We start from the raw sequence: 72,089 nt of genomic DNA on the forward strand, positions 1-72,089 counted from the left end.
TTAAACAACTTGTCCAAGTGCATATAACTACAGAGGCAGGTCCCATTCTGGTATTGTTATGCTAAAGTTATTGCTCTTTTCTCTAGACATCTTGTACCTTTAAATATAAAGCCACTCACATTCAATGCCAGGTTTACTGTTCATCACTTCCCACCCCTGTTTCTGAGAATCTAGAAAGAAAATTAGAATAAACTGAAAAAGGGTAATACTTGACTAGGAACGCTTAAGAGAAAGCAATCAGACTTGCAATCTCTCGCAAACACCACTGCTTGAAATAAGCATTTTGATGTAACTTTTTATGGGACATATGTTATTTTCATACAACGAAACTAACACTGACATCTTACTTTAGCCATTTCCCAATCATTTGTTTGTAATATAGACACAGCTTGAATGTCAACTGATTATTAAAAGCTCCAAAACCTTGCAGCCTCACAAGACCCTTCATTTTCAGTTGGTTAAAATCATTTCTCCAAAATTTGTTGTCCTCAAGAATATTGCATATATAGAAAGAACAAAGAAAGACAGTTTCACTGGAGTAAAGCCTACTAAAGTAGAGATTTTCAGAACAAAATAAAACTTCCAGAGAGGGTGTCATGGCCAAAAATGAGCTTAAGTAGGCTTGGGGAAATGACTAATTGACAAACATTTGCTGTGGTAAGTCTTCCTACATTCCTAGGTCAGGCCCAAGGTGACAACTGCCACTACCTCTTACTCAGGAGGTAGAACTAATGCCTAGCATTTATATGGTAATGGAGCTCTTCATAGCACATCCCCATATGTTAACTTATTGGAGACTCACAACAACTTTATGTGAAAGCCCAAATAATAGTTATGCTAATTTTACAGAGGCACGAATAAGTAAAGTGATTTTTCCAAAGTTGTGTAGTTACTTTATTGCCAAGATTAAAGTCCAGTGATCCTCACTATGCTGCTTTCTGTGATTATAAAAACTTTATATTCAATAAGTGCAACCTTTTAATGCATAGTAAGTTTTTCAATATATATGAAAATAGCTAAAATTAAAATTCATATTAGTTTGTGGCCATTATTTAAAAATAAAATACTATAAATAAATAAATAAATAAATAAATAAATAAATAAATAAATAAAAAGGAAATACTTTTTTGAGGTATAATTGAATGCATAAAGTTTACATATTTAATGTAGATGACTTAATGAGTTTGGAGAAATGTCTACACCCTTGAAATCATCATCACAATCAATGCCATAAATCGTTGTGAGAGGAGGTGGTTCTGAAATAGTCTCTTAGAATTCTGCAGCTCAAATCTGGCCTCTCTCAATATTTGACTTTAATTTGTTAATTAAAATATTTTGGAATGTGAGTTCACTGATAGTAGACATCTATCTTTCATTATTTCAGGTAGGAAAGCTAACAATGCATTCCCAGCTCTTCTCCAAAATTCTAGTTTCTCAACCATCACTAAAAAATTTTAAAATGTCTTAATTGCTACCCATCGAGGATTTGTGCAGAACATACAGCAGTTAAAATACCAAATACATATTTAGTGGTGGGGATTTTGGGGGGTAATTAGGTTTACATGAGGTCATGAGAGTGGGATCCTCATGATGGAATTATTATTCTTATAAGAAGAGACCAGAAAGCTATAGCTCTCTCTCCTCCATGATGTGAGAACACAGCATGAAGGAGGCCATCTGCAAGCCAGGTTGAGGGCCTTTACCAGTCAACCATTCCGGAAACTTGATCCTGGACTTCCTAGCCTCCAGAACTGTGAAAAATAAGTGTTTGTTGTCTTCCTGCTCCCCAAATATAAATACATAATCATTTAATATGGGATAAACTCATTAGTGGATCTGTTTTGGGCACTATCCCATGATATTGAGCAGTATTCAATACTAATCACATTTTCTTCTGCATTGCAAAGAACAGATACTATGAGCAATGAAAGAGCAAACACTGGGGCTGACAAAGGGAGAAACCCTCCAGGAACGGGTGGGAAAATGATAATGATAATCCACAACAGGTTAAAACAACAAGAACACAAGATACAATGCTATCAGGAGAACAGTTGAGATACTATTGTAGTATATTCCATATCCTTTGGACAGGGCTCCTGTGCAAGGTAATCATTTTTGTTGGAGTACCTAAGAAGTCCTAATAGTAAGTTTAAAATTTAGATAGTAAATTTTGAATAGACATGTTTTGCAAATGGTTAGTCCAAATATTTAGATAGTAGGACTTCAAATACTGAATGGGATGTATATTGTAAATAGTATTTAATTGATTTGCTTTCTTCACCTAATGGTGAATTCCTCTAAGTAAAGGAATCTTGTTTTACTCATCTTTGTGTTCCCAGAAACTAATACAACTCCCAGAACATTCAATTTGTAATCAACACATGATGAATCAAGGAAGGAAGAATGTGGTGATTTGACCAAGATTTTAGTTACTTCTGCACATGACATGGCTTCAGAATCTTTTGTCAAACTATTACGCTTACTTATTTGAATGTGTTTTCCAACACTTTTCAGTGTCAGTAAAGTCTAGTCTCAGTTAAAACATTTAATCATTTACTTGCAAAACCTCATTCTCTTTCACTAAAATTTAATGCCGTATAACATATAGTATAATAATTTATTGTCTGGTATGCCAAGCCATTATTAAGCTAATAATGGAACAATAATAATAAAGGAACTAATCTAACTCATGATTTGTAGAGAGTTTTATCTAATATTGTTAGAATGATTTAGATTACTACACTGCATGAAGATCTTGGCAAAAGTTGACTATCTGGTGCTTTGGAGACACAGCTGTAATATAAATTAGACTGGTTTAGAAGTGAAAATATTACTATTACCAATCTGGAAGCTAATTGGCTATATGATACACAGATGTTCACTTATATAGAACTATTTCCATGGGAAATACTTAAAAATGTTTGTGGAATGTTTTTTTAAATTACTTATGATATATTTATAAGTAACAGTGAGTACACATTCAGCTACCACGATTTTCTTAATACTGAAATATTTTGGGAGTTGTTAATTATTATGGATTTTAAAGATTCAATTCAAACGGAAAATATATATGATAAAATGAACATCTAAAAAGATAACCAATTATTCCTAAAGAGAATTACCCTTTCTAGTTAGGTTTTGCAGAAATCTAGACTACAGCCATTAGTACTTTGACTTAGAGTTTCTCTTGAAAAACACCATTAACCCATAAACAGTATTTAGCATTTTTGTACTTCATCAACAACACAAATTTGATACTATATGGTAGCAAATATGAACTTTCCAGAATAAATTTGGTAATAATTAGTGGCACTATGTCTTAACACCCTGAGGGAAATTCTTTCGTTTGGGTAAAAATTTATCCTGATGGAGTGGCAGCAGTTTTTATTTTGATATGCCAAGTATATTTACAAATATTTCTAAAGATAGCCTTGCATAATTTCAATAATGTCAATTTTGAACAATCATTTGCCCTGAAACTATTCAAGCATTTCCAGTTTGGTTGCCCAGATTCTAGTTGAATGCAAACTGTGAGACACATAACTTTGTCTATGGTACATTATTTTTGCTATCTGCCAAGTTGGTTTGATGTTTTGATATGGGAAAATGTGGAAAGAAAGACATACAGTGATTAGAATGTATTTCTTAAGTGAATAAATAAAAATAATGAAAGAGCTAAGATAATGAAAGAAATGGGGATAAAAGTCTATGCAAATCCAGATTAAGATTGGCTTTCTGTGTTGTAGAAAGATTAAGGTGTATGTGCTGAGGTTGGAGTGAATGACTACAAAAGGGTAAATGGGTATGGCTACAATCTACTGAATTGTGAAGTGTAAAATAGTCCCAACTCCATTTAAAGGATTCAACTAAGAGAAGGATATAACTTGTTCTTCATGTTATATAAAAATTTCTGTCTGTCTCTCTACAGTAGCTGATTTTCTGTTTGCTTAAATATAACTATTTTAAAACTTCTGTTTTTTTAAATTTTGTATTTAAATTCCAGTTAGTTAACATATAGTGTAGTATTAGTTTCAGGTGTACAATACAGTGATTCAACACTTCCATACAACAGTGGTGCTAATCACAAGTGCACTCCTTAATCTCTATTATCTATTTAACCCATTCCCTGATCCACCTTCCCTCTGGTAACTATCAGTTTGTTCTCTATAGTTAAGAGTCTGTTTCTTGATTTGCCTCTCTGTCTCTCTCTTTTTTTTTTTCCTCTTTGTTCACTTGTTTTCTCTCTTTATTTTCATTTGCTTTGTTTCTTAAATTCTACATATTAGTAAAATCATATGGTATTTGTTGTTCTCTGATTAACTTATTTTGTTTAAATCTTTTAGTAAAATATGGTAATAGTGTAAGACTGTGTTTTTTGAGGGTAGAATCTGTTTATATCTTGCTCACAGCTTTATCTCCAGTGGCTAGCACAAAACTTGGGATACAGTACTCATTTAATATTTATTGAACCAATGAAAGAAATATTTCCAACTAATTTATGTACTGAAGGATTATCTTTGACTGTCTTCTTTTTATGAGTTTATAATATGAAATCAAAACTAACTTCCATTTGGAGAAATCCAACATCATGATTTGCACACACACACCAATCTAACTTTTCTTTTTATTAATTTATTAGATAAGTATTATTTTATCTTGAGAGAACAGTACCAATGGAAGACGTTTGAAATCTTTTCCAGGGATTATAATTCTCCCTGCTCATTGAAGTTTAATAAGCTCTCCGATGGTAGCTAAACATCCTCAGAAGCCTCTTTATGTGCTCAGTGATTTTTATTTCCCTGAGCTTGGTAGATGTCTAGTGTATAACCACTTACCTATTATCAGTTAGATCATTTATCTCATCTCCTGTCTTATTTGCCTGCGATGTAACTAAGTTGATGATTTGGTTTGTTTGAGCCCAAGTCCTCCTTCACACAAACCACTCAGCATGTCTAGTGCTCTTGTTCTGATTATCACAATACTTAGTAAAACCAGTGGCTTTCAACCTTGACTGTACATTAGAATCTTTTTGGTTGGGGCAGGGTGTGCTTGGACACCCAAACTTCACCCCATACCAGTTGAATGAGAATCTCTGCAGGAGAGGCCTAGTATAAGTCTTTTAAAGCTCTGCAGATGACATCCATGCACAACCATGTGCAAAGTTTAAGAACCACTGGGCTGGATACTTGTGCTGACTCAACTCCTCCAACCACACTGGAACATTTGTTTGTTTGTTTATTTTATTTATTTATTCATGAGAGGCCCAGAGAGAGAATGAGAGAGAGGGAGGCAGAGACACAGGCAGAGGGAGAAGCAGGCTCCATGCAAGGATCCCGACATGGAACTCAATCCCGGGACTCCAGGATCACACCCTGGGCTGAAAGCAGGCACTAAACTGCTGAACCACCCAGGGATTCCCCACACTGGAACATTTGTATAGTGAGGCAAACCAGGACAATTCCAGAGCTCACCACCATCCTTTGGCACTATAATTTGGAATGCCTCACCATGTCAGCCAGATTAGTGGCTCTAACTTCAGCCTTGCCTACCCATGGCTTCCTCTCTTTTCTTTATAGGTACATAAGCAACTGAAGCCACATAATTTAGGCCAATATACACCATTTAAATAATTTAATATTTTTAATGTTTCCCTTTCATAACAAGCCTGCTTTATTTTCTCAAACTATTTTAAATTGGCTTTACTCTTTATCACATAGCTTAAAAAATAAGTTGTGAACATAAAATTAAGCTGAGAATAAACTAGATTAATGACAAGAACATAATGTCTAGCTATGGAAGGTACAATTTGGAAAGAGAAAAATAATCATGGTAAAATATGTTGCCAAAGCAATTACTGTAATTGGAATATTTATTAAATATAGTCCCGAGAACTATTTATAACAAGAATTAAGGATAAAATTAAAATCTTCATTTGAAACCTGCCCAGATGTAACTTCAGTATTTATCTGATTTCAAACACAGAGATAACATAGCTCAGCTGAAAACAAATCAACTAGCTGACAGGCAGGTTTATATGAAAATAAAATAAGAGATATTAATACATCAATGTTTGTTTACTCTGTTTTTATTCCTCTGGACAAAACTTTTCAGGAGGAATAATGTGATTGGACAAAACTTTTCAGGAGGAATAATGTGATTATACCAAGTTTACTGCCTAGTGCTCTCAGCTCTATCATCATAACAAATAAGGCACTTCAGCACATTAAAACAGCAACATCAGCTACTACTACTGCTGCTGCTACTACAGACTAAACAATAAGACACTGCTCTTTGGAAAACTTTTAATAATGGGTTTCAATAAAAGGAAAAACAGGGGAAAAATAAAACAAGCATTAATCAGAGAGGGAGACAAACCCTAAGAGACTCTTAACCATAGGAAACAAACTAAGGGTTGCTGGAGGGTAGGGAGGTGGGGGGGATGGGGTAACTGGGTGATGGGCACTAAGAAGGGCACTTGATTCTAATGATGACTGGGTGTTATACACAACTGATGAATCACTAGACTCTATCTCTGAAACTAATTAATTGAATTCAAATTTTTAAAAAGGGAAAACAAAATACAATGAAACCAAAGTCCCCCTAAATTATGAAAATATATAAAACATTAATAAAACTGAGATGGAAGATCATAGAAATTTTTCTAAATATTCTCAGGAACAATCAGGTTAGCAGGAGAATGTCCAAGAAATAAAATGGCTCAGTATTGAATAGTGAGAGCTACATTTTTATAGGACAAATATTATTATATATTAACATGTACCACTGTGAATATTTATAGAATACTTATTTCAGGACCACTAAAGTCACCCCTACCTATGATCCAATAGCTATATACGAACTGAATAAGGAAAATTAAGTTGAAAGGGAAGCATATTTACTCAATCAGACTTCAAATATATCAAGCAAAGAAGAAGATTCAAGAAAATGTTGGAGAACAAGGGGCAGCTTGCATTAGAGGAGAGTGGAAAGTTTCAAATACAGGGATCACTTAGGGAAAAACAGGTAAACATGACATTGGGAAAGAAAATGAGGACCAATCCACAGGGCTTGCAGCTAACCACATGGTTATACAAAGAATTGGTAAATATTAGAAAGTTGCTATTAATAATTTGAGAAATCATTGAACAGATATGATTTCTAGGACTGGAAAAGAAAAACATGCAGACACACTTAGAAGTTAAAGAGACCCTTCAAATAATAGACTATTCTTACATTGTTATTTTAAAAAATATATTCAGAAAACATGAACTCACAACCAGTTATAAACCACATAGGAACAAACAATCATGTACAACAATTAATGTAGATTTGGAAAGGGAAATCATAGACTTAGTGGGTTTCACTGGCAAAAGGAAAACATATTTAATGAACTGAATTCATACAAGGTCATTGATTCTTTCTTACGTGACATTCTCAAAATGAGAAGTATAGACTTGACTTTTGGGACATTGATTGGAAACCTCTCATGTGCTGAACATGAGCTAGGCACTATTATATAACTATATCAACACAATCCTCTAAATTATTATTATTATCCACATTCAACTAATGCATAAACTGAGGCATAAAAGATTTAAGTAGCTTATTGAAAATCATACAATAATTAAAGAAATTGACTTCAGATTCTAAGTCCCTGGTTTTTCCAATTACTCTTTATTTATGGATTAGTCATAGAGGGGGAAGGAGCCCATGTAGATTGGGCAACTTGCCATCTCCTCTCTGCCACCAGTGCTGACATCACTATTATCACCTCTGACATTGTTATTGCTATTGGGGATAATATTGGGGATATAACAAGAAACCCTGCCAATAAGGGTTTTACTAAAGGCTTTTACTCTGCTGTCAAAACTACCACTACAGAGCTGCTATCCCTATCCTCCTCATACCAGTGAAGGCCAAGAGGTTTCTTCCACTGGGGTCACATCAGAAGATATTTGCTGCTCCTGTTTCTAAAGGAGCAGGAACAGATTTCCCTTGACTCCTAGTATTGATTAAAGTAGAGGTAGGACAAGAGATGTGCCCTGAGCATACTAAATGTATTTTTCTTAATACAAGTATGTATCTAACTAACCATCTGTTTAAAAGGTGGTTGGGATTACAAAACAATTAACAAAATAGGTCAGCTACATTGTGGATTAAAGAGATATTTTTATGAGCTAACATGTGACCTGATCTTCCTTTATAATGTTGTTCCTACAAGGAAAATTCCTTCTGATTTCAAAATAATTTACTTTTAAATGACCTTCAGTTTTACATACACAAAAAACACTAAGTAACAACCTGTAAACCTATGACAATATGTTTAATTTACTGATTAAGATGAATATATAATAACACTCAGAATATTCTAATACTGTAATACTGATGCATAAGTCAGTTTTAACTCAAGTATAAAAGTTAAAAAATATTAAAAAGTATAGCTACAATAATCTGTTAATGGATATACAACGTACAAAGATGTAAAGAATGACATCAGTGTCATAAAACGGGGGTGGGTGGGTGGGTAAAAGTGTAGTTTTTGTACATGATTCAAGTTAAGGTATTATCAGCTTATAATTAAGTGTTATAATTATAAGATGTTTTGCGTAAGCCTCATGGTAACCAGAAAGAAAAAAAAAAACTCTAGCAGGAATATAAAAAATAAAGAGAAAGAAATCAAAGCATACCACTAAAAAAGAAATATCAACAAATTACAAAAGAGAACACCAAGAGAGGAAGAAAGGAACAAAGCAACCAGAAAACAGTCATAAAGTAATTTAAAAATGGCAACAGTAAATCCTTACCTATAAACAATTAGTTTAAATTAAAATAGATTGAATTATTCAATCAAAAGATACATAGTAATTGAATGGAGAAGAAAGGAAGGAAAGAAGGAAAGAAGGAAGGAAGGAAGAAGGAAGGAAGGAAGGAAGGAAGGAAGGAAGGAAGGAAGGAAGAAGGATAGATTCAAAAGTATGCTGCCTTTCAGCCTTAAGGATACACATAAGCTTAAAATCAAGGGATGAAAAAAAAAATGATCCCATGCAAATAATAACCAAAAAAAGCAAAGATAACTATACTAAATAAATCAGACAACACAGACTCCCAGTCAAAACCTGTCACAATAGACAAAGGTCACTATATAATGATAAAGGGATCAATTTGTCAAGAGGATATAACAATTGTAAATATATATACAGCCAACATTATAACATCTGAATATATAAAGCAAATATTAACAGAACTAAAGGGAGAAATAGATAGCAATATAATAATAGTAGAGTACTTCAATATCTCACTTTGAACAATGGATACATGATCCAGGCAGAAAATCAATGAGGAAACAGTGGACTTGAATAACACTACAGATCAAATGGACCTAACAGACATATACAGAGCATCTCATCCAACAACAGAATATATATTCTTCTCAAGCATACCTGGAACCTTCCAGGATAGATTGTATATTAGGCCATAAAACAAGTCTTAATGAATTTAAGAATATTAAAATCATATCAAATATCTTTTCTGACAACAATGGTATAGATTTACAAGTCAATAACAAAAGGAAATTGAAAAATTAACAAATATGTACAAATTAAACAATATATCCCTAAACAATCAATGTGGCCAAAGAAGAAATCATAGGCAAAATCAAAAAGTTTCTTGAAACAAATGAAAATGGAAACACAATGAGCCAAAACCTATAGGATGCATCAAAAGCAGTGCTAAGAGGGAATTTTATAGTGATAAATGTCTATATTAAGGGAAAAAAAGGTCTCAAGTGAACAACCTAACTTTACAGCTCAATACTAGAAAAATAAGAAAAAACTAATCCTTAAGTTAACAGAAGGAAGGAAATAATAAATATTAGAGTAAAAAGAAACAAAATAGAAAGACAATAGAAAGAGCAAATAAAATTGACAAAACTTTAGCTGAACTAAACAAAAGAAACAAAAAAGAGAACCTTTATATAAATAAAATTATAAATGGAAGAAGAGACCTTACAACTAATACCACAGAAATATAAGGTATCATAAGAGAATACTATCAACAATTATATGTCAACAAATCAGATAACCTGGAAGAAATGCATAAATTCCTAGAAATATACAATATCAATACTGAATCATGAAGGAATAGAAAATTTAAATAGATCAATAATGAGTAAAGATATTGAAGCAGTAATCAATAACCTCCTAACAGAGACAATCCCAGGACCAGATGGCTTCACTAGGAAATTCTTCTAAACATTAAAAAAAAAAAAGAATTAATGCCAATCCTTCTCAAACCCTTCCAAAAAAATTAAAGAGGAGGGAACACTTCCAATCTCCTTTCCAAGGTCAAGATTACCCTGATACCGAAAGCAGACAAACACCACAAAAAAATAACTAAATAACTATAAGCCAATATCCCTGAAGAACATAAGTGGAAAAAATCCTAAAGAAATATTAGCAAACTGAATTCAACAGCATTTAAAAAGGTCATACACAATGATCAAGTGGGATTTATTCCTGAGATGGCTCAACACATGAAAATCAATAAACATAATATACTAATTTAACAGAATAAAGGATAAAAATCATATGATCATTTCAATAGATGAAGAAAATTGGTATAGCCAGTATGGAAAGTAGTATGGAGATTTTTCAACAAATTAAAAATAGAACTACCATATGATCCAGCAATAGCACTAGTTGGTATATATCAGAAGGAAATAAAATCACTATCTCAAAGAGATATAGGAAATAAAATCATTATCTCAAAAAGATATCAGTAGCCCTGCAGTCACTGAAGCATTACTCACACTAGCTAAGAAATGAAAACAATTAAATGTCTATGAACAGATCAACAGATGAATGAATTATATATATATATATATATATTATATTAGTCATTAAGAAGAAAGAAATCCTGCCATTTTGACAACATAGATGGACCTGGAGAATACTATGCTAAGTGAAAGAAGTGAGACAGAGAAAGGCAAATCCTGTACAATCTCACTTATATGTGGAATCTAAAAAAAAAAAGAACCCACAGAAACAGAAAACTGATTGGTGGTTGACAGAGGTGTAGGGTGGGGGTAGGGGAAATGATGGAAGTGGTCATAATTTTAAAAAAGAAAAAATAAGTAAAATTAGCATAACAGACTCATGAAATTAATACGCAAAATTCTAAGTCAAACTCACAGAAGAAGAAGGTAGAATGGAGGTGGTTGGAGCTGGGGAAAATGAAAAGATGCTTGTCAAACCACAAGTTTTCAGTCATATGACAAATTTAGAGTGTAGAGCATAGTGACTATAGTTTAATAAATCTGTATTGTATACCTGAAAGTTGCTAAGAGAATAGATCTTAGGTCTTCTCACTACACACCCACACAAAAGCTAACTATGTGAGTTGATGGATATGTTAAATAGCTTAATTGCAGTAATCATTTCATAATCTATCATCTATCTATCTATATCTCAAATCATCACATAGTACACCTTATCAATTATACCTCAATCAAGCTGGGAAAAACCCAGTTACATATGCTAAATCTTTAAAAAAAAAAAAAAACCACAAGAACTTCTTGATGGAGGGAAAAATACTGGACAATTCATTGGACACTATATACATAATTGGTTTTCCACTCTTAAGCAAAGAACCACACTTTGATATAAATGTTTATACATTAGCAGGGTGCAAAGAAGGAAACAGATCTTAAGATCTCCTCCAGTTCCGGCATCCTGAATTTCTGTACTATAACTGTTTGTCTGTTAGGACTGCCAGAATAGAATACCACAGGGTAAGTGGCCTAAATAACATAAGCATATTGTCTCACAGGTGCTGAAGGCTGAAAGTCCAAAATTTAGGCATCTCCAAGTTCGCTTCTTTCTGAGGGCTATGAGGGAAGGATCTCTTTCAGTCCTCTCCACTTGGCTCATTGATGCTCACCTTTTCCCTATTCTCATTTGTATAAGGAAATCAGTCATATTGAATTAGGACCCACGCTAGTGACCTCATTTTAACTTGATTACTTCTGTAAAAACCTACTACCAAATAAGGTCACATCCTGAGGTATTATGGGTAAGGATACCAACATATCCTTTTTTTTTTTCTTTAAGATTTTGTTGATTTATTTGAGAGAAAGAACATGAGAATGAGCAGCAAGGAGGGTCAGAGGGAGAGGGAGAGCAGACTTCCTGCTCAGCCAGGCTTGATCCTGGGATCAAGCTGAGCTGAAGGCAGATTCTTAACCAACTGAGCCACCCAGGTGCCCAGGACTCCGACGTATCTTTTTTGGAGGGACACACTTCAATCCATAACAAAGAGTCTCACATATAACAGTTACACTACCACTAACTAGTATCATCTAATGACATAGACTGTTAGCCATAGAACTATAGTAGATTTTCTTATTTCTGGGGAACCTCAAACTGATCTTTAGTCTTACTTCAACTGTCACCTATCTCGGAAGATAGGATGATGGATTCTGCAGCAATTATACATGCTGTACCTTTGCATAAAAATGGGAGAAAAGTTTCCTCTTTATTTTGGCTTTTGCTGAGGTCTCAGATATGTTTGGAAGTTTTAAAATTAGAAGCTCACACTGCTCTCCTCATTCATATTGTGAATAATTGGGGACAAGGAGAAAATACCCTGGGTAGTTGCTAATATACCCCAGATAACAAGTCAGCATTTTTTGCTATATGCCATATATTTTCATAAGGCAAACAGCATCTATATGACAGCAAGAAGGTAGACTCAACCAAAAAACAATAGGGCCTAGTAGGTTAGATTGGTCTCCCAGAGTGTATAGCACTCTTTAATTTGGCAGAACATTAATGTCTTGTGAAACTAAGTTTTCGGTTCAAGATTACATTGAGTTCAAAGAATTTGAACAGCTTCCTGAATTTTACAAAATTGATTCATTCCATGATTATGCATTGGGCACCTCTTTTGTGTTCGGTGCTGTGCTAGGCACTCAGAGGATATACACTAAGGGAAGCTGCTTCTATTCACAAGGAATTTAAGTCAACAGAGAAGATAAACAAGTACACAGCTAACTTGAAGGCAAAGCAATATGAAATAAGTACTTTAATAGAGCCAGAAACAAAGTGTTGTGGGGCCCACAGGAGAGAGAGACATTAATCACGTCCAGATTTCTTCTTAGGAATGTACATTAACACCAGTGTTTGTTCTTTTGCTTTTACTTAAAAATCTGGAAGGTGAACTTGGGAAAACTTTGCAGTCGCATTTTGAGAACTGATCTTTGGAACCAGGAGGGTAATGCTGAATCCTGCAGCTGATAAACACAGAGTTATATATCTGCGTCAAATGAAAATGCTGCTGCATTAGCTCAGCAGTTCAATCAAACATACCTAATCCGAACTCAATCTAAATAGAACACAGCCATAACTTTACCAGTCCAACTGTACAACACCCCCCCCCAATCCTGCCCAGAGAGCGGAAAAGTGAAATTACTGCCATTTCATGAAATTTATGCTGCCTAAAATGCCATTTAACTTAAGCTGCTGCTAGAGAAAAAGATATTTAATTCACTGCGTGGTAGAATCTTCATGGTTTCCTTTGTGGGGTGGAGAGGGGTGCACTCTACCCATAATAGTTGTCAATAGTTCCTCTTGGTAAATAAGCCCTTAAAAATGAAAGGAAGAAAGAAAGAGAACATGATGCTTTTACTCCTTGAAAAAGAGAAAATTATTCAAAAGTCAGGAAGATTCTAAAAGAAACTTCAGTGTGCTTTTATGGTAATCAAAATCAGCAGCAGGTACCTATATATTCCAAAGCTCAAATGAACTTATACCTTTCACCAAAACTCTATAGCTGCTAAAGAGAGGATTAGAATGATTGTTTTTTAAATCACATGTAGCATCTCCTGAGTAAATACATAATAAAATTCTGAATGACCTTAAAAATAATGAATTCTTATAATGTTTGATAGAACCATAACTGCAAAGGATCATGAAATTATTTAGCTCCAATCTATCATCTCATGGATCAAGAAAATGAGGTCCAGAAGGCAGAAAATGACTTGTTCAAGGTTCCTATAACAATGGAACTCATACTAGTACCCAGGTCTCCCGCTTTCCAGTCTGTATATCTTTCCAATATACTAATTATCTATCCCTTAAGAATATGGAATTAAAGATATAAATTCATGTTTTAGGTATAAAACCCAGCTATTATTCCAAGTTTAAATACATGGACTCTGGAAGCAGACTGCTTAGAGTTAAGTCCTGGCGTTTCTACCCACCGGTTGTCATGTTTAGTCAAGTACCAAATTGCCCTGTGTCTTATTTCCTCATCTGTAAAATGAAGATGATAGTATATCCTACCTCTTAGAGTTACTGCAAGCAATAAATAAGTTAACAAGTGTGAAATGACTGGATATGTGCCTGAAACATCATGTACTTTACTGTCATTATTTCAATAATCCAAATCAATGATGTGAACATGTTTCCACATTGAGAACACTGCCTTTCACCAGCCTAATCTTAGCACAATTTAGAAGCAGCTGAGTTCATCCCTTGTGTGACCATTCTTTCTTGATGAGCCTCCTTTACTCATTTTTCTTTTGTGAGTCCTCTTTATCGTTCGGTATCCATTGTCTGGACTACATTGCCCATATCCCATAACAGCAATGTCTTGCTTTATTCTATCAACCTCTGGGGAAAAAATATCTATACTCAAATTTGCCAACTACTTCTTCCTCACTAGAACTATCTGGTTTCACTCCCTCAGGGCCTTATGAAGTAATACCTGAGATTTTAAAACATTCTTGTTTAATATGTTTTTCTTTCTAAGAATATTGTGCTTTTAAGAGAGATTGTAGTATTGTCACCTGAACATTAAGATGAATATCTAATTAGGGAATTTTAGATATTGTGGTAGAACAGTAGGAAAGGGACAGAAAAATCAATGACTGTCAAATATTTGTTGTATTTCAGTTAATACATAAACATAAAATGTATTATTCTTTTCTATTTCAGAGATTAGGAGACCAAGGCTCACAAAGAGGTGGTGACTTGCTTGAAACCATACAACTAATAAAACCAAGTAGTAGTTTGCAAACTCTGATCTGTCTGATTCCAAAGTCTGTTCTCAGTATTTTTTAAAAAGATTTTATTTATTTATTCGTGAGAGACAAAGAGAGAGAGAGAGAGAGAGGCCAAGACATAGGCAGAGAGAGAAGAAGGCTCCATGCAGGGAGCCCAATGTGGGATTCGATACCAGGGCTACAGGATCACACCCTGAGCCAAAGGCAGATGCCCAACTGCTGAGGCACTCAGGCATCCCGTGTTCTCAGTATTTTTTATAAACAGTTCTATAGTCAGTGCTCCTCATATTTCACACTGTATGTGCAAATGGCTCTGTGGATGTCCTTAAGAATGTATCTTTTTCCCTAGGAACTGCTGACCTGCCCTGAGGTTGGCATCACAATTCAAAATATATCCAGAATACTTGCTGTACTATATTACAATATATAGAAAATTGGGGTACCAACTAAAAGGCATAATGTACCTCAGATAGCAATTTTTGAACATATTATGTAGCAAACACTCATGTCTGTTACACATATGAGCTTTCTGTTGGTCTACCATGAAACAAAAGGATAAAGCAGAAATAAAATAGGTACAATGGACATGTTTTCAACATGTCAGTGGATCTAATTGGATAGTTATTCCACAGTAGAAGAAAGTGCAACATGGTGCTTGTATCACATCGTCCAAGTACATTTTGTGCTAATAATTGTTGACAGGAAAGAAAGAAACATTATATGAAAGTATAAATACACTATGACTGCATTAAATCTGGAATATATTAGTTGCTAAGGTGTTAGAGCCTAGCACGTGTGAACCAATTTGCAAGCACATGAATTAGCATAAATGTCATGAGGTTGTCAAACTCTATTCAAAAAGGCTTAAGGTTTTATATCTGAATAAAGCATTTTTATCATAATTTATTCTTTGCTGAATCATCTCATTTTATAGTTCTAAGAGAAGAAAAGCCAGTTAGAGGGGTTATGTTGATTTATTAACTTCTCTAGAGTCTTTCTTTAATAAATTTCTCTTCTTAGAGCTTCTCAGAATGACCTCTGAAAGGGACATACCAACACTTTCCTTTTATTTCCATGGTTCATTGCATATTATCAGTCCATAAAGTGAGCCCATAGTTATATAAAGCAATATGCTAGATATGGAGAATACAATGATAGTATGGAGTTTAGATGGTGCATAGGGAGAAAAGCCTTCAATTAAAAGAAATAATAACAGTTAAAAACACATAAACTAAGTGGTATGAACAACCGGTGCTCTAGATTAAGTGAATGTTTCTGCCAGCTAGAGTATCAGGATGAAAATGGGTCAGGCTTCATAGTTCAGTTTATTGCACATAATTTAAGTCTTTTTAAAAAAGATTTATTTATTTATTTGAAAGAAAGAGAGAGAGGAGTGAGTGCAGGTTAGGGGCAGAGGGAGAGGGAAAGAGAAACTTCAACAGACTCTGCACTGAGTGTGGAGCCTGATGCAGGGCTTGATCTCACAACCCTGAGATCATGACCTGAGCCAAAACCAAAAGTCAGTTGTTTGACTGACTGTGCCACCCAGGTGCCCCCTCCATGTTTTTTGCTCATAATTTAACTTAAATTATGTTCTGTCTGTCCTCACGAATTCAAAATAAGGAAAGAGTATGTATTTCCTCAAGATAAAAACAGGTAACAAAGGCTAAGCAAAAACTGGTTATATAGTACAAAGGGTAAACTCTATGAAAGTAATATAATAACTTGTAGTTTTTAAGTTTAGATGCTATAAAATACTGTATTGCATACTAAGATACAATGAGACCCAAACTACAATCAACCAAAGCAGAAGAAAGCCAACTTAAAATGATAATCAGTAACACACACAGACTTTCCTTAACCTTGCTACTGGAGAAGGGAGTATACTATGGTACCAGGACACCTCATTCTTTGGATATATGACAAGGTCTTGAGTATCAGTGAATAAAAGAAAAGGCCTATGAGTCAGCATAAGAAATGTCAAGACAAAGTATAAGAGAAAAGTATAAATAAAAATAATAGTCTAGCTATAAATTATTTCCAAAACCCAGATGACAAGAAAGTGATATAAAAAAAATTGAACAAGTAGCCAAGGGCCAGAGATCACATAGAAATAAGGTATTAAGATGGAGCAATGGATCAAAGCCAACAAAGCAATAGGAAGAACAGAAGTAAATAGAATGTTCAGAGAAAAAGGCAAGGTTACTGAAAGAAAGCCTAGTAGGCCAGCTTTATTAGGCTTGGCTAGCCCTAGGCATGAATCCTGAAAAGATGCTGTAGTCTTAAAACTTTACATCCCCCCCCTCAAAAAAAACTTTACATACCCCAAAGATCTTGTCCTTCATTCTACTAATGGAGAAATGCAGTTAAAAATGATACATGAGGGGTGCCTTGGTGGTGCTGGTTGAGCATCTGACTCTTGGTTTTGGCTCAGGTTGATCTCAGGTTGATCTCAGGGTGGTAAGATGGAACCCCATGCGGGGCTCCACACTCACCTTGGAGTCTGCTTGGGTTTCTCTCTCTTTTTGCCTCTGCCCCTCCTTCCCTCTCAAATAAATAAATAAATCTTAAAATAAGAATCATACATGATATGGGGACATTAGAATCCTTATTTCATCTCTAAAAGAAAGTTACCTTGTTACTGAATTATTAAGATAAAATAATGGAGAAAATTATGTTCAGAGTCAGAGCTTTGCTACAATTTATATGTAAATGTTAGAAAGAACATTTTATTCCTATTGAAAGTTTTTGTAAAGCTTCATCTAAAAAGCCATATGAAGAGAACTACAAGGATTGTAAATGCCTTCCCTATTTGTAAAGCAGAATAAGAATGGGTACCACAATGGTTTCAAACGTGGAATATGGGCAAAAGACCATACACTATGGTTCAAGCAAATGCTTTTACAAATGTGCTCTCTGAATTCAAATCGAGCATTGTTTAATTTATTACCTAATTGATTGTCATGCTGTTATTGTCATATTTAGAAATATTCCCATCAAAATACAGTCCGGAAATGTTCATAACACATCAGATGGTTTTGTTGCTGTAGTGACTTTGTTGCTTTATGAAGATAGCATTTCTAGGAATAATTTCAAAACAGAGCAGCTGAATTGGATTTGTAGGAAGATAATGTGAGTTTTTCTTAAATAATATATTAGCACTTGGAAGCCTTCACTTATCTTTGGTATACTCCATTTGCACTTTTGTCAGGCATGGTGAAACAAAACAAAGCACAGAACATTCACTAGAAAAAATTGGAATAAACCCAGTTAAAATCACTTCAGTGTAAATTAAAAGAGTAACAAGGTACTGTTTCATTCAAATTGCAATCTACCATTTAGGAAGCACAGAGTCAAAATAAAGTTTGACTAATTTAAATAAACGTCAGCTTTAGTAACATACAGACACAACTTGTTTTATTTGCTTAGCTTTTTAATGTTTTATAGATATCGTGGGTTTTCTTTATTTGTCTCTGTCTCTCCCTCTCTCTCTCTCTTTTCCTTCCTTCCCTTCACTTTTAAATTGAAGGTTAGTGACAACCGTGCATCCAGCAAGTCTACAGCACCATTTTTGCCAACACAATTTGTTCACATCTCTGTGCCAGATTTTGGTAGTTCTCACTGTATCTCAAAATTGTCATGAGTTTTATATTTGTTAGTGATGTGTGATCTTTGATGTTACCATTGCAATTGTTTTGGGAGTGCAATAAACCACACCCATATGATTGATAAATTTACTTAATTGGTAAATTCTGTATGTGTCCTGACTACTCCAACAACTTGCTATCCCTCATCTTTTTCCCTCTCCTTGGGCTTCCCTATTCCCTGAGACATAGGAACATTGAAACTAGTCCAAATAATAACCCTACAATGGCCTCTAAGTGTTCAAGTGCAAGGAAGAGTCACACATTTCTCACTTTAAATCTAAAGCTAGTGGAGCACTTGGGTGGTTCAGTGGTTGAATGTCTGCCTTTGGCTCAGGGCATGATCCCGGGGTCCCGGGATTGAGTCCTGCATCAGGATCCCTGCAGGGAGCCTATGCCTATGCCTCTCTCTCTGTGTGTGTCTCTCATGAATAAAGAAATAAAACCTTTAAAAAATAAATCAGGGATCCCTGGGTGGCGCAGCAGTTTGGTGCCTGCCTTTGGCCCAGGGCGCGATCCTGGAGACCCGGGATCAAATCCCACGTCGGGCTCCCAGTGCATGGAGCCTGCTTCTCCCTCTGCCTATGTCTCTGCCTCTCTTTCTCTCTCTCTCTCTCTCTCTGTGTGACTATCATAAATAAATAAAAATTAAAATAAATAAATAAATAAAAAGCTAGAAATGATGAAGCTTAGTGAGGAAGGCATGAAACAGCCAAGTTGTGAATGCAAAGGAGAAGTTCTTGAAGCAAATTAAAAGTGCTATTCCAGTGAACACACAAATAAGAAAATGAAATAGCTTTATTTTCTGCTTATATGCAAAACGTTTGAGTGGTCTGGATAGAAGATCAAACCAGCCACAACATTCCCTTAGGCCAATGCTAATCCAGAGCAAGGCCCTGACACTTCAATTCCATGAAGGCTGAGAGGGGTGAGGAAGTTGCAGAAGAACTTTGAAACTAGCAGAGATTGGTTCATGAGGTTTAAGGAAAGAAACCATCTCCATAGCATAGAAGTGCAAGTGCTGATGTAGAAGCTGCAGCAGGTTCTCCAGAAGATCCAGCTAAGATAATTAGTAGAAGCGGCTACACTAAACAACAGATTGTCAATGTAGACAAATAATCTTCTACTAGAAGAAGTTGCCATCTAGGTCTTTCTTAGCTAGAAAGGAGAAGTCAATGGCTTCAAAGCTTCAAATGACAGGCTGTCTCCCTTGTTAGGGGCCAATGCTGCTGGTGACTTTTAGTTGAAGCCAATGTTAATTCACCATTCTGAAAATCCTAGGGCCCTTAAGAATGATCTTAAAACTACTCTGCCTGTGTTCTACAAACGGAACAACACAAGCCTGGATGACAGAACATCGGCTTACAACATGATTTACTGAATATTTTAAGTCCACTGTTGAGACCTACTGCTCAGAAAAAATATATATATATTCCTTTCAAAATATTACTGCTCATGAACAATTAATCTGGTCACTCATGAGCTTTGCTGGAGATGTACAAGATTCATGTTGTTTTCATGCCTGCTAACACAACATCCATTCTGCAGCCCATGGATCAATGAGTAATTTCAACTTTCAAGTCTTATTACTTGAGAAATATATTTTGTAAGAACATAGGTGCCAAAGAGAGTGATCCTCTGATGGATGTGGGCAAAATAATTTGAAAAAATTCTGAAAAGGACTCACCATTCTAATTTTTTAAGAGATCTTATTTATTTATTTGAAAGAGAGCAAGAGAGAGACCATAAGCAGTGAGGAGGGAGAAGCAGACTCCCCACTGAGCAGGGAGCCCATGAGGGACTCAATCCCAGGACCCTGAGCCAAAGGCAGATGCTTAACCAACTGAGACACCCAGGTGCCCGGGATTCACTACTCTAGATGTCATTAAGGACATTTGCAATTCATAGGAAAAGGTCAAAATATCAAAATTAACAAGAGTTTGAAAGAAATTGATTCCTTCCTTCTGCTGAAGGAAGTGACTGTAGATGAGGTATAAACAGCAAGAGGAGAATTAGAAGGGAAGCCTGAAGATGGGATTCAATTGCTGCAATCTCATGATAAAACTTTTAATGAATGAGGAGTTGATTCCTATGGATGAGCAAAGAAACTGGTTTCTTGAAATGGAATCTACTTTTGGTGAAAATGCTATAAAGTCTGTTGAAATGACAACAAGGATTTAAAACATTATATCAATTTATTTGATAAGATAGTAGCAGGATTTAAGAGGATTGACTCTGATTTTGAGAAGTTCTACTATGCAAAAAAAAAAATGCTATCAAGTAGCACCACATGCTACAGAGAAATTATACATGGAAGAAAGAGTCAACTGACACGAACAAATTTATTGTCTTATTTTGAGAAATTGCTACAATCACACTAACCTTCAGTAATCACCTCCCTGATCAGTCAGCAGCCATCCACACCAAGGCAAGATCTCCCACCAAGATTATGACTTGTTGAAAGCATTTTTTAATAAATAAAGTTTTTAAAAGATTTTATTTATTTATTCATGCAAAACACAGAGAGATAAAGAGGCAGAGACACAGGCAGAGGGAGAAGCAGGCTCCATGCAAGGAGCATCTCCATGCAAGGAGCACAACATGGGACTCGATCCCAGGTCTCCAGGATCAGCCCTGGACTGAAGGCGGCGCTAAACTGCTAAGCCACAAAGGCTGCCCAGGAAATAAAGTATTTTTAATTAAGATACACACATTATTCCTTAAACATAATGCTATTGCACACTTAATATGCTACAGTATAGCGTAAACATAACTTTCACATGCACTGGGAAACTAAAAAACTCATTTGACTTGCTTTATTGTGATGGTCTGGAACCGAACCTGCAAGATCTCTGAGATATGCTCATATTCTCATTTCACTTCAAGATGAGGGTCAGATTTAATCAAGGGATTTACTGCCATTTCAAGGAGAAAGAGTAAGAAGTATTCAAGTCCTTTGATCCTTTATAGGACTAATAAAGAAGTATTAGTTATATACATTCTGAGAAAAAGGAGGTATATATACTTATGGTGAAATGTTTTTTCACTACCAGAATTAGAAACTGGTGGGCCTGATCCTGTCTTATGGTAAATAAAATAAAATATAATTCCTCCCGAGACAGAATTTCTTTTTCAAGAAAATCAAATTTACTTCTGTCAGATGAGCTCTTCACTTTGATGAAAAAGCATATTTACTCTTTATCACCAAATAAAACTAAGCTCTTAAGTTTTAACTTGGGAAAAGTACAGGTTTAATTTTGCAAAAATCACCCAGGTAACTTCTCTCTACATAGGTTGGAGTCTCTAATGGGAAAAGGCCATCTAAGACTTCCTAATATACCATTTAGTTTAGAAGCTTCCCTAACTGAATTACTCAGATAATGTGCTATATATTGTCTTATACTTCAGAAAATCAAGTCTTCCCTATGTACCACATTCTGAGCAAATTACAGTCTTAGGATCAACACTCCTATTCTTAACACTATTCCTTTGTGCCTCCAGAACATGGATAAGTCAGCTCAAAGCAGTAACTTTCCATCTCAATATACTGAAGTATTTGTTATCAAAATCCAGTTAATCAGAGTAGGGGCCTAAAACATTAGTTTTTAAGCTATTTCTGATAAAGGATCAGTTTCCCCTCCCTCTACATTGCTATCAAGTTTTCTAAATGCTTACTCTCAACTTCTATAGTTATCTATAGACTATATTTTGAGTAGCACTGCTGTAAATGAAAAAGCTAACAGGAAGGTAGACATTCTGACATAAGAGGAAAGTAAAGGGGATCCCTGGGTGGCCCAGCGGTTTAGCGCCTGCCTTTGGCCCAGGGTGTGATCCTGGAGACCCGGAATCGAATCCCATTTCGGGCTCCCTGCATGGAGCCTGCTTCTCCCTCTGCTTGTGTCTCTGCCTCTCTCTCTCTCTCTCTCTGTGTGACTATCATGAATAAATAAATAAAATCTTAAAAAAAAAAGAGGAAAGTAAAGGTTTACACTAAAGCCTTAATTGCTGCCTGACAGAAATAGGTAGATTCAAGGAGGATGCCACAATGGAACCAGATCCTGGGGAAGACATTAGAAATACCTTGTTTGTTAGTGATTTGAAGGGGCACATGCACCCCAATGTTTATAGTGGCAATATCCACAATAGCCAAAATATGGAAAGAGCCCAGATCTCATTGACAGAAGAATGGATAAAGAAGTTGTGGTATATATATGCATATTTGTGTATATGTATGTATATATAATGGAATATTATATATAATTATATATTTATATATGTATATATGTATATATAATGGAATATTACTCAGCCTTCAAAAACAATGAAATCTTCCCATTTGTAATGATTGGATAGAACTAAAGGGTATTATGCTAAACAAAATAAGTTAGTCAGAGAAAGATAAATATATATTTTCACTGATTTGTGGAATTTAAGAAACAGATGAACATAGAGGAAGAGAAAAAAAAATGAAATAAGGTGAAATCAGAGAGGGAGACAAATCATAAGAGACTCCTAACTCTAGGAAACAAACTGAGGGTTGCTGCAGGGGAGGTGGGTGGCAGATGGGATAATTGGGTGATGGGCATTAAGGAGGGCATTTGATTGAATGAGCATTGGGTGTTATATGCAACTGATGACTCACTAAATTCTACATCTAAATCTAATAACACACTATTCTACATCTAAATCTAATAACACACTATTAACTATTTGTTAATAAGTTGATTTTAAGTAAAATAAAATAAAATAAATACTTTGTTTGTTTCACAGTCTGGTAGAAAAGACAGCTCCTAAAATGAGGCATTGCATAGGAGATTAGTAACTGCAAAACAAAGTGAATCTCAAGAAGAAGATTCTTTGAGTATTTTTTAAAATTCTGCAAGTCTAGGATGCAAAAAGTTAAGAACAACTTTTGATGTAGTCACAAATACCAATTGTAACTGTTCCAAAGTAATTAGTGGGAAGCAGAAATACTAGTTATCCAATTTTACAACTTCTTTTTTCAACTCTTGAGGAGCTGTTATAAAATTTTAAAATCTCCTAACACCTTTGGGGTATAATCTTGCTATGTCTCAAAAACTGAGCAGAATTGAGCTTAGACAGCAACTAAATGAAAACAACAGAAAGAAATCCTCATATGCTGGTGTAAAAGTATTTTGGGGAGATTCAATTACCAAGTTTCTGGTTTCTGCACTAAAACATAAACCAGCTTTAGGGAGACAATGTTCTCCAATAAGAAAGAGATGTTTAGTTTTGAAAGAAAGGATGATTTTTTAAAAGATTTTATTTATTTATTCGTGAGAGACACAGGGAGAGAGAGGCAGAGACAAAGGCAGAGGGAGAAGCAGGCTCCATGCAGGGAGCCTGATGTGGGACTCAATCCTGGGTCTCCAAGATCAGGCCCTAGGCTGAAGGCGGCGCTAAACTGCTGAGCCACCCGGGCTGCCCAAGAAAGGATGATTTAAACTTTAGTGGCCATTCAGCATCTTCATAGGAGCAGCACATTAGCTTGATGATCTCAAAAAAATCACCCAGTGGACAAATCTGATGTAGCTTTCTAATGATATTCCAAAAAATAGCATAATTTTACCACAGGTACTAGGTAATCCATCCAAATCCAAACCTGATGAGAAGTAAAAAAGGACAAAATGAAAATTTCATTGTTGCTTGGGGTGGACAACCTTAAATGGAGTATTTTCATAGAGAGGTTCTCAAAGCCAGGGGAGAGAGGTCAAAAGGCAGAAGAGAACTCAAGACAAAAATAGGTGCTACCAAGGACAAATTTGTATTCCTTTAATATCTTGCCTGATGAAAGGTCTGACTCTTGTTTATAACTGTGACTTGCATGAGAATTTCTAGTTTATTTCAAAATAACACTAAGGATATTATTTATTTATTGAGATATAATTGATATATAACATTATTATTAGTTCTAGGTGTACAATATGAATTGATATTTGTAGATACTGTAAAATGATCACTACAATAAGTTAACATTCATCACCACAAATGCTACAAATTATTGTGTGTGATAAGAACCTTTAAGATCTATTCTCTTAACAATGTTCAAATTTACAATACAGTATTATTAGCAATGTCAGTAATGATTACTCAATATTCATGTAGGGCATGCTTTTAATTTTTGTTTATGTTTATTTATTTATGAGAGACACAGAGAGAGAAAGGCAGAGACACTGGCAGAGAGAGAAGCAGGCTCCCCATGGGGAGCCTGATGTGGGACTAGATCCCAGGAAACAGGATTCTGCCCTGAGTTGAAGGCAGATGCTCAACCACTGAGCCACCCAGGCATCCCTAATTTTTGACTCTATATATTGTTTCATATGTTAGTTTTGTGTGGATAGCGTGTACTGTTCCATTTATGTTGAAAATTGTTCATTACTCAGGCAGGAAAAAAAATAGTTTCAAGGATTGAGGGTCAATTACATATATTATCTGGCCATTATAAATTATCTTTGTTTTCTCCTATTATGTATTTTGCCATACGTGTAGTTCATAAAAGCTAAATGTATAGGAAATGCATTTTCCCACTGTGATTTAGAGTAAGGCTATAACTAGGCAGTAAAAGAGTAAAAGGCAGGGCTGAGCCTGAGTATCTCAGTCGGCTAAACATCTGCCTTTGACTTGGGTCATGATTGCGGGGTCCTGAGATTGAGCCTGGTTTTGGGCTCCCCGCTCATTGAGGAGTCTGCTTGTCCCTCTCCCTCTGCCACTGCCCCACTCTCATGCTCTCTCTCACCTGCATGCCTTCCCCCACAAATAGATAATAAAATCTTAAAAACAAAGAGTATAGGGTTCCAGATAGTTAAATTCACATGTCTGTTGGTCAAAAGGGGGAGTTTTTTCAGCTCAAATGTAAACTGGAAACATTTTTTGTGGAGAGAGGGAACAGGGAAGAAACACATACACAAAGTAGCACTTAGCACATTTTCATTTTTTGCCAAGAAATCAGGTAAAATTTTAGTGTTAACTGTAATTTCTACCCAGAATATTATTTTAGAAATTCCAACTTTCATATAGGTTTACAATGTCTTCCCTGTTTAATTAAATACATTCTTTTAAAGTAGCTATGCATTTTTTCTTTATATTTGTGAATGGAAGAGACAATACATGTACTAATTCACTCCAGTCTTCTTTGCATTTCCATCAGCAATGGAAACCATTTGTCTGAAGTAAGGTTTCCTTAGTTCAAGAAGGTCTTTGGTATCTTGGTGAGAGAAGATGTGTAAAGCATTTGAAAATCAGGTGAATTTTACAAGTCATATATTTCCTAGCAGAAGCCTAAAGTCTTTCTTTCTTTCCATGGTTTAACAGTAGGATTCAAGGCCCTGAGCTTTATTAAGTTCCCACATGAAGATATCACACAATAAGGCTACAAACTGGACTCTGATATTTATGTATTCTTAATCTTTTTCTCTACATAGACTAGCTATCTTACATGGCACCAGGCAGAATAATTGCCATGACAGGTTTCAGAAGAGATCCCCTATGTATTGTGGCCTAACAAGTTCGACTACTAGGAATGGAAAACAAAATCTACATGGAATTAGGGTCAACTAAAACAGCAGGTAGACTAAAGTTTGTGTCATTCCCACATAGCCCCCTGATCCTGTTCTTACTGACAATTATCATGTTAAGAACTCAGTCCCTCTACACACACACACACTGAACTCGATTCCCTTTAAAATGCTCCAAACAAATCAAATATACTTGTGGAAAATGGATGTAGACCATGATGTGCAATTATTTCTCACATTTAGACCTATTAAACTCAATCTTGTTACTTAACTTTAACTCAGTCTTGACCTATGTGATTTGCTTGATATCACATGAAAAGTGAACAACCTCAAAAATGCCTATAGCATCTCATTCACTAATCCATTCCAGTTTTTCCTGTTTGAAATTCAATGAACAATAGGGATACACTGCCCAGATTCATAGCCACAGTTCAAAAATAGGGCTTATTATGTAAGAGGATATTTCTTTCTAATAATATATCCAGATATGGCTACATAATTTGTGGGCCCCTTGTTCAAAAATTATTGAAAATAATGACAATAGATTATGAAACCAAGTGTGGGGCTAAGTATGGGACCTTGTACAACTGTGCAGATTGCATGCCCATAAAACCGATGACACTTATGCACTACTTTTATACGTAATACACACAAATTGCCTCACTTGGTTCTCATAACCACTCATGAGATAGGTAGAGCAGCTGATATTGCTCTCAAATTTTTCCCTGTGACATTTATACAATTATACATGCATACAATTTATACAAGTTCTTTGTATGACCACCTAATTGGCAAATGATGAAGCTGGAATAATAACCCTGATCTCCTGACTTTTGAGTCTAGTGTTCTTTCCATGCTACTATATTGTTTCTTTATGAATATAACAACACAAAATGTACCTGCCTGCTAATTAGCTATACCTTGATAGTGACTCTATAGTATGCAATTCGAAAAAAAATAAAAGGCATGCATAAATGATTACAAATTGGTATCTGATTGAAAACCTGTCATTAATTCAACTGTTATTCAATCACAGACTGAGTTGGGCAGTCTTTTTTCCAACCAAGAAACAAACAAGGCAAAACAAACTAATAAAAATCGCATTACTTTTTCTCACCAAGTGTGTGGTTCCAGGCAAGGAAAACCTTTGTGCCTTTTGCCTGTCCACAGCCCTCAGCAAGCTCCTGACAACCGCAATGCTAAACGTCATTATAGTGCTTTCTCCTTCCACCTGTATTATTGAGGGTTACCAATGGCAGAACTCAGCCAAGAAAATGGCATTTTATTGTGATAGCTGATCCTTGTCCTGAAAGAACTCCCTTGCTAATCTAAATGAAAACCATAAATTGCCTTTTCTATATACCTATTCATCTCCAGAACAGGAAAAAAATGAAAAAAAAAATGATGGTGCTTCTCTCCCCTCTCCTCATCCCCAATTTGTGTAAAATCTGCTCTTGACCCTCCTATGGTTTCTTTCCAATCTGAAAAGAGATTGCCATGGCAACCAATTTACTAACTCAGTCAAATGACTTTGCTGAGCTTTTTCTGAATACTTAATTAACACAGATTGTTTCATTATCCAGAACATTGTTCGAGCCCCTACTATATGTGAGACACCTGATCCAGACTCTTGTCACAAATAAGGTCTGCAGGACTAAAAGAGAAAACTGCTAGGCTGACATCAAAGAACTAGTGACGTTGAAATCACACACACGGTCATAGACACACACACATTTATATTCTCCATAATGAACAAAATTTATATATTATGTATACTTACATAAAACATCCTCAATTTATACATTATATATCATTATTTGTGAGATCCCTTTGATTTGAGGTATTGTGCACTGGTGATTTGAAATTAGGGACTTTGGGTAAGATTTTCTTTTCTTGGAATACCCAGGATGCAAAAGGAGGCTGGCTCACATAATTCAAGAGTAATTGCTTCTTGAAAGCATAATAAAAAAAATTGTTAATAATTTGGCTTAACTCAGTTTCCTTTCAGTGCACAGTATAGTCTAGTTAATTCATTATAGAGAGCAATTGTTACAGGGACAGAAACCAGAAAAAGTCCGTATGAAGGCACAGTCATTGTGTAGAATATATTATATTCACATCAACAAACTTTTGTTTGAATAATAATAGTAATTATTTTTGTAATTCCTTGCATTTGCATAATACTTTCTATTTCATGAAATGCCCTCCAGGATTTTGTAATCCCTTATAACTCATCCAAATCTTATATGTCATAGGAATGAGCTCCTACAAAACCACATTTCAGAGGAACTTATTTTGAGCTCTAATAAAACACTTTCCTCCCCTGAGAATTTGTATTTGCATTTGCATTTATGTCATTGCTAAAGGATAGAACCCCTAAACTCCCATTCTCTTTGTTGGCAGGGGAGAGAGAGAAATATTTTACAGATGATGGTGAGGATATCAACATGCACTGCCCAAAAGATAGCAATTTGAATTGTATTACTCCTCTCTTGGGATAGCATGGAAGACTGGAGTAAGATGCTGACCTTGTATTTACTTCCAGGCCAAGCATCTGGTTCACATTCTATTGCCAATTTTTCATATCTGTGCATTTGATTTCTTCATAAATTTCAATATATTTTCTCTAATTTTCAAGCTTCTTAAGTGTGAAGACTATGCCCATATTTTTGTGCACTCTGCATAGTCCATCACATTGAAGGATGAAGGTGCACAATGTTGCTTTTTCTTCATTAAATTCTATAGAAGTATATAAACACATATATACTTATTTGTTTGTTTATATAAAATATCCCTGAGTTCCTTCCTTTAACCAGTTGAGGCGATTTGGCCTGCATTTTTCTTATTAACTCCTGCTATACTACAGGAGTGTCAGGATCATTTAGAGTAGGCTCAATTCCCTGGGTCCCAAGCAAAATTTTATACCCCTTATTCCCTCTACTGGCCAGGATCCTCTTTGTCATATTCCTTAGGAATATCTTAAAATAGCATAGAGAATCCAATTTAGTTCTAACCCTGTTCCAATTTAGTTTTGCAACCTTGGGAAAATCATTTAGCCTACCTGGGCCTCAGTATCCTTAATGTCAAAAGAGGTTAAATAGGACTACCTTACCTATTTTTTGGGGGGAGGGGGGTTATGGCATCTATCGAATTAATGAACATCAAATGATGAAATGATGTCACTGCTGAAAAAGACCTTAGAAAAGCAGTCCTGTAGTTTAGAGGATAAGTATTATTAATGCTTGCTCAAACTCACACAGTAGGAAAGCCAAGCCTATATTTCAGGTTCATATTTGAGTAGTATTTGCACTACTTACTATTCAGATTCTGAAATCATTAGGAAAGGTACAAATGCAAAATGTTATGATTAATATTCACTCTATGACTCCTTCAAGCTCTGCAAGGACCACTGAGGATGGTGAAGTGCAAGACAGCAATGCCCTTATCAGTGGTCATAAGAAACAGATACTTCAGCTTCCAAGGAAGGGATAGGAGATAATCAATGTCCTTAACAAAATAAAGCCTAGGTCTTCCAAGATGATAATGAAAAGAGAGTCTATGCATATAAAAGGTGGCTAAACCAGTCAACCTGCCTTTTGTTCTCCTTCACTCATCTCCCTCTTGGAGGTGTTACTAATCCATCTTGCCATCCCATGCAGGCCACAAAGTTGTGATGATTAGTGCTGGGGAGGGGGACACTGTTCTCCCTTTATCTCCATTGATGAATTATATGTAATGATATATTCATTTTATTCATTTTAATTTTCTCATGCACAGCTCAAACCAGGCTTTTATTTTTATACGTGAATAAACACCTGAGGACAGTAAAAGGGAAACTTGAAGAGCAACCTATGACTAGATAGTATTGTTTCTAAAACCCAAGACACTCATCCTCAATTTGTAATCTTTCAAAGAGTATGTTCAGACCAAGTTCCCAGAATGCCTCCATGTAGCCATTATAATAACTATTAACTAGAAAACTCAATTATGTAAGGGTTCTCTAAGATCCAAAAAAGGAATGCCCTAGAGGATTATATTTTCCCTGTTGCTTAAGAATCACCTTAAAAATTTTACTTTCCTATCTGAAGATTTGGTTCTTCACCCAACTGACTGACTCTAGAATTCTATTGCCTACCAGTTCCAACTTTCTCAGTGGGACCAGCAAAAGCCTTGGTTGAGATTGCCTCATAGATCACTCCCTCTTTTTATACAGTCCTACTTTCTCCACTTCCCCACAGGTGTTGATTCCAAGATCACCCTCCCCCCAGTAAACTTCTTGCATGCAAATCTCTATTTCAGGGTCTGTGTCCTAGATAACTCTATCAAAGAGGGATGGTTCTAGGAATAGTCAAAGGAGGCAGACTCTAAAATGGGATTTTGAAGTGGAATATCTTGCTCATCAGCTAGCAGTTGGTGTCCTCATCACTAGATGTAAATGAAGCACTCCTAACCCCCAGCTTGGGTATAATACCTAAAACCTTAACAGGTGGTAAAGTAAGATGGCATACTGATAGAAGAGAGTAGAAGATACATTTCGGGTTTTTGAAAGGTTTGGGTGGAGGACTAGTGATAAGGACAATGTAATCAAATGGTTTTCGCTGAGTGCCATTGATTCATTGTAGAAAAACAAGCAAGGCTAAGGGTAATTTATCACCAATTGAAGGGGAATTGTGAAAGTCATAGGAAGTCTTTGGGAGCATGTAAACAGAATGTTATCTCCTGAGTTTAAAGGCCAGAAAAAGCTTTTGATTACATCAAGGACTTAATTATAATAAGTAACAGAGGTCCTCAGAAAATGGAGTGCACACACCTGGAATGTCAGTTTGCCAGGGTCAGGATCTTGGTTATGAAGGTTGGGACCCTGTTGTTGGAGAATGGGGGCAGTAGCATTGATCCTTCAAAAACCTTGAAATCCTAGATTGCCCTGAAGTGGCTCATTCCTCCCTGTTAGACACTCTAACTCCCCTTTACCTAAAGACTGTCCACAAGCCTCTGCCTTGCAAGTCAATTTGCACCTGTATCTAAGATCTATACCCCTCTCCCCTACTAGCCCACTAGGCCAAAATCTAAGGTCAATTTCTTTTTTTAAAAAAAAGCTGGCTGAGGAAGTTCTGGTCTTTTAAGGATGGAAAGGTACTACATTCCAAAAGGAGGTACAGGACCTAAGCAGCATGTACTAGCAGAAGCTGGGAAAATATGTATGTATAAAGGTGTTGTCCAGATCAAGGGAAGGCAGAAGTTAAGGTTGAAAAGGGTGAGAGCACTCTTTCATGCCATAGAATTTAATTCCCTGACATGAACTTCTGCTTCGCTCATTTTCCACTCATACCTCATAATCAATAATACTGTGACTCTTTTTTTTCCTGAGACTCTTGTTTCAGTTCTCTCTATACTCTTATATACTTCACCAAACAACTAAACTGTTGCTAATGTTATGTCCACTCTCTGCTTAAAATTCTATTGCCATCTTTCTTTACTTGATTATCTCCAGCTCATCCTTCATGATTTAGCTTACCTCCAAATCCCAAGCTTGGCTAAGTTTCTCCTCTGAATTCTCATAGGTGTCTCCACAGATCTCTTAAATGGTAAACTTGTTTAATGAACTCTCTCCCCTACTTCATTCTCAGGACCAAGAACTAAGTGTATTCATTTTTGTATTGTCTATATCCATCATGGTTCCCTTCACATAGAAGCATTAAAGCATATTGACTAAACTGCATGAAAGCTCACTAACAATTGTCACCTGTCTGTGAGAATCCTTCTCGGATCATGAGCGAAGGTCTGCTCACAGCCACAACTATTACCAAGTTGAAGGCTGAAGTTACTGCTTTGTGGAGTGGAGTATATATATATATATACATACACAGTGAAAAGAACTCATTTCTGAATATGTATGCAAAGTTGATTTCTAGATGGAGAAACAGGGCAGTGAGTCAACTGGGTAAATTAGCTTCTCAATTATGCTCTATCTAGTTTAGTAATTTCCCTTCCTTCACACAACACATTGAAAGTGATCCAATTCTATCTGTTTCAAGTATTCTAGCTACAGAGAGATCAATTGCCTTTCAATTAATAAGGGTCTTGGTGACATCAAAAATTGGTTCAAAATTCATCTATTTCAAAAAATGAATCTAAAACTTATAGTAGAAAAAAAATAAATACAGCAGTATTCTAGAATTTTTCTCCTAATATTGGTAAAAGCAAACGTTAAAACTGGAATGCTATGTTCTGCTATTTAAATTTTTCTGAAACTAAATTAACTAATTTGACATTACATATTTTTTGGCCTGATAGAGGAGGGTCTGAGAACAAGAATCATTATCCATAAAGAGGGTGGCACCCCCACCCCTTACTAGGAATGTATTGTGCCAAGAAGGTCACTCACATCAAACATTGCCACTCATTGAAGCTTGAAATTCTATGTACATTCTGGAATCGCATAGGCATAGCATAGCTATCTGCCGGCAGGTTCTACTTATGCTTTTATTGAGCATATACATGCCAGATGCAAGGCAAATTCTATGAGAGGCAACACTTTTGCATGAGTGAACTTATCATGTCAATATAAAGAAGAGAGGAAGTGGCACTTGGAAAGAAAAGAGTGACACCAAAAAGAAGGGAAGTATGGAGACTGAAGATTGATGCTACAGAGACTAACTTAGTTATGTTCTTGTAGCTTTAGCTGAAAGCTTTTCCTGATTAAGAGTTGTTCATATATATCATATATTATACAATATTATGTATACATACACATATATATATTCATATATGATATGTATGAGGGAGCCCTGCTATTGTTAGGTTCTTATGGTGTTGATTGCCCATAAACTCTAGGGAACTGGAGGAAAGTCCTGTAGGAATATCTTTAGAAGCATATCACTCATATTGTTAGGAGGAGTTTTAGAGGATCTAGTGTTATAGCTGAGGGACTTTCAAGCAGCAGGCAGTGAACATAATCATACAGTAATTGATAACCCTTTAGAAAGCAAAAGTAGATGCATGATTAAGCATTGCATGTGTAGGAACAGCACAAAACTTATAGAGTTAGAATGTACAACGTCTATTTTGGATACTGGAATCAGTCTAGAGAGGTAAGACTTAAATGTCTTGTTAATGAGTTTATCATTTATCCAATTATTTTGAGCAGAAATATGATACCATATTCATATTTGTAAAAATAATTTCCAAGTGGTATGTAGAAAGGATAAAGAGAGAAGAACATGGAAGTCCAAGCAATAGTTGTGATGCAAGGATCATCGACATCAGAATTACTTGGGAGAAGGAAAAAAATGATTATTAAATTCCAATTCTCAATTTCCATCCCCAAGTCTGCAGAATTAGAATCTCTAACAGCAAAGCGCTGATAATCTACTTTTTCTAAAATATTTCCAAAAAGATGTTAGGCCTGCTAAATTCTGCTCTAAAGAGCTCAGTTCTCATACTTTAATACTAACTATTGGGACGCCTGGGTGGCTCAGTGGTTGAGCATCTGCTTTAGCCCCAGGACATGATCCTGGAGTCCCAGGATGGAATCCCTGCATGGAGACTGCTTCTCTCTCTGCCTTTCTCTCAGTGTGTCTCTCATGAATAAATAAATAAAATCTTTAAAAAATAATAATAATACTATTATCACCTGTGCATAACAATGCAGCTTTAGAGCTCCCACCTATAGAGATTCTAATTTTATAGATCTGTAGTCCAGGAATCTTCAAAGAAGCTCCTCCAGTGAATCTGATGATTTGTCAACTTTGAGAACTACAGAGTAATGAATTGATATTAACAATGAAAAGAAAATAATATTTTTCAGAAGGTATTTTTACAATATAATACATAAAATTTTACTTTAGGTTTTTATATTTAAAGTGAGGAAAAAGAGATAGACATAATGGAAAGAACACTAACTAGGATTCTGGAGCCCTTACTTCACACCTTGATTCTGTTCCCATTAGCTGTGTGACCTTGGGCACATTATTTCCCCACCTCTGAGTTCTTTAAAATGTAGGTTAAAGGGTTAAGTTTGATATGGGTTCTCAAATATGTTCCACGGGTATTTTATAAACGTGATAGACCTGCACAATAATGGTTCGATGACCAAATATGTTTGGAAAATCATGACACTAACCAATGAAACAATTTGTTTACAGAGTTACATCTCAGAGTACTTAATGTGTTTGTGTTCTATGGATCTCTAAAAAGAGAGTTAAAATGCAGCGTTTTGTAAAATTATTTGACCATGAAACACATATAGTATTATTTTACTGACAATGTTTTGCAGAGTATACTTTAAGAAATACCAGACTAAAACACATTTATATTAGCACTCCAAAAAACAAAATCTAACAAAATATGCACAAGCTCTATATAAGGAAACTACCAAAATTCTGGTAAAATAAAAAAATAATAAATGGAGAGATAGTCTTTGTTTACTGATTAGAAGACTCAATACTATCAAAATATCAGTTCTTCCTAACCTAATCTATAGATTCAGTGCAATCCCGAACAAAATCCCAGCAAGTTATTTTATAAACTGATTTTAAAGTTTATGTAAAGAGGCAAAAGGCCCAAAATGCCCAACACAATATTGAAGAACAGAGTTGAAGGACTGACACTACCCAAATTCAAGATTTACTATAAGCTACAGTAATCAAGACAGTATGTTATCAGCAAAATAATACACAAGAGAACAATGAGAGAACAGACAGCGCCAAATAGACCCACATACATATAGTCAACTGATCTTTGAAAAAGAAGCTAAGGCAATATAACGGAGCAAAGATAGTCTTTTCAACAAATACTGCTTAAACCACAGGACAACTCCTCAAAGACAACACAGGAGAAAACCTTTAGATGATCTTGGGTAAAATGTTAACTTTTTGGATAAATATCAAGGCACGATCCACAAAAGAAATAACTTTCACTCTGTGGGAGACAATGTCAAGAGAATGAGGAGACTGGCTATAGACTGAGGGAAAATATTTGCAAAAGGCACATTTAATAAAGAACTATTATCCAAAATATACAACGAACTCATAAAATTCAACAAGAAGAAAACAATCTGATTTTAAAATGGACCAAAGACCTTAATAGATACCTCACCAAAGACTGATACACAAATAACAAATAGGCATCTGAAAAGATACTCCACATCATATGTCATCAGGAAAATGCAAATTAAAATGATGAGATACCACTAAATACCTATTAGAATGGCCAAAATTAAAAACACTGACAAGACCAAAAAGTGATAAGGATGTGGAGCAACAGGTACTTTCAGTCATTGCTGATAAGAATGCAAAATAGTACAGCTACTGGGGCATCTGGATGGTTTAGTTCATTAAGCATCTGCCTTTGGCTTGGGCCATTATCCCAGGGTCCTGGGATGGAGCCCCACTTTGAGCCCTGCATTGGGCTCCCAACTCCATGGTGAGCCTGCTTCTCCATGTCTCTGCCTCCTTCTCTCCCTCTCTCTCTCTCTTTCATGAATAAATATAATCTTAAAAAAAATAGCACAGCTACTTTGAAAGACAATTTGGCTGTTACTTACAAAATTAAATATATTCTTACCATACCACTTAGCAATCACCCCAAGAAGTTGTGTTGTGCCCAAGATCGCGAATCTGAGAAACCGCCAAGGAGCCGACACCGATGCAATCACACGAGGGTTTATTTACAAGCTCAAGCCTGGGTCCAAGTGTACCCAACGCAGCGGAGCAGGGACTTGGACCCCGAGACTAAGAGGCTTAGCAACTTTATAGGGGCCAGTGGCCAATGGGATACGCAGAAAGTTGCACAGTCATGCTGGTCCACTGAGCCGGATTTCCGATTAGGGTGTGTCCTGGTCTTTGATTAGGGCGGGGCAGTGCCCTAAGTAATAAGCAGGTCAGCACAAGGCGGGTGCAGCCCAAAATAGAGTCAGTCCTGCTCTGCTTGTCCAGGGGTAGGGGATTTTGTTCAATTTCCTGGGTCCCACATTCCCCCCTTTTTCAGAGGATCCTATGCAGGACCCAATCATGGGTCCAGGTTGCTCTCAGAGTGAGCCAGGGGAATTATTAAACCAGGATTCTCACCAACCTTGTTGTTGTGCTTGCTCTTATTTACAGTTAAGGCAGCACATAACCCCCCCCCACCTTTGTTGTAAGAAGACTAATTCTAATCTCCTTTTATTTTGAAGGACAACCTTGGACTAGGGAGTCTTGGAGGTGGGAAATAAGTGAGAATGGCACAGTCTTAGCTTTAGGGGATTGTCCTTGTCTGGTTGGCTTTTCCATTCTGTAACAAAGTCCTTGAGAATGATGTGTGGGTCAGCTGGCCGGACCTGTGTGTAGTGGACCCAGGAGTAATCCCGTCGACCTTGAGAGTGGTGGGAGTGGTCAGGATCACGAGGTAGGGTCCCTTCCAGCGAGGTTGAAGTGTCTGGTGTTGGTATCTCCGCACATATACCCACCCAGTCACCTGGCCGATATCGATGGGGGTCTGGGGGTGGCCCAGTCTCGTAGAGGGCCCTCAGCTTAGGCCACACCTGCTCATGGGTTCGTTGTAACATTTGGAGGGAGAAAAGAAGTTGGTGGTTATCAAATTCAGCAAGCACCTCAGGTTTTAAATTGGGAATAACAGGTGGAGGAAGACCGAACATGATCTCGTAGGGGGTCAGGCCCATCTCATATGGGGAGGTCCTCACCCTATATAGGGCGAAGGGGAGGAGAGTCACCCAGTCCCCGCCAGGCTCCAGGGCTAATTTAGTCAAGGTCTCCTTTAATGTTCTGTTCATCCTGTCTACCTGTCCTGAGCTCTGGGGCCTACATGCACAATGTAATTTCCAATCTGCCCCAAGTACTAGTGCCACTCCCCGTGTTACCCTTAGAGACGAATCCTGGTCCATTGTCTGATCCAATCTTAACAGGAAAACCATACCTCGGTAAGAGGTCTTCCAGCAGTTTCTTGGTCACGGTCTGTGCTGCTTCATGTTTGGTGGGAAATGCCTCCGTCCATCCTGACAAGGTATCTACAGACACTAGTAAATACTTGTGCCGTATTTTCCAGGTTTCACCTCAGTGAAGTGCACTTCCCAGTAGGCTCCTGGGCGGTCCCCCCGGAGCCGGTGCCCGGTTAGATCCATGGGCGGTGGCGTTAGTTAAGTGGCATGCGTGGCAGCCTCTGCCACAATCCGCTCCATCTCTGCTCGAGAGTCTTTAATAGTGATCTTTGCATGTCGTACGAGGCCTCCCATCTCCCTTGTCCCCACGGGAGCGCTCCGACGCATTTTGGACAGGCCCCGCCGTCCCGGTTCCTCTGGCCGGATGATGCTGGAGTCTGCGGCCCTCCCCCAGCCACGCGAGCCCTGGGTCAGAGGCAAGCGTTTGACCCGGCGTAAGCCAGTGTCAGGACAGTTGGGGGTGTCGGCCGGGTGGGAGCCCCCGGATGAGGATCAGGCCGCGTGGTTGTTAAAACCTGGGTCGCCGTAAGGGCCGCCTCCTGAGCTTCTGAGTCGGCTCCCGGTGCCCCGGCTCCTGGCGGCTCCTGGCGGGTCCGGACAGCGGATGACGGCCGGGGCCGCGGGCAGCCGGGGGGCCCTCGGGAGTTGGAGGAGCTGCTCGGCGCTTAACAGTCTTTCCCTCCGCTGCCAGAAGCCCTCTCTCCGCAAGGGCTCCGGGGGGGGGGGGGGTGAGCGCTGGCGGAGGCGGAGGCGGACCTGCGTCGGCGTAGCTGATCCGTTCACCTTCCCCCGTGGTCAGCGCCTTGGCCCGGGCCTCGCTCTGCCCGTTGAGCCGACGCTCCGGCTGCCAGTGGCCCTGCCCCGACGGCCTCCGGCTCCGTGGTTACGGCTGCCCCCGCCTACCTGACCCCTTCTCTCTCGGACAAAACTGCTGCCGTCCGTGTACCAGGTGGCGTCCGCTTTTGGCAGTGGCTGGTCCTGGAGATCAGCTCTGATTCCGTGCACCTGGCGGACGGTTTGCAGCTGTGGGATTCTTAAGACGGTTTCCTTCCGTGCATCCATCAACCATCTTTGTCCATCTTTAATTTGTACCCAAGGTAGCTCACCTCATTCTGCACATCTGGGCTTTTTTAGCTGAGGCCCGGTATCCTAGGGCCGCTATGGTCTGGAGCAAGTCTCTGGTGCCTCGCAGGCATGTGTCCTGGTCCTCCGCTGCCATAGGATATCATCTACATGTTGTAATAAAGTCAAATGAGGGTGCTCGGAACCGAACTCACCCAAGTCTTCGTGTAAGGCCTCATTGAAGATGGTCGGTGAATTTTTGAATCCTTGTGGTGGTCGAGTCCAGGTGAGCTGGCCATTGATGCCTTTCTCAGAGTCCGTCCATTCAAAGGCAAAGAGGTCTTGGCTCCCGGGTGCTAAAGGCAGGCTGAAAAAGGCATCTTTTAAATCTAACACTGTATACCAAGTTTTGTCTGGAGGCAGGGTGGAGAGGAGGGTGTATGGGTTTGGGACCGTAGGGGCATATCCTCTACTCGCCGGTTGACTTCCCTCAAGTCCTGGACTGGCCTGTAATCGTAGCGTGCGGTTTCCGAACCGGCAGCAAGGGAGTGTTCCAGGCCGATTGGCAGGGCCTTAATATGCCTGAGTCCAGAAGTCGCCGTATGTGGGGTGTGATTCCCTTTCGTGCTACTAGAGGCATGGGGTATTGGCGGACCCTGACAGGGTCTGCCCCCGGCTTTAGTTCTATGTATATGGCCAGTCGATGCTGGGCCAGCCCGATTCCCCCAGTTTCTGCCCACACTTGGGGAAATTCCTGCAGCCAACGGTCAATGTCAGTCATTGGCGCTGAGGGCATTTGGTGGAGACAATATTCGTCTTCTAAACTCAGGACAAGCACTTGAATTGGGTGCCCCTTCTTGTTTAGGACTTTTGCCCCTTCGAGGTGGAAGCAAATTTGTGCTCTTTCTTGGTGAGCAAATCCCGACCTAACAATGGGTAGGGGCACTCAGGGATGACCATGAAGGAGTGGGATACCCGGGCCGTGCTGAGATCCACAGTTCTTCGGGTAGTCCATGAGTATTGTGTGGTGCCCGTGGCCTCTTGCACCCTTGAAGTTTTGTTTGCCAATTTCCCTTGGGGTTGTAATAAAACCGAATGTTGTGCCCCAGTGTCCACTAGGAATTCAACAGGTTGCCCCTCCACTTTAAGAGTTACCCTGGGCTCGGGGAGGGGTGCCGAACCCTGACTCCCCTAATTGTCCAGGTCCTCCATTTCTAAGATCTTGGCAGGGGCCTTAGATCTTTTGTTAAGGCAGCTTTTTACCCAATGGCCCTCCTCCTTGCCATAGGCACATTGGTTTTTGTTCAGCTTAGGGCGCTCCCAAGGGGGACCAGGGCCATCCTTCTTACCTGTCCCTGAAGCCACCTTCTTGAGGTGCCTCCGTCTTTCCTGTGGGTCGTCCATGGTTGTGGCCAGCAGGATCTTGGCCAGATTTCGGGTCTGCCGGTCACTTAGTTTGGTTTGTTGTTCTTCCGGACTTTCTCTATTATTATAGACTCGTTCTGCCACTATCACTAAGTCCTGCAAGCTCTTCTCTCCCAGTCTCTCTACTCTTTGTAATTTCTTTTTAATATCCAGAGCGGCCTGGTTAACAAAAGCCATGATAATTGTAGCCTTTGTTTCCGGGGCTTCTGGATCCATAGGGGTGTACTGCCTAAAAGCCTCTATGACTCTCCCTAAGAAGGCTGCTGGACTCTCATCCTTACCCTGCCTCACATCATAGACCTTGGCCAGATTGGTAGGCTTGCGAGCGCAGCCTTGAGACCTGCCATTAGAGTCTGGCAGTAGACCTGGAGTCTCTCCTTACCTTCAGCTGAGTTGTACTCCCAGGTGGGGCGGGATAAAGGGAAGGCAGCATTTATGAGGTCTGGGTTTTGAGTCGGCTGTCTGTCCTCTCCCAGGACAGACTTCTGGGCTTCCACATGAATTCCTTCTCTTTCCTCGGTGGTGAAGAGAACCTGCAAGAGCTGTTGGCAGTCATCCCAAGTAGGCTGGTGGGTAAATAGAACAGTATCTAAAAGCCCGATTAGATCTCTTGGATTATCAGAGAACTTTGCATTTTGGGTTTTCTAATTATATAAATCACTGGTGGAGAATGGCCAATATAACATTAGCTGTTCGCCAGTCTCATGGGGGTGGGGGGGCATGGCACGGAGAGGAAGGGCGGTGGAGTCAGCCGGCCCCACATTGGGAGGTGGGGCCGGCCGGTGGGTCCGACCGCGTGTCCCCGCTGCTGGCCCGCGCACAGGGACTCCCTCATCAGGGAGGGGTGGCGCCCCTTCTGCAGCCCCCGATGCCTCCAATGGAGGGGCAGAAGCGGGGAAGGATACCCAGTAGGGCGGCAGGAGAATCAGGTCCTCTGAGGAGGAATCTTGGAAGACCGGACGAAGGGGTGCTTCAGCCATAGAGTCGGTTTCCTTTTTGGCTTTCCGCAGGCCTAGAATCTCTGTGGGTCCTGCTTTGGGGGGTAAAAATGGTTTCAGCCTAGGAGGAGGATTCTCGATCATGTCCTGCCAGATCAGGATGTAGGGATCCTGGTCAGAGTGGCCGTCCGGTTCGTCCCTGAGGATCACGGTCTTAACCTGTAAGATAATAGGTAGGTGAAAAGTTCCTTCCTGGGGCCATCCTACATCAAAGGTTGGCCATTCTGATATACAATAAATTTGGAACCTCTTCCTCTGTATGTCTATGCTCAGAATACGAGCTCTTTTCCTAACATCCGAGAAGTGAGAGAGCATAAGAGATAGGGGAGTGGTTTCTGTTCCCCCATTATGTCCCCAATCCACACCAAGACACAGACAGTAAAGACGATTAACAAGGACCCAACAACAGAGACAAATGCACAAACAGTTAGCAAGGACATAGTAACACAGACAAACCTGCAAACAGTTAACAAGAACACGGTAACAGACAAACGTTCCGTGTGGCCGCAGAGACAAAACAGAAGGTAACCTGAAGGGCTGGCAGCTGGCCCTCCTTACAGATGAGGACCCCGTCCTCTATACAGATGAGGACCCCATCCTCCTTACAGATGAGGACCTCCGTCCTCCAGGCAGGGGCAAGGGACGTCTCCTCAAGACCCCCGGTCGATGGCCCACCAGCGCCCCGCCTAAGCCAATGCTGACCCAATCCAGATTGGAATTCCTACAGGTAAAAGTACAGTTTAGAGCTCTCAGAAAATATGCGCGTAAAAGGTGGAAAAAGTTGAGTGCACTCACCACGCGTCAAACCCTCCGGATGGGGTCCTGGATGTTTCTTGGATCCCGGACGAGCCCCCAAATGTTGTGCCCAAGATCGCGAATCCGAGAAACCACCAAGGAGCCGACACTGATGCAAACACACGAGGGTTTATTTACAAGCTGGAGCCGGGGTCCAAGTCCCTGCTCCGCTGGGACGGGTATACTTGGACCCAGGCTCCAGCTTGTAAATAAACCCTCGTGTGTTTGCATCGGTGTCGGCTCCTTGGTGGTTTCTTGGACTCACGATCTTGGGCACAACAGTTGAACATTTGTGTCCCCACAAAAATCTGCACACAGATTTTTATAGCATTGCTTATAGCATTGTTATTCACAATTGAAAAAAGTTGGAAGCAATAAAGATGTTGCTCAGTAGGTGAACGGATAAATAAACTGTGGTACATCCAAACAATAAAATATTATTCAGCTTAAAAAAGAAGAAAAGCTATCAAGTCTTGAAAATACATAGAGAAACCTTAAATTAATATTTCTAAGTGAAAGAAGCTAATCTGTAGAGTCTACATGGTGTATGATTCCAATTACATGACATTCTGTAAAAGACAAAACTATAGACAGTTAAAAGATCAGTGGCTGGGCAGTCCAGGTGGCTCAGCGGTTTAGCGTCGCCTTCAGCCCAGGGTGTGATCCTGGAAACCCTGGATCGAGTCCCACGTCAGGCTCCCTGCAGGAAGCCTCCTTCTCCCTCTGCCTGTGTGTCTTCCTCTTTCTTTCTCTGTGTCTCTCATGAATAAATAAATAAAATCTTAAAAAAAAAAAGATCAATGGTTGCCAGGGATTAGGGTGGGGAGGGTATGATGAATAAAGAGAGTACAGAGGATTTTCAGGACAGTGAAAACACTCTGTTAGATAGCATAATGATGGACTCATATCATTATACATTTGTCCAAACTCTTAGAATACACAACACCAAGAACGAACCTTAATGTGCTATGATTCTGAGGTGATTATGTTGTGTTAATGTAGATTCATCAATTGTAACAAATAAACCAGTCTGGTGGGGGATGTTGATAATGGGGAAGGCTACATGTGTGGGGGAGAATGAGGTAATGGGGAATCTCTGTACTTTCCCCACAATTTTGTTGTGAAGCAAAAACTGCTCTAGTTTTAGAAAATAAATTCTTATTTAAGAAAAGAAATTCTTATTGGGAGAGATAGGAACAAAACTAGTGATTTTTAAGATACTCTTTCTAATTACAAAGTGGTTTGAGTCCTGCATGTCTATCTAAGGTGAGTAGGACAGTGGTGAAGCCATTAAGTAGGCTAGGGATTGCAAAAAAGGCACAAAGAAACATGTATTTTGAGGTCAGTTTTGTCTGAAGTGCCTTGGTTCATTTATAAGAGCATTTTGTGTAAATAATGATGGAATTGTATATTCCCCTAGAATATTTAATTAAAGGCATCAAAGACACAGCATTAGTAATGTCCATGTGGAATTTAGTGTTGTCCAGGTAGTTTATCCTGCCTTCATGTTTACTGTGGTTTAAAATTGCTGTTCTCAGTTTTGAAAATTCATAATCTTAAGATCATATTCCTTGCTCTGCTTCTCCATCATTTCTTTTTCTCTTTCCGTGCTTTGGTTAGACATTTCCAACACCAATTAAATACAAGAGGTTGACTAGCACACTGGGTCCTCTACTTTCCTTTTTGTTTCAAATCAATAGATTTTTTTTTCTGTCACACCAGGTTCCTTTGCCTCAATCCATTTTTGACTCATTATCTGATTGCAAGTGCATCACTTAATCTTTTAGCAGATCAATTTCTCTGTTTATAGAACAAGAATGGTATTCTTATCTCCTGCTGAACTTGGATGGATGGTGTAAGGATTAATGTAGTGAACCCTTAAAAAACAGTTGAAATCCTTAGGGGAGAGGAATCCTAGAAGTAGAATCCATTGTCCTCATTATTATATTTTGGTTCTATTGTAAAATAAGCCAGCATCCACATTTTGCAACCAGATAGCTTAGCACAGGTAGGAACTTTAATCATTTTAAAAGTACATATATTTGAAATGTGGTTTAGCTATTTTTTCCACAAAGACACAAAACTGTATTTCCAAAAAAAAAAAAAAGTCTTTACAAGCATTTGCTTCTTTTATAGAGTTCTGAAATGTGTTCACGAACTGTGTTTTTGAAGCTATCTTTCTATATTTTGTTGAAATAATGGAGAGGCTATTTTATATTAGATTTTCAGGTCATGGTATTAAGTAAATCAATATCAACATTGATCTTTCTTACCTAAAATGGGAAGAGATATTATGCACAAAGTTTTAAAAAGAAATTCTGAGTCTAGGCTTTTATTTTGGCATAATGTAAAAATCAAATAAAATTCTTGACATTTCTGATAGGTGCCTTCCTAAAGAAGGAGAAGAAAGCTGTTCTGGGTTTTCATATGTCTGTTTATAAATCTGAGTAAAGAAACAGACCAAAGGATAGAAGAGCTTGGCAAGACTATGGATCCAGAAGGGTAGATTTAGAATTTGTGAAAAGATGTTTTAATTGTGTAACTCTTAATAATAGATTTGCTAACCGTGAAATATTTATTGAGTACTAACTGTATGTCACCCATCTAAACCTGCTTTATTTAGTGAAGTGAATTTTGTATAGGACCATGGCTATTTCAGCACCTAGCACCAAATTGTGGGGACTATCCAAATATTCAATGAATGAATACCAAGCCAATTGAAATCGCTAATGAGCAAAAACAGGTTGTGCAACAGAAGATATTTAGCTCAATTTCCTTGTTTTAGGTCTGTTCATTCAGTTTGAAAACAGAAGAATAGAAGCCAATGGTATTAAACGTTAAAAATGTAATCAAGTGTCATTAAGAAATATTATATTGGTACATGCAACTCATAGTAACTATCTCACATTATATAGGAGATATGTTGCCAAGCCAGAATATGTCAAGAAATCTCAGGCTGAAAAAAAATTTTCATAAAGAGCACTTCTGAACTTTTGACTTTGCTGCCATTCTGCTGCCAATTTTGCATACTATTTTGTTCACAGAATATTATTTACAAAATGTTTTTAGACACGTAACATTTAAAAAATTTGTTTTCTTAATTAAACTTATTGAATACATTAAAGAGCTTTATGATAAACAAACAAATGAGCAATACAACAAAGAGAGGATATTTATAAGACACATTGGGCTCCTTTCAATGGTTTTAACGACAATAGCATCATTCCCCTTAGTGTAATCACTAAATTGTGTTTGCCTTCAATTCTTTTGTTTACTCTCAAGTTACCAGCTCTGATTTCGAGCAAGTGTACTTTTCACTTGTCGTTCAGCACACTGTAGTCATTATTAGCCCAGCTTATAGTTTCACAGTTCTACCTACCTTTATATAACTTTGTGAACAAGAGAAAGTCAAGTCCCCAGGTTTCCTCTTGAGAAATTTACAATCTGTGTGTGACTTAGAAAACATATTTTAAAATGTTCTTCTAAGGAATTTTCCCCTCCCATTTTGGGGAGGGGATTTTCTAATTTTAATTATTTCTTACATAGGGAAAGGCTTACCGGTAGATATGCCACTTTTCCACTCTGCCAAATTCATGTTGGCCAAATGGTTTATTTCTTGTAGCTGTTTTATAGTTTGTATCATCTTAATCTATAATTAGCTTTCACCTATCTTGTCTCTTTAATCATGTTCTTTACAGGTTCTGAAACACAGCTGATGTCAGTTTAAGGCCGGTAGAAGCAGTGAGATCATTAGAACATTAAGAAGGAAATAACAGGACAAATGCAACTTTCTGACCATAACTAGTGCTATTAGATTTTAAAAACATGGATCACGGGGATCCCTGGGTGGCTCAGCGGTTTGGCACCTGCCTTAGGCCCAGGGCATGATCCTGGAGTCCCGGGATCCAGTCCCACATCGGGCTCCCTGCATGGAGCCTGCTTCTCCTTTTGCCTGTGTCTCTCCCTCTCTCTCTCTCATGAATAAATAAATAAAATAATAATAAAAAAACATGGATTACTGTTTCCCTCATAAGAACAAATATAGGCAAGTAGTATACAGGAGTTTCCTCAAAAGTACTTATTTAAGAATTTCTTGTGAAATTTTAGTAGTCTTAATGTATAATTTCACTAGGATCTAATGAATTCCTTTGATATTTAGTCCCTCATTCAACAATTATTTTGGAATTTTCACAGGGGTGACTGCTTTCTTGTTCGTATTGGGTTTGTGATAAAAATGTGGTGTTCACTGAGTGGCTCATATATAATGGGGTTTGAAATAGAAAAAAGGGAAATTAATTTAGATTCAGCAATATATGAACTTGGTATGTAAATATTGGACATTTGGCACTCACCTGTGTTTACTTATTTTAGGAAGGAAAGCTTATATTAGTTGCTAATATAAACAAATAAACAAAAAACAAAAATAAGCAAATAAAATTAGCTTTACATACAAATAAGGTATGCTGTGATTTGAAGGTTGTCAGGAATCTGACCTGATGCCAAGTATCTTCTTATAATACCCTTAATTGCTCCAGGAATATTTATTTCATTAGATTTAACCATCTCTTGTCTACTGTAACTCAGAGTTCACTTTGAATAGTGAGTCAATGATTCTTTAGGATGAATGAGATTATCAGACTATTTATTATCACAGACAGAGCTAAAGGAATATGAGAATAGTGGATACCTGTGGATTGAAAGTATATTTTTAAAAGGAGAAAAAGAGAGCATCTAAGGAAAAATACCTATTTTGCATGTTCTTTTGTCACATGTTCTTTTTTTTTTTTTTTTTGGAAATTGTGTCACAGAGGTTTAATTGTCACATGTTCTTTAACCTTAAATGTTCCTTCAGAAGTTTATGCTCTAGTATTAGTTCAGAATTGTATAACTCTAGTAGGTCAAATAAGAGATAACTTGGAAGTCTGAATTTCCTGAACATCTTGACAAAATCACATATTATGAGTTTGTTCACTTTTGTTCTATCTTTATGTGAATGATTCACAGAACTATGTCACTTGGTGATGCTTTTAGTGAAGTTGTTGATTGTTGTCTATGCTACTGATGTCCCAATGGTCAAAATATATGCCTATTTGAGACAACTCAGTAGGTGTTCTATTGGTCTTGACTGCTAGAGTCAATCTGGTGCAGCAAACAGACCCTCAGTACAATTTCTATTTCCATATTTTTTATAATAATTTGTTTAGTGTTTCAACAAGGCAAAGTTTTATCCCTTTATAGATAATAGAACTGAGATATGATGGCTTAGCACTACTATTTCACAATATAGGGAAGAGACCCTATTACCTTTCCATATGCTTTTATAATCCATCAGATACCATATTGCTTATACAAAGTAGCCTTCCAGATATTAAAGACAGCTCTTTAAGATTGGTAATATCTTTAAAAGTTAACTCTTATAAGTGAGCATCTGCCAATATTTTACCCAAGTCTCAGGTATAATTTTGATCAATTATATCTCTTGAAGTAAAAGTACCCTAAGAGTATCAGAATGCAAGTGACCATTTCAGCAAAGTTCTGATTGATCAATCATGTATTAAGGGCCTTAGAAAGATTTTAGGATTCATTAAGCCTTTAAAATAGTTCTTTCACATAGACAGAGTACAGTCTCTGAGATGGGAATGGGTGAATAAAGATACAGAATTTGCCTTTTATAAAGAAAGATTCCCTAGATATATATATTGACAACCATTTGGTTTGCTAGAAAATCCGCAACTCAAAGTTTCCTCTCTAGAATTTATTGATTAAAATAGCAAGATAAAATTAATCACCTGGAGGCCACAAGCCTACTCCCTAACTAAGGATCTACCCATAAAGAAGGACATGGAGAGGTTAGTACTAAATGTTCCAGAAATTGGGAAACATGAGGTCCTGTGGATGATAAACCACCTCAATGTAGAGCAAGTATATTCTGTAACATTGTGATCTCTTGTAAAATGAAGAAGTTGCTACAAAAGAACAGAGATACAATCTCTACTGGGACTTGTTCCAACCACACATTGAGAGGATGCTTCTCTTTGTCCCAAATAGGGAGAGATTAGAAATTTAAAATCTTGTTAAGGGTTTCACTAAACTCACAAAGTGGAAAAAGGCACAACAGTGTATTCCATTTGAGTAAAATTAGAACATCAGAGTCACTCTATGTATTCACAATATGAAATTTTTCATTGGGGGCACTAGAAATCATTAAACTTTTGGGAAAAAGAGCAGAAGCAGAAGTCAGGAAGCCATGACTGATTACTTCAGTCTTCAGTACTAAAGCAGGTGATTCTCCCAAGTTCATCTGCAAACCACAGAAAAATCCCAAGAACATTTACAAGGCTTCCCAAGTATTTCAGTATGCAACAGTGAAATTAGTGGTTCTGAAGTACGCTTTCTGAAGCTGCTGTGAATGCCAGAAATGTCTGAAGTGTTCTCACCAACTATCCAGGTATGGAACATGAATCCAGGTGATTCTTTTTATTTATTTATTTATTTATTTATTTATTTATTTATTTATTATAGTCACACACACACACACACACACACACACAGAGAGAGAGAGAGGCAGAGACACAGGCAGAGGGAGAAGCAGGCTCCATGCACCGGGAGCCCGACCTGGGACTCCATCCTGGGTCTCCAGGATCGCGCCCTTGGCCAAAGGCAGGCACCAAACCGCTGCGCCACCCAGGGATCCCGGATCCAGGTGATTCTTAAATTCTCCTGCAAGTTTCTTCAGTCCTCATGTCTGCCCACTTGTCTGCCAGCAGCTGCTTCCAGAGAATAATGACCTCTCCCTCCCCTCTGCTTTCCAAATCTTCTGTATTTTTTATTAACAATATTTAACCAAGAAACAAATGGAAAGAGAATTCCGGAAATTCTCAGTTCCCCCTCTGTATGGTATAGAAGACTTTATAGGGGTTGTTGGTGTATAGTTAAAAATAAAAATATAGCATACCTACTGAGTTGTAGGTAATTATAGTTTTTTTTTTCTATCAGCATAAGAAGTGTCAGTGACAATAGTCATAGAGGCCCAGAATGAGAGGGTAGGCATTTCTGGGGGCTGAGATATCATCATGAGGAAAAAATACGGCTACAAAAGAGCCAGCAATCAATTAAGTGGCAGATGGATCATTGTGCTACTTGTTGTCCAAGAGACTCCTTTTGACATTGGTGACAGCCTAGCATGCGTTCATGCTAAGGCATGTTTAACTTAGTACATATGACAGGTAGAGGCAACTTCAAGTAAAAAAGATATTTACGGATAAGAGACAAAAGAAGGCAGTACGCCTAAGCTTTAGAAGAAAATCTATAGGGGATCCCTGGGTGGCTCAGTGGTTTAGCGCCTGTCTTCGGCCCAGGGCATGATCCTGGGGTCCCAGGATCGAGTCCCGCATCAGGCTCCCTGCATGGAGCCTGCTTCTCCCTCTGCCTGTGTTTGGGCCTCTCTCTCTCTCTCTCTTTCTCTCTCTCTGTCTCTCATGAATAAATAAATAAAATCTTTTCTTTTAAAAGAAGAAATTCCATATATCTGGGTAAGATTTTTATATCTGTATAAACCAATATAATAGAACCAGAGAGAAATTTAGATGTTCTGACTGGTGGTTTGAAAAAGACATCTCCTGATCAAAGGTTTGACTTTCTAAGATTAGAGAGAAAAGCACCCATTCTATTTTTCTTTTCACTCATAAACTAGAAGTAACTTGTTGACTTATGCAGAAGGGCAGATTTTTACATTTGACTCCACTCCCTTTGGCATGAGTCTCATTTATTTATTTATTTATTTATTTATTTATTTATTTATTTATTCATTCTTTTTTTAAAAGATTTTATTTATTTATTCATCAGAGACACACAAAGAGAGAGAGGAATTTTATGATTACAGTATAAAATTTAGAAGTATTACCCAATGTTTTCTAATTTTCTATGATGTCCTATTATCTTGAAGCTTTCCTCATTTCAGATGAGACCTTGACTTTCACTGCCTCAGAACATAAAGGTCATGGAAGAAATTAAGAGGACAAAAATCAATGTAAAGTTATTTTGAAACTGGTGGCAGAGAAACTGGTTAGACAGGAAACTATTTTTGGCTTCCAAAAGCCCAGGCATTGAGAATCAGAAGCCAAAGTCATAAGATATTTATTTGGAAGAATGTATAATTATATACAAGCAAATTCTCCAACACCAAAGGAAATAAAAGTTTCTCTGAACTGGAGGAAAACCAATAAGGAGAAACAAGACAATGAAACCCTGGTTAGTACCTAAGAGAACTGATTCTGAGAATTCCTTTCCCCAGGTTGTGTCCCTGGAGTAGGATAGGGGGAATAGAAACTACAGATAGGTTCAGGGATTTGAGAGAAGAGAGGACTGATGCTTTATACTTCAGGTGAAGCCTAGACCTTGAAAAATTCTCTGCTGTCACCCTGGTTCAGCAGCAGTACCACAGAAATGGTGATACAGTGTGTCTAGCAGACAGGGCCTAAAACTGGACCAATGATTTCCCAAGGCCCAAGAGAGAGATGGGAGAACATTAAAATATTTCCTGTTTCCCATGAGCAGAGAGCATGATAATAGAAAAAGTGATGACAGACCTACAGATACTGTGGATACAATGCCTGTCATATACGATTAAGTGGATATCATATAGATTTCTGCAGATGCCAAAAGGAATATTTGCCAAGAACCAAAAAAACCCAGACACTCCTTTCCAGACAATGGCATGGCATTATAGGAACACTTGGAACTTTGATGGAGTATTGGGGTGAATACAAGGTACGAGGAGGAAACATAATAAAACTGAATAAAGCTTATATTCATTGAGTTTAGTTTAAATTGTATTAGACGAGGTGTTCAACCACAGAGAATGGGGCTTCTTAAAATGAATTACATTGTTTTAGGGAAACATTATTTTTCATACTACAATTTGTGTTTTATGAACTTCATATGGACTGCACCATATCCTACTTTATGAATAGAGGACATACATGACACATAAAATATGAGGGAGCATAAAGATGATGTAATCTAAACCAGTAAGTATTGTGGAATTAATAAAAACATTAGCAATGAAATCCAAGTAAACAGTGAAAGAAATGAGAGACATTTTCTATTTGAAAGGACAATAGATACAGCACATTAATGGATACCTAATGAACCCTTTTTTTTTTGCTCAGTACCTCAGAAATGAGGTTATAATGTGGTCTGACTTACCCAATTTCTCAACATGGATTTCTTTTTTAAAATGTGGCAGAATGTAACTTACTGTTTTTAAGATAATTTATATAAATATTAATGATTGTAAATTGAAATGGAACCTTTGAGAATAATACCTGATAAATATAATATATGCAGTTTTTATTTAATAAGAAATTATATAATTGAATATTATGTCTACCTTTGTCATTATAATTTGTACAGCTTACATTTCCCACTATTTTGGCCAAGTGACCCCAAAGTCTCTCATATGGCTCATTCAGAGATCAAGCAATTGCCCTGCTGTACCTTAGGAGCAGAAAATGACCTGTGACCTTTGGCCCAGGTTAGCTTAAAAACATAAACATTAATATATATATATAAACATTTTATTCTATTACTTTTGCATATTATGTTTCTTTTTAAGCTTTCAATGTGATCAATGTATTTCTTACAAAAAATTTTTGTAGTATTGAAGAGTGAATTAAGTCTTGATTGTGTAAATTGTTAGGGAGGGACATTTTATATTTTTGGTTGATATAGCAAGAGTTATAATAAGCCTAATAATAGCAAGGTTGATTATAACTCTCCCTATCCATAGATATTTCAAGGACTCTTGGATATTCATGCAAGTGACCAGGAGCTTCATTTGCCAGAATACCTCAGGTCCCACGGAAGAAAATGTGAAGAAGATTTTAGTAGCATATTTACCAGGTCCCTGAACCTTCCAGATTAAGAATCTTGTACAAAAGAAGAAGGGTTCCAGGCTCTTGAGCCACCCAACAGGCACAAGTCTCGAAAATTCAGGGAATTAATTCTAGACTAAAAATAGAAAGAAAAAAAAACAAACAAACAACAGTAGAATTTTGTGATACACTTTTAGATTTTGTTAAATGTTAATGCAATTGCAGTTTCTAGATTTGGCAGACACTTCCCAACAGAGGGAGCTGTAAACCTGAAAGAGGAAGGTTAATTTTGAGGGTGCAAAAGAATTGTAGGTTCTTAGAAGCTGGGTCTTCTATGGTTGACTGGAAAGATTTCTTCTGTCCAGCACAGAAATCACTGTGAATCTCACATTAGCCTTTGGGGTTTGGTGGAAGATGCAAAAACTGCTGTATAATACAACTAAGGCTTCTCCTGTAAGAGCACAGAGAAGTGGCCACACTATGATCAAGCTCCTTCAGGAAAACAAAGAACTGTCTCCTTTCTGATGAATTCCTCGTTTTCAGGGGAAAAATAAAAAGTAGGGACTGGAGACAGAAAATTTCCCCAGTCAAAATTCCAGTAAAATTTTAATTGGATAGTATCAAGGATGAAATACATCTGTGACGGTAATTCAAATCCTGATCTTTTTCTGTAATAAATATGACCTTTGAAACCAATTTATATTCTAAAAATTGTTGAAGCAATTAGTTTCATAATATAAAATGAAAAAAAATCTGTGCAAAATGTATGATTTGGAGAGGGTAGGATTGGAGAATGCCGGCATATTTTTCTCAGCAAATTCTTTCATGTGCTCATGGTTTAAAACAAGAAATAAAATCCAAACATAACAATTAGTGTCATTCCCTCATTCAGTCATGGACTGAGCATCTTTGATGCATCTGCACCATGGTAGGTTCTAGGTGAAGAGTGAATTAAGTCTTGATCTCAATACACAAATTATTGAGAAGCTTTTTCTACCTCCAAAAACTAAATCAAATCTTGGTATTAACTATTCTCATTGCAGTCCTTACTTGATGTTTGCTCTGTAGTTAAGACATAGAGACATAATTAAATAGGTGTACAAGTTCTTCCTATTTTTATTTGTATTTTTTAAAAATTTTATTTATTTATGATAGTCACAGAGAGAGAGAGAGAGAGAGAGAGAGAGGCAAACACACAGGCAGAGGGAGAAGCAGGCTCCATGCACCGGGAGCCCGATGTGGGATTCGATGCCGGGTCTCCAGGATCACGCCCTGGGCCAAAGGCAGGCGCCAAACCGCTGCGCCACCCAGGGATCCCTTTTTATTTGTATTTTTAAGACATGACAGATACCAGGAAAATACTGCCATCAGAGATGTTTTATGGGTCTTAGAAAATTCTGTCCCAAACACTCATATACACCACCACAGAAAATTCAGGGAATTTTGGTTATAGATTCACAAATGGTAGAACTGAGTCTCAGCTTTTCAAGTTTGTATGCCCGCCACCCCCCCCACCCCCCTCACCCCCGTGTTTACTAGTGATGCATGCAATTGTTTCCTAAAGCAGATGATTGAGTTTTTGCCTGCAAGGGGAGAGCCGAGAAAGGTGGTGTCCCATTACTTGCTGGGCTAGTACCAAACACTTATCTTGGTAATTAATAAAATTTCATTCTTTGCAATGTACCTCTTGCAAGTACAATATTGAAAAAAATATTCTTCCAACATAAAATAAATAGCATGGCAGAAGGTAAAAAACATCTTTTTCAGACCTACTTTAAAGCCCTACATTGAGAAGAAAAGGCTAATTTTTAATGACATGTCTCAAGTGATGGGCTAATTCTAGAGATAATCCCCAACCTGTACAACAAATCTCTGTTAATATTCTTAGGTATTTAAGTGAATGGAAATCCATATACTAGTGATTGGATTGGATTGGAATGTTAATCTCCTGGCACCCTAATCCATTTTAAGAAAACTAAACTCAAGAATAACAAAAAGCACTCAGCCCTACCCTTCTGATTTTTTAACCTCTAGAGAAATTGCAGAGGCTGTAAAGAAAGAATGATGGAAGTGTTTACGATGGTTCTTCTTTGTCACTTCAATTTGTATTTTTCTCAGCCTGGCAAATCTGCCCAAATGGGGAATTTTCTGTAATCTCCAAATCTCACAGTGGTGTCAGCACCAGAAGGAGTATATACACTTAAATGGGTTTGTTTAAGCTCAAATCCTACATGCGGAGTTACACATTGGGTAAGGACTCACCAAACAGATAGTATTTACTTCAAAAATGTCAAGACCTTTGTGAGGACACTCTTTCACATAGTAACAGAAGTACATCATCTAGAGAGTGAGCTAATGAAGAGTATTTTAATTGGTTTTTCACTTCCTAGTTTATAGTTTTCAGAAGATGCATAAACTATAGAAGTAAGATGTACAAAAAAGAAGCTCAAAAATAATTGTCACATCTCACATTTTTTATTCAATGGAGCTATAGTGGTGGCCAGAACTAAAATGAAGGCAGTAGTCAAAAGAAACAAAGGCAGATCCCTAATCTCCCTAGATTTTGGAGATAGGCGGCTTTTGCTTTCCTTTGGTGTTCTCTCCGTGACCACTGGATGTTGTACTGTCACAGTGCTGAGTTCTGGCATTTCTAAATCTACACTTTCTTTAAGAGCTCTCAGTTTTATGGCAACAAATGCTATCTATAGTCCCAATTTCTCATATTACTATAGTCATCCCTGACCGATCCCTGGAATTTCTAGATTTAGATTCCTTTTGCTTACTTGACATCTCTACTTGGATGTCTCATGGGTATCTCAAATTTAACTTTTCCTCCTACTCCCACACACCTTTTCTGTTTCGATCCTGCAAATCTCAGTAACTGGCAGTAAAATCTACCTGATTTTTCAAATCAGAAACCTTAAAGTATTCTTAATATCTTATCCTCTACTATTTCACATGCAAAATCCATCAATAAGTATTGCTATTTATAATATATATATATCTATATCATCTATATCTATATATTCTTTATCTCTACTATAACCAACATTGTTTAGGCTACCATCATGGGTCTAGGAGGCCACTTCTAGAGCTTCTTAAATGGTCTTTGTACCTCTTTTCCTGTCTAATCATTGTTACACATGGAAGTCAGGGAAGTCTTTTAAAAATATAAAATTCTATTGCATTGCTCTATTGATTAAACCCTTTCATGGTTCTTCTGCATACTTAGGATAAAATCTAAATTAAAACCCATGGCCAGGGTGCCTAGGTGGCTCAGTCATTTAAGCATCTGCCTTTGGCTCAGGTCATGATCGCAGGGGCCTGGGATTGAGCCCTGCATTGGGCTCTCTGCTCAGTGGGGAGTCTGCCTCTCCCTCTTCCTCTTCCCCTCCCATGCTCCTTCTCTTTCTCTTTCAAATAAATAAGTAAAGCCTTAAAAAAATATTTTCATCTCTGTACTTTCAGTTCTCAGCAAAGGGCTTGACATCTAATAAAGTTAAAAACCAAGGTAATAATAAATAACATTGAAATTTTTATGTATTGTGTTATATGTATTGCTTATCCCTCACAAAAGATATATGCTTTTACAAAAAAAAAGGCAAAAACAAAAACTAAGACATGGAGTTGTTAAACTACATGTACCATATGATCAAACTTCAGGAAATGGAGCAAATATTTGAACATAGGTAGTCTTGCCCCACAGTCTGGGAACTGAATTACCACACTATACTCTGTAAATACAGATTTCATAGTAGTCCTTACCTCGATGAGGGACTCTGAACTCTCAAGCTGGACTTCCAGAACAAGGAGACCCACATTGGTATACATAGATCATTCATAATAACTAATATGTTAGACTTCCATAGTTCTCAATAGATGCTAGTGAACAAGTAGAATGATTGGGTTTGACCCACAGCATAGGTCCAAAGGATATCACAAAAGAAAGGAATCATTGGTTTTACATTCCAGGCTTACAATAATCAGTTGAAAGACTTCAATATAGGAAACATTCATGAGAACAAGTACCTATTTGGCTGATCAAACTAGTGTGACTGTCAACGTCTGGTTTAAAGTCAAAATCTGAGCTAAAGATCTAGCAGGTGAAGGAAAAGGTGACACATATATAGAGAAGAAAAGAAAGTATAAGGTATTATTGACTTTAGGGTCATTTAATTTTTAAATCTGCCAGTCCAAAGAACTGTGCAGTGTGTAACTGGAATTTAGCATAATTTGTAACAAGGCTAGATTTGGAATCTTTGGGGTACTGTATTATGCTGAGAATGATATAACAGACTTTCAATGACTTGAAACTTTCTCTTCACATTGCATCATTAGTTTCTCAATGATGTGCAACTATTTGCCCTCCAGAATAATAAACCAGGAGAATTGGTCCTAGTTAAGAACTCTGCATATTAGATCTTTTACTTTATTTCTAAGCTTGAGCAGACTTTAGTACATTTATAAACAGAAACTATCATGCATGTTTGAACAGAGAGAGACAATATCTTCAAAGACTAGAGCTATAGTATGTAGGAAATTACTTGACTTGAAAAGTTTTAAAGTTTCTTGTCCTAAAATTCAAGAAACATGTATTGTTTAGCTACAAGTACCAAGTATTGTGATAGAGCTGGTTATATCACAGAGAGTAGCACAAAGCCCTCTACATAGAAAACACCCAATAGGGACACCTGAGTGGCTCAGTAGTTGAGCGTCTGCCTTTGGCTCAGGACTCAAGGATCAGAGTCCTAGAATCAAGTCCCACATCGGGCTCCCTGCATGGAGCCTGCTTCTCCCTCTGCCTATGTCTCTGCCTCTGTCTGTCTGTCTCTCTCTCTTTCTCTGTGTCTCTCATGAATAAATAAATAAAATCTTTAAAAAAAAGAAAGAAAACACTCAATAAATGCCGGCCATCTTCTGCTTGCATCAATGCTTTCTTTCCCCCCAGGACATTTTACAAAACCCTATCTGGCTCTTAGCAAAATGTAAATAGTTTTCAGTACATGTTCATCACCTCCACATACCACATTCGCATCCAGAATTATGCAACCTTATAGCTGCCTAATTATCACCCAGAATTCCCTAATGCAGTGCCTACTATCACCTTTATAAATACTGCTTCATATTCTCTACATTGTTTTATGTTTCCATCAAACTTTACCTTGGTTAAGTTTCACCTAACTAAAACCCTTCAAAGCAATCTAACATATTAAGACCATTTTTAAATAATAAATACTCTTAACTGAAAAATTCTAGAAATACAAAGGAATAAGTTTTCTGAAAATGGAATTTAAGCTATAATGGGAAAGATCAGAACAAAATGACATAAGTAAGTTGAAAAAAATAGTTTTCTACAGTCATTCCCCCATAAAACATCAATTTTGACACATTTACCCATGGATAAGAGTTTCTTAATGAAAGCCCAGGAGTTCAGTGAAGTGATTTCAGACACTGTTAGAGAATAAAATCTGAAATTGGATGCTTATGTCATCCCTCCCCCAAGGTGGATGATGGAAAATATTGAGGCATCCAATTCACATATCTATCAATGTGATATACCACATTAACAGGAGGAAGGATAGAGTAAAGATAGCAGAGTAGTAGAAGGACCCTATGCATGCCTCATCCCTGGAACATAGCTAAATATAAAATCAATCTGAATATGCAAGAGATTGATCTGAGGACTGAAACAACAAAATGTACAACTAGAGGGACAAAAGAGGTCACATCATGGAAGGTAGGAGATGTGGAGATATGATTTGGGCAAGGAAAGGGTAATGGGTGTTATAGAGGAAAGAGGGCCCTGATCATGCAGAGAGGTGGTAGTGGTGGGGGGGGGGGAGAGATAGAGAAAGAGATAGCAGCACACAGGGGATCCCACAAGGAAAACACTTCTCCAAAACGAGAGGGGCTGTCATTCAGAATAGAAGGAGGGAGAAAGAAGTTCCAAGACAAACAAAAACTAAAGGAGTTTGTGACCACTACATCAGCCCTGCAAGAAATATTAAAAGAAACTCTTTGGCTGAGAAAGAAAAACAAAAATAACAAAGACTAGAAAGAACAGAAAAAAATATTCAAAACAATGACTTATCAAGTAACACAATGGCACTAAATTCATATCTATCATAATCACTCTGAATGTAAATGGAGCAAATAATTGAAAGACACAGGATGTAAGAATGGGGGAAAAAAACAAGACACACTGGGGTGCCTGAGTGGCTCAGTTAAGAAAGTGTCTGCCTTCGCTTGGGTCATGATTCCAGGGTACTGGAATGGAGCCCTGAATTTGGCTCCATCACTCAGTAGGGAGTCTGCTTCTTCCTTGCCCTCTGCCCTTCCCCTTGCTCATGTTCTCTCTCTCAAATAAATAAAATCTTTAAAAAACAATACCCATTTATATGCTGCCTATACGACACTCATTTTAGACCTAAAGACACCTCCAGACTGAAAGTGAGCAGATGGAGAATCATTTATCAGGCAAAGGATGTCAAAAGAAGGGCAGAGTGGCCATACCTATATCAGACAAATAAGATTATAAATCAAAGACTGTAACAAGAGATGAAGAAGGGCACTATATCCTAATAAAGGGGTCTATCCAACAAGAAGATCTAACAATTGTAAATATTTATGGCTCCAACTTGGAACCACAAAAATATATAAAGCAATTAATGACCAACATAAAGAAACTCATTGTTAATAATACAATAATGGTAGGGAACTTTAACACCCCACTTACAGCAATGGACATATCATTTAAGCAGAAAATCAACAAAGAGACAATGGCTTTGAATGGCACACTGGACCGGATGGACTTAACAGACATATTCAGAACAATTCATCCTAAAGCAGCAGAATACACATTTTTTCTGAGTATACCTGGGGCATTCTCCAGAATAGATCACATACTGGGTCATAAATCTGGCCTCAACAAATACATATAGATAGAGACCATAGCATGCATATCTTCCAAACACAACACTATGAAACTTGAAGTCAACCACAAGAAAAAAATTGGAAAGACCACAGATATAGAGGTTAAAGAACATCCTACTAAAGAATGAATGGAGTAATCAGGAAATTAAAGAAAAAAATACATGCAGGCAGATGAAAGTGAAAAGACAGTCCAAAACCTTTGGGATGCGGTGAAAGTACTCACAGAGGGAAGTATATTGCAATACAGGCCTACCTCAAGAAGCAAGAAAAAACTAAAGTACACAACCTAACCTTATACCTGAAGGGGCTAGAAAAAGAACAACAAATGAAGTATAAAGCCAGGAGAAGCAGAGAAATAATAAAGATTAGAGAAGAAATAAATGATACAGAAACAAACAAACAAACAAACAAACAAAAATCCTAGTAAAAGAGATCCATGAAACTCGGAGCTGGTTCTTTGAAAGAATTAATAAAACTGATTAAACCCCTAGTCAGACTTATCCAAAGGAAAAGAGAAAGCACTCAAATAAATAAAATCACAAAGGAAAGAGGAGAGATCACAACCAGGACCACAGAAGTATAAACCATTATAAGAGAATACTATGAAAAATTATATGCCAGCAAACTAGGAAGTCTGGAAAGAATAAATTCCTAGAAACATACAAACTACCAAAACTGAAATAGGAGGAAATAAAAAGCTCAAGCAGACCAATAACCAGCAAGGATATTGAATTAGTCATCAGAAATCTTCCAACAAACAAAATTCTAGGGTCAGAAGCTTCCAGGGCAATTCTACCAGACAGTTAAAAAAGAGTTAATATCTATTCTTCTCAAACTGTTCCAAAAAATAGAAATGGAAGGAAAACTTCCAGACTCATTCTACGAAGCCAGCATGCCCTTGATTCCAAAACCAAAGGCCCCTCTAAAAAGAAGAATTATGGGCCAATATCCCTGATAAACAGGTATGTAAAAGTTCCCAACAAAATACTAGCAAATTGAATCTAATAGTACATTAAAAGAATAATTCACCACAACGAAGTGGAAATTATTCCTAGACTGTAGGGGTAATTCCATAATCACAAATCAATCAATTTGATCACATTAATAAAAGAAAATATTAAAACCAAATGATCCAATCAATAGATGCAGAAAAAGCATTTGCCAAAATATAGCATCCTTTCTTGATAAAAACCCGCAACAAATAGGGATAGAGGGAACATACCTCAACATCATAAAGGCCATATATGAAAGACCCACATCTAATATCATCCTCAATGGGGAAAAACTGACAGCTTACCCTCTACAATTTAGAACAAGACAGGGATGTCCACTCTTACCACTTTTATTTAACATAGTACTGGAAGTCCTAGCCTCAGAAATCAGATAATAAAAAGAAATAAAAAGAATATAAATCAGCAAGCAAGAAATCAAACTTTCACTATTTATAGACAGCATGATACTTTATGTAGAAAACCCAAAAGACACCACCAAAAAATTGCTAAAACTGATACATGAGTTCAGCAAAGTTGCAGGACACAAAATCAATGTACAGATATCTTTTGCATTTCTATACACCAATAATGAAGCAGCAGAAAGAAAAATTAAGTAATCCATCCCATTTACAACTGCACAAAAAACAAGATATATAGGAATAAACCTAACCAAAGAGATAAAAGATCCATACTCTGAAAACTACAGAATACTGATGAATGAAATTGAAGAGGAAACAAAGAAATGGAAAGTCATTCCATGGTCATGGATTGGAAGAATATTGTTAAAATGTCATACTACCCAAAGCAATCTACACATTCAATGCAATCCCCATTAAAATACCAACAGAATTCTTCACAGAGCTAGAACAATGCTAAAATTTGTATGTAACCACAAAAGACCCTGAATAGCCAAAGCAATCTTGAAAAAGAAAAGCAAAGCTGGAGACATAACAATTCCAGACTTCAAACTATATTACAAAGTTGTAGTCATCAAGACAGTATGGTACTGGTACAAAAATAGACACATAAATCAATGGAACAGAACAGAAAGCCCAGAGATGGACCCACAACTGTATGGTTAACTAATCTTTGACAAAGCAGGAAAGAATGTCCAAAGGGAAAAAGACAGTCTCTTCAACTTCACAGTTTTTGGAAAACTGCAGACAGTTTTGGACAGGTTTGGACAAATATGCAGAAGAATGAAACTAGACCAGTTTCTTATACCATACACAAAAACAAGTTCAAAATGGATTAAAGATCTAAATGGGAACCCTGAAACCATAAATATCCTAGAAGAGAGCACAGGCAGTAATGTCTCTGACATTGGCCATAGTAACATTTTTCTTGATATGTCTCCGGATATAAGGAAAACAAAAATAAAAATAAACCTTTGGGACTACATAAAAATAAAAAGCTTCCACACAATGAAGGAAACAATCACTAAAACTAAAAGGAAACTTACAGAATGGGAAAAGGTATTTGTAAACAACATATCTGGTAAAGGATTGGTATCCAAAGTATATAAAAACTTATACAACCACACCAAAAACCAAAAAACCCAATTAAAAAATGGGCAGAAGACATAGACAGACATTCCTCCAAAGACTTACAGATGGCCAAAAGACACATAAAAAGATACTCAACATCACTTATCCTCAATAAAATGCAAATCCAAACCACAATGAGATATCACCTCATACCTGTCAGCATGACCAAAGAAAGAAAGAAAGGAAAGAAAAGAGAGAGATAAACCATGAAACATAACCTTAACTATAAAGAACAAACTGATGGTTACCAGAGGGAAGGGTGGTGCAAGATGGATAAAATAGGTGATAGGGATTAAAGCATGCAGTTATCATGATGAGCACTGAGTAACATACAGAATTGAAGAATCATTATTGTGTATCTGAAACTAACATAACACTGTATGTTAACTATAAGGGAATCAAAAATTTAAAAATCTTAAGAAAAGAATATATAATGGAATATTATTCAGCCATAAAACTGAAGGAAATCCTGCCCTTTCTGACAACATAGATGAACATGGAGGATATTATGGTAAGGGAAATAAGGCAGAGAAAGAAAATACTGTATGGTCTCACTTACATGTTGAACCTAAAAAAACTTGTTGAAGTCTGACTCATAGAAACAGAGAGTAGAATGGTGGTTGATAAGGGCTACAGGGCAGTCATGGAAACAGGCAGATCTTTGTCAAAGGGTATAAACTTTCATTTATAATATGAGTAAGTTCTGGATATCTAATGTATATCATGGTTACTATAGTTAATTATACCATATTATACAGTTGAAATTTGCTAAGAGAGTAGATTTTTTAAAGATTTTATTTATTTATTCATGAGAGACACAGAGAGAGAGGCAGAGACATAGGCAGAGGGAGAAGCAGGCTCCATGCGGGGAGCCCGATGTGGGATTTGATCCTGGGTCTCCAAGATCACACCCTGGGCTGAAGGCAGGTGTTAAACTGCTGAGCCACCCAGTGATCCCCGAGAGTAGATCTTAGACATTCTCATCCCCCTACGCATGCAAAAGGTTACTGTGTGAGGTGATAGATAATATGTTAAGTAACTTGATGTGGTAATCATTTCATAATATATACATATGCCAGATCATCATGTTGTACACTTAAATATATACAATTTTACTTTTCAATTACACCTCAATAAAGCTGGAGACAAGAAAGATTAGTGAGATATTGCAAAACAACTTTTACCACTGTGCACAATGCCTAACCTTTCACCATGAACATCATTTTTAGCGTAAATGAGTTTTCTTTTTTTAAGATTTTATTTATTTATTTATTTATTTATTTGAGAGAGAGAGAGAGAGAGAGAGATGAGCACAAGTGAAAGGAGGGGCAGAGGGAGAGGGAAAAGCAGACTCCCTGCTGAGCAGGGAGCTGGACACAGGGCTCGATCTCAGGACCCTGAAATCATGACCTGAGCCAAAGTCAGATGCTTAACTGACTGAGCCACTCAGGTGTCCCATAAGTGAGTTTTCAATGTGTGTTAACAATAAGGCATTTACCTTCTCTAAACTTATGTGGTAAATTGTATATCTTGTCTTCATACTTTTGCCTACTCTGTGCTTTAGAAGTCCAGGAAATCAGGTTTATGTCAGAGCATATGGTTTATGCTATTAAGAAGAAGGGATATACATTTTTCTGTCATATGAAGAACTTTACTTAGTAAGTTTGTACCAACACCAACACAATGACAAGATCAGATTTGTCTAGAGGAGTAAATACTGATCTTGGATTCAAGCCACTCCCTCTTGCTATTTCTTCCTCTATAATGTGAAGAATTTAAATTAAGAATTTAAATTAGGGGATCTCTAAAGCTTCTCTCTGCTCCAATAATTTACTAAATATGTAAAGTTTTTACCAATATTTCATTGAACAAATATAATCATATAGATATATATGTACTTAACACACACATATATATAATACATATATATATATATAAAGCTTTCACAAAAAATTATAAATGGGAGATACCGGGGTTTTAGTTATTCTTCTCAGATGTATTATTTAAATAGAAGAACTTAGAAGATAGAAATGTGTTTAAAATTCAAAAGAATGTATATCTAATGATATAATATTAAACATTGTAACAGGTGTGTGTGTGTGTGTACACTTTTGAGAAACTGAAATCCTCAAATTTTACCACCTGGTAGGTCTTGTCCATCTATAATGCCAGCTTTATACAAGTCAAGAACTACAAAATATGCAATGTGAAATTTAGGGGCATTTTTTCTACAGAAAATACTGCATAAATACTTCTTACTATTTAAATAGTATGCATGTGCCTTTGGAAATATTTGGGGTAGAGTTTTCAATTTTGCCCCTGAAAATTCCTGCAATACTAGGAAACAAAGAGACATGAGAGTACCCACAAATGGATGGCAGGAATAAGGCTCAGAGAAACAGGGAACAGCTTCTTTTATGATTTTTTCTATTAATTTATATTTTAATCTTTGTACTGTGTACCTAGAGGCTCTTTGGATATTTTAAATTAATAAGCAGATTTGACAGCAGACCATAGTTATTCTATGAGGAAAATTGGAGTTTGAGTAAGGAAGAGAAATGAACACAAAAAGGGACATTTTTATAAAAGGCCTTTTTTCCCTTATAATCAACAGCAAATATTTCTTTTTCAAGTTCTCTTTTGTAAAGTGGTGTTTGGAAAGCAGGAAGGAAAATGAAAAAGCTATAGCCACCTAGGTCAAACCATCCAATTGCATTATTATCTAAACTGTCATATACAAATATATTGTTGATAAAGAAAAACTGTTGAAATCTCTTCCTGCATCACATCTCCTGACTGCTTAAAATGGATTGGTACACTCAAAGGTACATTTAAGAAAAGAAAATGGGCAGACATGATATTCCTGGTAATCCCCATTATCTGTTGTATACCATTCTTTTGGCATCAAGTACATGATTCAACAGGAGTTGAAAGATCTTCTATGGATAGTTAACGCAGGTGGTGGTAACCCCAGAAGATTTTGCCTATTTCACTGTAAAGAATACTTTCTGTAGGTATGTATACATAAAAATCTTATCTACTGAGGCACCTGAGTGGCTCAGTTGGTGAAGCATCTGCCTTTGGCTCAGGTCATGATCCCAGGGTCTGGGGTCGAGCTCTGCCTTGGGCTCCCTGAGCCTGCTTCTTTCTCTGCCTCTGCCTCCTCCTACCCCCACTCCTGCCTCTCTTTATCTCTCAAGTAAATAAAATCTTTAAAAGAATCACATCTACTGAATACAGCTTGTCACTTAACTGAACAGGGTTGGATAGACATTAATTTAGTCTTAATATTTGGATTTGCTTTTCCTAAGCTCTGCAGACATCTCTAACATCAAAGTTTTATAGCAATATGTGTTATACTGTTGAAGGATATTTTTATTTTACTCCTTTACTTTTTAAAAAAATTAATTCAATTAGCCAACATATAGTACATCATTAGTTTCAGACACAGTGTTCAATAATTTATCAGTTGCATATAACACCCAGTGCTCATCATATCACATGCCCTCTTTATATTTTATTCCTCGATGAGGTGGAGTGACAGTGGTAAAGATCAAGCTCTAGGAGCAATCCTAGTAAAAATAACATTTACAATCCTAGTAAAAATAACATTTACTCCTCAAATTTGAGGAGTTCAGTTTCTCAAAAGTGTACACACACACACACACACACACACACACCTGTTACAATGTTTAATATTATATCATTAGATATATACATTTACAATGAATTTACAATTCATTTCATATAGTGGAAGACTTCTACATATGATCAATCTAGTCAATTTTGTGTTGATCCTAGTCTTTATAAGGTTTGGAGGAAGATAGTTTTCTGGCTTTCTCTCATAACTTTGGAGCTATACCCTAATTAATCTGTAGCCCCCATCTGTAATAATCAGCCAGTCAACATTTAAAGAGGTGCTCTGAGCTGGATAATCAGTGATGAGAATTGATTTTCTTTTTTTTTTTTTTTTTTTTGAGAATTGATTTTCATTTAGAATCTTCCATAGTCTTTGTCCAAGAATCTTTAGACGGCTAGATGTGGTTACAGGGGAATCAGTGGCCCTATAAGAAAATGCAGCTAGCTAGCTTTGTGTTATGGCAGATTTCTGAAAATCATTAATCACCAAAATACCTAATCAGACTACAATGAAATCATTGACTTAGATTTCACAAATGATTAGATCTTAAATTTGAATTTTTTTCATTTATTTTTATTGGTGTTCAATTTGCCAACATATAGAATAACACCCAGTGCTCATCCCATCAAGCGACCCCTCAGTGCCTGTCACCCAGTCACCCCCACCCCCCGCCCAACTCCCATGTTCGTTTCCCAGAGTTAGGAGTCTCTCATGTTCTGTCTCCCTTTCTGATATTTCCCACTCATTTTTTACAATACACTTTAATCCTTTTCACTATTTTTTATATTCCCCAAATGAAAGAGACCTATTGTGTTTGTCCTTCTCTGATTGACTTATTTCACTCAGCATAATACCCTCCAGTTCCATCCACGTCGAAGCAAATGGTGGGTATTTGTTGTTTCTAATGGCTGAGTAATATTCCATTGTATACATAGACCACATCTTCTTTATCTTTTGATGGACGCTGAGGCTCCTTCCACAGTTTGGCTATTGCGGACATTGCTGCTATAAACATCAGGGCCCAGGTGTTCTGGTGTTTCACTGCATCTGTATCTTTGGGGTAAATCCCCAGTGCAATTGCTGGGTCGTAGGGCAGGTCTATTTTTAACTCTTTGAGGAACCTCCACACAGTTTTCCAAGTGGCTGCACCAGTTCACATTCCCACCAACAGTGCCAGAGGGCTCCCCTTTCCCCATCCTCCCCAACATTTCTTGTTTCCTGCCTTGTTAATTTTCCCCATTCTCACTGGTGTGAGGTGGTATCTCATTGTGGTTTTGATTTGTATTTCCCTGATGGCAAGTGATGCAGAGCATTTTCTCATGTGCTTGCTGGCCATGTCTATGTCTTCCTCTGTGAGATTTCTCTTCATGTCTTTTGCCCATTTCATGACTGGATTGTTTGTTTCCTTGCTGTTAAGTTTAATAAGTTCTTTATAGATCTTCAATACTAGCCCTTTATCTGATAAGTCATTTGCAAATATCTTCTCCCATTCTGTAGGTTGTCTTTTATTTTTATTTTTTATTTATTTATTTATTATTTATTTATTTATTTTTGTAGGTTGTCTTTTAGTTTTGTTGACTGTTTCTTTTGCTGTGCAAAAGCTTATTATCTTGATGGAGTTCTAATAGTTCATTTTTGCTTTTGTTTGTCTTGCCTTCGTGGATGTATCTTGCAAGAAGTTACTGTGGCCAAGTTCACAAAGGGTGTTGCCTGTGTTCTCCTTTAGGATTTTGATGGAATCTTGTCTCACATTAAGATCTTTCATCCATTTTGAGTTTATCTTTGTGTATGGTGTAAGAGAGTGGTCTCGTTTCATTCTTCTGCATGTGGATGTCCAATTTTCCCAGCAGGATTTATTGAAGAGACTGTCTTTTTTCCAGTGGATAGTCTTTCCTCCTTTATCGAATATTAGTTGATCATAATGTTGAGGGTCCACTTCTGGATTCTCTATTCTGTTCCATTGATCTATGTGTCTGTTTTTGTGCCAGTACCACACTGTCTTGATGACCACAGCTTTGTAGTACAATCTGAAATCTGGCATTGTGATGCCCCCAGCTATGGTTTTCTTTTTTAGTATTCCCCTGGATATTCGGGATCTTTTCTTTTTTTTATTTATTTTTTTTAAATTCTTTTTTTAATTTTTATTTATTTATGATAGTCACAGAGAGAGAGAGAGAGAGGCAGAGACATAGGCAGAGGGAGAAGCAGGCTCCATGCACCGGGAGCCTGATGTGGGATTCGATCCCGGGTCTCCAGGATCGCGCCCTGGGCCAAAGGCAGGCGCCAAACCGCTGCACCACCCAGGGATCCCCTCGGGATCTTTTCTGATTCCATACAAATCTTAAGATGATTTGTTCCAACTTTCTGAAGAAAGTCCATGGTATTTTGATAGGGATTACATTAAACGTGTACATTGCCCTGGGTAACATTGACATTTTCACAATATCAATTCTTCCAATCCATGAGCATGGAATATTTTTCCATCTCTTTGTGTCATCCTCAATTTCTTTCAGAGTGTTCTATAGCTTTTAGTGTATAGATCCTTTACCTCTTTGGTTAGGTTTATTCCTAGGTATCTTATGCTTTTGGGTGCCATTGTAAATGGGATTGACTCCTTAATTTCTCTTTCTTCAGTCTCATTGTTAGTGTATAGAAATGCCACTGACTTCTGGGCATTGATTTTGTATCCTGCCATGCTACCTAATTGCTGCATGAGTTCTAGCAATCTTGGGGTGGAGACTTTTGGGTTTTCTATGTAGAGTATCATGTCATCTGTGAAGAGGGAGAGTTTGATGCCTCTTTGCCAATTTGAATGCCTTTTATTTCTTTTTGTCGTCTGATTGCTGAGGCTAGGACTTCTAGTACTATGATGAATAGCAGTGGTGAGAGTGGACATCCCTGTCTTGTTCCTGATCTTAGGGGAAAGGCTCCCAGTGCTTCCCCATTGAGAATGATATTTGCTGTCAGCTTTTCATAGATGGCTTTTAAGATGCTGAGGAATGTTCCCTCTATCCGTACACTCTGAAGAGTTTTGATCAGGAATGGATGCTGTATTTTGTCAAATGCTTTCTCTGCAGCTATTGAGAGGATCATATGGTTCTTGTTTTTCCTTTGCTGATGTGATCAATCACATTGATTGTTTTACGAGTGTTGAACCATCCTTCCATCCTGAGGATAAATCCTACTTGGTCATGGTGAATAATCTTCTTAATGTATTTTTGGATCCTATTGGCTAGTATCTTGTTGAGAATTTGAATCCATGTCATCAGGGATATTGGTCTATAATTATTGTTTTTAGTGGGGTCTTTGCCTGGTTTTGGAATTAAGGTGATGGTGGCCTCATGGAACAAGTTTGGAAGTATTCCATCTCTTTCTATCTTTCTGAACAGCTTTAGTAGAATAGGTATGGTTTCTTCTTTAAACGTTTGATAGAATTCCCCAGGGAAGCCATCTGGCCCTGGACTTTTATGTCTTGGGAGGTTTTTGATGACTGCTTCAATTTCCTCCCTGGTTATTGGCCTGTTCAGGTTTTCTATTTCTTCCTGTTCCAGTTTTGGTAGTTTGTGGTTTTCCAGAAATGCGTCCATTTCTTCTAGATTGCCTAATTCATTGGCATATAGCTGCTCATAATATGGTTTTAAAATCGTTTGTATTTCCTTGGTGTTGGTGGTGATCTCTCCTTTCTCATTCGTGATTTTATTAATTTGAGTCTTTTCTCTCTTATTTTAATAAGGCTGGTTAATGGTTTATCTACCTTATTAATTCTTTCAAAGAACCAACTCCTGGTTTTGTTAATCTGTTCCACAGTTCTTCTGGTCTCTATTTCATTGAGTTCTGCTCGAATCTTTATTAACTCTCTTCTGCTGGGTGTAGGATCTATTTGCTGTTTTTTCTCTAGCTCCTTTAGGTGTAAGGTTAGCTTTTGTATTTGAGTTCTTTCCAGGTTTTGGATGGATGCTTGTATTGCGATGTATTTCCCCCTCAGGACTGCTTTTGCTGTTTCCCAAAGATTTTGAATGGTTGTATCTTCATTGTCATTAGTTTCCATGAATCTTTTTAATTCTTCCTTAATTTCCTGGTTGACCCTTTCATCTTTTAGCAGGATGATCCTTAACCTCCACGTGTTTGAAATCCTTCCAAACTTCTTCTTGTGATTTAGTTCTAATTTCAAAGCATTATGGTCTGAAAGCACGAAGGGGACAATCTCAATCTTTTGGCATCAGTTAAGACCTGATTTGTGACTCAGTATGTGGTCTATTCTGGAGAAAGTTCCATGTGCACTTGAGAAGAATGTGTATTCAGTTGAGTTTGGATGTAAAGTTCTGTAAATATCTGTGAAATCCATCTGGTCCAGTGTATCATTTAAAGCTCTCGTTTCTTTGGAGATGTTGTACTTGGAATACCTGTCGATTGTAGAAGGCACTACATTGAAGTCACCAAGTATAAGTGTATTATTATCTAATGTCTTAACTTTGGTTATTAATTGATTGATATACTTGACAGTTCCCACATTCGGGGCATATATATTGAGGATTGTTAAGTCCACTTGTTGGATAGATCCTTTAAGTATGATATAGTGTCCCTCTTCATCTCTCAGTACAGTCTTTGGGATAAACTTTAGTTTATGTGATATGAGGCTGGCTACCCCTGTTCTTTGAGGACCATTTGAATGGTACATTGTTCTCCAACCTTTTATTTTCAGGCCGTAGGTGCCCTTATGTCTAAAATGAGTCTCTTGTAGACAGCAAATTATGGGTCTTGCTTTTTTATCCAGTCTGAAACCCTGCACCTTTTGATGGGGTCATTAAGCCCATTCACATTCAAAGTTACTTTTGAAAGATATGAATTTAGTGTCATCTTGTTACCTACTCAGTCCCTGTTTTTGTGGATTGTTTCCTTGGACTTCCTCTTAAAGAGGAATTTTAAGAGTCCCCCTTAAAATTTCTTGCAGAGCTGGTTTGGTGGTCACATATTCTTTCAGTTCCTGCCTATCTTGGAAGCTCTTATCTCTTCTTCTATTCTGAATGAGAGCATTGCTGCATAAAGTATTCTTGGCTACATTCTTGTCATTTAGGACCTTCAATATATCCTGCCATCCCTTTCTGGCCTGCCAGGTCTCTGTGGAGAGGTCTGCTGTTAATCTAATATTTCTCCCCTTAAAAGAGATTTCTTGTCTCTTGCTGCTTTAAGGATGTTCTCTTAGATCTTAAATTTGTAATCCCTGAATATTGAGTGAATATCTGTACCACTGGCAGGACAATTTTTTAAAAAGATTTTATTTATTTATTCATGAGAGACACAGAGATAGAGGTAGAGACACAGGCAGAGGGAGAAGCAGGCTCTATGCAGGGAGCTCGACGCAGGACTTGACCCTAGGACTCCAAGATCACATCCTGGGCCAAAGGCCGGCACTAAACCACTGAGCCACCCAGGGATCCCCCATTGCAGGACGATGTTATTCATTGCCTGTATCTGCCCTTCCACCTATTGGCTTATAATAGAAGTAGAAACAGAACAGATTATTCTTAGGAAATATGAATCAATTCAATTCATAACCAATCTTAACAGAAATTAGGCATATTAAACTTTAGAGCCATTCCTGTCTAATAATATTATCAAAAGTTAACTAAATTCATTCATTAAGCACATATGTTTATATACTCATGAACACATATATCTATGCATACATATACATATATACATATGTAATATATATATTAGCATCTACTATGTACCAGGAATAATGTTAGGTATTAGGGATATGGGATGAATAAGGGAAACAAAATTTGCCTACCTTTTAGTCGCACACAATTCAGTTGAGCAAACAACAAACAAGAATTACAAATGCTGGAAAATAATATTGATTAAAGTATGATGTGTAATGATGAATTATAGCTAGTTTTGAAGGGTAAGATATGGCTTCCAAGGAATGAGTCTAAACTGAGATCTGAATAATGTCAAATTTGATGGGGAACATCCATTTATTTGAAGGAACTCACTGGATACTTCAGCTGACCCAACGATAAGACTTGTAGCCCTGTGTATACATAGCCACAGAAGATATTCAGTCCCCTTAGGGAAGATATTCTAGAGGAGCAGTTTGCTTGAATGAAAAGAGGAACTGAACAACAAAGACTTGGGTTCAAATGCTAGATACTTTACATGTATTATCTCTATTTCCATTGCTATTTTACCATGAGTTTCGGTAAGGTACAAATCATTCTGTCTTTTCTACAAACTGGGTATAATATTAATATTGCTAGAAATCACTTTTTAAATTTTTAGAAATTAAATTGCCTCTTAATTGGCTTAATTGGTTAAACGTCCACCTCTTGGTTTTGGCCCAGGTCTGATCTTGGGGTTGTGGGATTGATCCCTTGTTGGGCTCTCACTCTGGGCAGAGTCAGCTTGAGATTTCCTTTCCCTCTGCCTCTCTCTGCCCACTCCTGCACTCATGCATGCATTTTCTCTCTCTCTAAATAATAAAATAAAATAAAATAAAATAAAATAAAATAAAATAAAATAAACATTAAATATAGGGGCATATTAAAGCGTCTGAGGTTTAGCTCAAAGTCTAGTGGATATAAATGATTTTTCAAAATATTTCCAACACAGTCTGATTATAATGTTATCACTACCATCATGAAACAGATTCCAAATAGTTATTTGCTGATACAATAATGTTGACACTTGCCAGGCAGAGACAGTGACAAAATGGCTACAATCTGTTTTTCACAACATGAAACTACATTGAATGCCAAAACATAGAATTAAAACAAATGGCAGCTTTGGAAATTGTAGTTCTAATGTGTCCTTAAAAAAATTACCTTGTATCAGGATTTTATACCACCTGGTAGACTAATGTCCTAAAACGATGGTTGAGTGGTTATTTATCAACAGATGTGCAAATAACATGATATTGGGGAGTATCTGGTGGGAATAAATTGGCAATTATAGTTTGACAATCATAATAAGCTGGTTCACTGGTTGATAGCACCTACCAGCCAATGTACTTGAATTTATATTGCCTGGTTTTTAAAATTAGTTGCAGAGCTTTCATGGTAGAACACTGAGTTTGAAAAATGACAGCAATCTCCTTGCTCTTGCAACTGAATAATCATTTGCTTTTTAATATTTCAGAAAACTATCAATACGTATTCTTGTGTACATAAACACATTTGAGAAGTTAGATTAAGCCTACATCCATCTCAGAAGTATAATTTTATTTTAACTTTACATAATAATACAGTAATAATTAACCCTCCACATGTAAAATATAATTTAATGGCATTTACTTTGCATTCTGATAAATGTAAATCCAATATTGCAATTATATAAGAATACTTTTAAAGGCAAAAACAGGGGTAAGTAGTCTATGAGAAGATTAAATTTGTGTTGCATTTTGTATAGGCTTCTTGCTTGTTTGTTTATGCTCAATAGCTCTCTGAAATATATATATTATAAAGGGAGTTACAGGTGTGTGGTCCTAAAAATTACAAATTATGTATTTGAAGTAAAGTTTTGAGAGATGAAACAGAGGTTGAGATATCCAAAGAGGATGTCAGTATATGAATGGGAAGGTGGCCTAACATAGTTCAAAGAGCTGTGGGCAAACATGAGGAAGACTAACTTCTGGTATAGATTTTTTT

General features: G+C 37.3%; 1 protein-coding gene across 1 annotated transcript; it reads right to left on the reverse strand.

Moving 5' to 3' along the window:
* Positions 1 to 37,681: 37,681 nt before the first annotated feature.
* On the reverse strand, positions 37,682 to 45,048 carry LOC144308840 (uncharacterized). The gene is given in 7 exon segments (XM_077889868.1): positions 37,682 to 37,993; positions 38,077 to 38,252; positions 38,639 to 38,817; positions 39,087 to 39,138; positions 39,141 to 39,995; positions 39,998 to 40,861; positions 45,012 to 45,048. Coding segments are annotated over 7 exon segments (2,475 nt in total).
* Between the last annotated feature and the right edge of the window lie 27,041 nt (positions 45,049 to 72,089).

This window comes from Canis aureus, chromosome X (genome assembly GCF_053574225.1).
Source record: "Canis aureus isolate CA01 chromosome X, VMU_Caureus_v.1.0, whole genome shotgun sequence".
NCBI lineage: Eukaryota > Metazoa > Chordata > Mammalia > Carnivora > Canidae > Canis > Canis aureus.